Raw genomic sequence first — 72,089 nt, 5'->3', positions numbered from 1 at the left:
CTTGAATACAGAGACAGTTTAAGCATCTTATTTGCACTCCTCGAGACTTAGAGTGAGGAGCGACATGATAGAGGTGTATAAATGAAGTCAGGGTTAAACAAAGGGACATTACAAAGGTACTCAAACTATCCAACTAGGAGCGAACTCGTAACAATGGTTTAATTAGACAAATTTAGATTTCGGCGTGAAATTGGTAAACACTAGTTTGGAAACAGGTAGTGCATGAGTGGAACAAGTTACAAATATCATCATTAACTCGAATACGCTGAATAGCTTCAAACATAGGTTGGATGCTTATATGAGCAATAGGGTTGGTATAAACGAGACTGCCCAGTATGGGTCAATAGGCCGCTGCAGTTTCCTCCATTCTGATGTTCTGATGTTCTTATGTTACGTCTTCGTACACGGGATTGATCGTTAGTTTGTATTCATGTTAGGTCTGGGTAAACATGGTCATTAAACTGTTCAGGATGGTTTTGGCTGTAATCAGAAAGGGTCTTCAGTTTATTCGTTTGAAATAAAGTGTAATAATATGAACTGTTGTATTCTGATCACCATCTTCGTCAGCAGATGGTCAACAGAGTGAACCTGTTTACCCTCACACATCAGGGTTTACTGTTCCTCGGGTCAAAATCATAAAATGTGTTTGATGTGAAAACTGATGTTATTAGTTTGCTTGTTATCTTAGGCAGGATGAAAGCTAGACCTACAAGGCACGAGATTGTCTTTGTAGGACGTACTTATGTGATCCAGCCTCTTGATATAGTTAGGTATCATTTATCGAGTTTCATGCTTATACTGGCTCTCTTGACAGCTTAACTATCAGAGCTGCATAATCACTTAGACTGGACGAATTAATGATCAGCAACTGTCTCAGCTATCTGACGAGGACGCAGCAGGCTACCTACTGGCTAAAGGTCATTTTATTAAGAACATAAGAATGGAGGAAACTGCAGCAAGCCTGTTGACCCCAAACTAGGCAGCCCTGTTTACACCCAACCCCTATCGCTCACATATCTGTCCAAACTGACCTACAAAGTGAGTTGATAGTCTACAACTCTACACGATCGAGATTATCAGAGACTCCAAAGTTATTTTTTTCCCTTTAATTGAGGATAAGAGAACTCACCAAGTTACTGGTCAGTCTTAGTATTATCTTTAATGCTATGTTATCCTCTACTTTGTGTCATGCCTTAAGTGGGCCGCAGAAAGGCAGTTCTACATTTCCAGTTTTAGGAGAGAAGTCCAATGTACGAACCAGTGAGAATGAATGGAGGGAAAAAAGTCACAACCCATCCTAACCTAACCTAACTTAAGCTAATTTATTAATGGTATTTAAACACGATGTGACTTTTTCTCTATTACTTTTTTCTTAACATAAATTTTGACTTTTACAGTGACTAAATTTCTATTCACCATTAGCTTCTGAGGTGTGGTATGTGATAGTGAGTTCTTTAAGCGTCTTTTAAGTATCCACAGGTACATGTATTAGCCCCTCGGTGATCCTTGTCAACAAAGTAAAAATTCCTTGCATTGTCGGCGGCACGAAACCCGATACTCGTTCAATTGTTAGGGTTGGGGTCCATTAAGAACTATCCGATTGTATCATGAAGGCAAAGTGGAATTTTTCTCAAGTATACCGGGAGTGGCTGAACAGGTTGACGTCTTAGTTTTTGAGTTGTGGTGATGGTGGTATCTGGCGCCAACCGGTACATACACAAGTATTTAATCCACTAACGAAACGCTACCAACCCTCCTGACCCCCAGACCCTGAACACCCTGAACCCCGAACCAGACAGACCATGAACCCGAACTACCTGAACCTAGAACTGAACCCTGAACCCTGAACCCCGGACCTGAACCCTGAACCAGACTGAACCCTAGACCTGAACTGAACCCTCTTGGAAATATAATATTCACCAAATCTTTAAGTAATGAAAGTTAGTTTGACTGATACCTTATTATGTTTGTGTTATTTATGACTATTTTTATCCACATATAAATATATTTACAGAAACTCACTTGGATTAGGGGAAATAGGGAGGAAGGTAGAGGAGGAAGGGAAGGTTAAGGAGAGGAATAAGGAGGGAGGGAAGGTAGAGGTAGGGAGGGTTAAGGGAGGAAGGGGAGGAAGGGAAGGGATGAAGAAGGGAGAGGAGGAGGGAAGGTTAGGAAGGAAGGAAAGTTAAGAAGGAGGGAAGGTAGGCGATAGGGAGGAGAAGGTTTGGGTGGAAGGAGGAAGGTTGGGGAGGGAGGGAAGGTGGGAGGAGGGAGGAAGGTTGAGGAAGGAGGGTTGGGGAGGAGGGAAGGTTGGGAAGGAAGGGAGGTAGAGAGGGAAGGAGGAGGGAGAGAAGGAAGAAACATATAGATAGGGAGGGAGAGTGCGCTTTTATACTCTTCCAGGGAGGAGTCAATGTAATACTGATTGGAATGTTCCGCCTCTTTATTACACGCTACATATACTTGAAATTAAACCATCCACTATGATTAATTATTTCAGTTTAGTTTTCCAGTATGGCTGTAACTGCTGGCACAAAGCGTAATACAGTGAAACCTCCATATAACGGACTTATCTCCCATATAATCCGTTAAATGGGGGGGTTTTACATCTAACGGACTCCTTAGTATAGAGGACTTTCATATATAGTTCGTTAGATGGAGTTTTTATATCTAACAGATCCCTGATATAACGGACTTTCTTCTCCAGTATAACCCGTCAAATAGAGGTTTTCACTGTAGTCTCTTTATAAGGAACCTAACCAGCGTGTGTGAGAGAGGGCGCCGGAGGAATGTCTGTGTGAGGGTGATGTGGGTGTCATGCCATAGGTGTGTGGCAGGGGTACGTGTGACTCCTGAATATGGATGTGACACCTGTACTGCGTTGTGGGGGGGGTGACCACGTGAGGAATAATTGGCGACAGTGAGCGGCCTCGGCACCAACTATTGGACATTATGGTGAAGATTGATGACTGAGGCACCTGATAACCTGTCAGTGTAGGGGATAAAGATGGTGAAGGTGGGGGCCCCGCCCACCTCACCCTGTGTTGTGTTGTGGCGCCGGGGTGACGGGTCGCCTCTATCTGGACTTGTTGACCACATTTTTATATCGATCTGTATGTATGTATGTATTTATGTATGTATGTATGTATGTGTATGTGTGTGTATGTATGTATGTATGTATATTCAGACACACACACACACACACACACATGGATCAAAATTCTCTTCCCCCCTCTCTCCCTCCTCCCCCCTCTCTCTCCCTCCCTCTCTCTCTCTCTCTCTCACACACACACACTTTTCCCCCAACAACACGGTTAGTTAGTTACAAACTTCCAGTACAGACACTTGAGAACCCCGTGCCACCCCCCACCATTACTCCTCAGTTACTCCTCTCCAACCCTCTCCACCCCCCACCATTATCCTCAGTTACCTCAGCCACCCTCCCCCCCCCACCATTACCCTCATTCTCCTCAGCCACCCTCCTCCACCCCCACCATTACTCCTCAGTTCCCTCAGCTCACCCCTCCTCCCCCCATTACTCTCAGTTACCCCCAGCTCACCCTCCTCCCCCCCCCACCATACTCCTCAGTTACCCTCCAGCTCACCCCTCCTCCACCCCCCACCATTACTCCCCAGTTGCCCTCAGCTCACCTCCTCCTCCCCCACCATTACTCACGTTACCTCCAGCTCACCCCTCCTCACCCCCCACCATTCCCAGTTACCTCAGCCCACCCCTCCACCCCACCACTCCTCAGTTACTCCTCCAGCTCACCCCTCCTCCACCCCACCATTACTCCTCAGTTACCCCTCCAGCCCACCTCCTCCACCCCCCACCATTACTCCTCAGAATTACCCCTCAGCTCACCTCCTCCTCCCCCCCACCATTACTCCTCAGTTACCCCTCAGCCCACCCTCCTCCACCCCACCATTACTCCTCAGTTACCCCTCCAGCCCACCCCTCCTCCCCCACTTACTCCTCAGCTACTCCTCCAGCCACCCCCCTCCCCCCCCACCATACTCCTCAGTTACCCTCCAGCTCACCCCCTCCTCCTCCACCACATTACTCCTCAGTTACCCCTCCAGCTCACCCCTCCTCCCCACCCCACCATTACTCCTCAGTTACCTCCAGCCCCCTCCTCCCCCCACCATACCTCCTCAGTTACCCCTCCAGCTCACCCCTCCTCCACCCCCACCACTCCTCAGTTACCCTCCAGCTCACCCCTCCTCCACCCCCCCCCCAGTCCCACCCACCTCTCCACCCCCACCTACTCCTCAGTACCCCTCAGCCACCTCCTCCCACCCCCCCCACCCCACCCTCAGTTACCTCCAGCCCACCCTCCTCCACCCCCACCATTACTCCTCAGTTACCCCTCAGCCCACCCCCTCCTCCACCCCCACATTACTCCTCAGTTACCCCTCCAGCCCACCCCCTCCTCCCCCCACCACCTCCCTCCCCCCTCCTCCACCCCCCACTCCTCAGCACCCCCAGCTCACCCCTCCTCCCCCCACCATTACCTCCTCAGTACCTCCAGCCCACCCCTCCTCCACCCCCCACCATTACTCCTCAGTTACCCCTCCAGCCCCCTCCTCCACCCCACCATACTCCTCAGTTACCCCCTCAGCCCACCCCTCCTCCCCCCCCACCATTACTCCTCATTACCCCTCCAGCTCCTCCTCCACCTCCCCATACTCCTCAGTTACCCCTCAGCCCACCTCCTCCCCCACCATCTCCTCAGTACCCCTCAGCCCACCCTCCTCCACCCCACCCTCCTCAGACCCCTCAGCCCACCCTCCTCCACCCCCACCACCCTCAGTCCCTCAGACTCCTCCCCACCAGCCCCACCACCCTCCCCCCCACCACTCCTCATTACCCCTCAGCCCACCTCCTCCACCCCCCCATTACTCCTCAGTTACCTCCAGCCACCCCTCCTCCACCCACCACTCCTCACCCAGCCCACCTCCACCCCCACCATTACCTCAGTACCTCAGCCCACCCTCCTCCACCCCCACCATTACCCTCAGTTCCCCTCAGCTCCTCCTCTCCACCCCCACAACCCTCAACTCCCTCAGCCACCCCCCTCCACCCCACCTTCTCTCAGCCCCTCAACTCCCCTCCTCCACCCCACCATTACTCCTCAGCCCTCAGCCCCCTCCTCCACCCCCACCATCTCCTCAACTCCCTCCAGCCCACCCCTCCTCCCACCACATTCTCCTCAGTTACCCTCCAGCCCACCTCCTCCCCCCACCATTCTCCTCAGTTACCCCTAGCTCACTCCTCCTCCACCCCCACCCATTACTCCTCAGTTACCCACCCACCTCCTCCCCCCCACCAACCCCACCCCTCAGCCCACCCTCCTCCACCTCCCACCATTACTCCTCAGTTACCCCTCAGCTCACCCCTCCTCCACCTCCCCATTACTCCTCAGTTCCCCTCCAGCCCACCCCTCCCTCCACCCCCCACCATTACTCCTCAGTTACCCCTCAGCCACCCTCCTCCCCCCCACCATACTCCTCATTACCCCTCAGCCCTCCTCCTCCACCCACCACCCTCCTCAGTTACCCCTCCAGCCCACTCCTCCTCCACCCCCACCATTACTCCTCAGTTACCTCCAGCCCACCCTCCTCCACCCCCACCATTACTCCTCAGTGCCTCCAGCCCCACCTCTCCACCCCCACCATTACTCCTCAGTTACCTCCAGCCCACCCCTCCTCCACCCCCCACCATTACTCCTCAGTTACCCCTCCAGCTCACTCCTCCTCCACCCCCACCATTCCTCCTCAGTTACCTCCCAGCCCACCCCTCCTCCACCCCCACCCCTCCTCAGTTACCCCTCAGCCCACCCTCCTCCACCCCCACCATTACTCTCAGTTACCTCCAGCCCCACCTCCTCCACCCCCCATTACTCCTCAGTTACCCCTCCAGCTCACCCCTCCTCCACCTCCCACCATTACTCCTCAGTTACCCCTCAGCCCACCTCCTCCACCCCCCACCATTACTCCTCAGTTACCCCTCCAGCCCACCTCCTCCACCCCCCACCATTACTCCTCAGTTACCCTCCAGCTCACCCCTCCTCCCACCCCCACCATTACTCTCAGTCCCTCCAGCTCACCCCTCCTCCACCTCCCACCATTACTCCTCAGTTACCCCTCCAGCCCACCCCTCCTCCCACCCCCACCATTACTCCTCAGTTACCCCTCCAGCTCACCCCTCCCTCCACCCCCACCATTCTCCTCATCCTCGCCCACCCCTCCTCCACCCCCACCATTACTCCTCAGTTACCCCTCAGCCCACCCCTCCTCCACCCCCCCACCATCCTCTCCAGTTACCCCTCAGCCCACCCCTCCTCCACCCCCACCATTACTCCTCAGTTACCCCTCCAGCTCACCCTCCTCCCCCCACATTACTCCTCAGTTCCTCCAGCCCTCCTCCACCCCCCACCATTACTCCTCAGTTACCCCTCCAGCTCACCTCCTCCACCCCCACCATTACTCCTCATCCCCTCAGCCCACCTCCCCCCCCCCCCCCTCCACCCACCCCCCACCAACTCCTCAGTACCCCTCCAGCCCACCTCCTCCACCCCCCACCATTACTCCTCAGTTACCCCTCAGCCCACCCTCCTCCACCCCCCCATACTCCTCAGTTACCCCTCCAGCTCACCTCCTCCTCCCTTACTCCTCAGTTACCCCTCCAGCCCACCTCCTCCACCCCACCATTACTCCTCAGTTCCTCAGCTCACCCCTCCTCCCCCACCATACTCCCAGTTACCCCTCAGCCCACCCCTCCTCCACCTCCCACCATTCTCCTCAGTCCCCTCAGCTCACCCCTCCTCCACCCCCACCATTACTCCTCAGTTACCCCTCAGCCCACCCCTCCTCCCACCCCACCATTACTCCTCAGTTACCTCCAGCCCACCCCTCCTCCACCTCCCACCATTACTCCTCAGTTACCCCTCCAGCCCACCCCTCCTCCACCTCCCACCATTACTCCTCCAGTTACCCCTCCAGCCCACCTCCTCCCCCCACCATTACTCCTCAATTACCCCTCAGCCCACCTCCTCCACCTCCCACACCTCCTCAGTTCCCCTCCAGCCCACCTCCTCCACCCCCACCATCTCCTCAGTTACCTCCAGCTCACCTCTCCTCCCTACCATTACTCCTCAGTACCCCTCAGCCCACCCCTCCTCCACCCCACCATTACTCCTCAGTTACCCCTCAGCCCACCCTCCTCCACCCCCCACCATTACTCCTCAGTGCCCCTCCAGCTCACCCCTCCTCCACCCCCACCATTACTCCTCAGTTACCCCTCCAGCCACCCTCCTCCACCCCCCACCATTACTCCTCAGTTACCCTCAGCCCACCCCTCCTCCACCTCCCACCATTCTCCTCAATTCCCCTCAGCTCACCCTCCTCCACCTCCCACCATTACTCCTCAGTTCCTCAGCTCACCCTCCTCCACCTCCCACATTACTCTCAGTTACCCCTCAGCCCACCCCTCCTCCACCTCCCCATTACTCCTCAGTTACCCTCCAGCCCACCTCTCCTCCACCTCCCACCATTACTCCTCAGTTACCCCTCCAGCCCACCCCTCCTCCACCTCCCACCATTACTCCTCAGTTACCCCTCCAGCTCCACCTCTCCTCCACCCCTCCCACCATTACTCCTCAGTTACCCCTCAGCCCACCCCTCCTCACCCCCACCAATCTCCTCTTACCCCTCCAGCCCCTCCTCCACCCCCACCATTACTCCTCAGTTACCCCTCCAGCCCACCCCTCCCTCCACCTCCCACCATTCTCCTCAGTTACCCCTCCAGCCCCACCTCCTCCCCACCTCCCTCTCCTCCAGTTACCCTCCAGCCCACCCTCCTCCACCTCCCACCCTTCTCCCTCAGTTACCCCTCCAGCCCCCTCCCCTCCACCTCCCACCATTACTCCTCAGTTACCCTCCAGCCCCCCCTCCTCCACCTCCCACCATTACTCCTCAGTTACCCCCTCAGCCCACCCCTCCTCCACCTCCCACCATTACTCCTCAGTTACCCCTCAGCCCACCTCCTCCACCTCCCACCATTACTCTCAGTTACCTCAGCCCACCCCTCCTCCACCTCCCCATTACTCCTCAGTTACCCCTCCAGCCCCACCTCCTCCACCCCACCCATACTCCTCAGTTACCCCTCAGCCCCTCCTCCACCCCACCATTACTCCTCAGTTACCCCTCAGCCCACCCCTCCTCCACCCCCCACCATACTCCTCCAGTTACCCCTCAGCCCACCTCCTCCACCTCCCACCATTACTCCTCAATTGCCCCTCCAGCCCCACCTCCTCCCACCCCACCATTACTCTCAGTTACCCCTCCAGCTCACTCCTCCTCCACCCCCACCATTACTCCTCAGTTACCTCCAGCTCACTCCTCCTCCACCCCCACCATTACTCCTCAGTTACCCCTCCAGCCCACTCCTCCTCCACCCCCACCATTACTCCTCAGTTACCCCTCCAGCTCCTCTCCTCCACCCCCTCCTCAGACCTCAGCCCACCCCTCCTCCCCCCACCATTACTCCTCAGTTACCCCTCCAGCTCACTCCTCCTCCACCCCCACCCATACTCCTCAGTACCCCTCAGCTCCTCCTCCTCCACCCCCACCATTACTCCTCAGTTACTCCTCCAGCTCACTCCTCCTCCACCCCCCACCATACTCCTCAGTTACTCCTCCAGCTCACCCCTCCTCCACCCCACCATCTCCTCAGACCCTCCAGCTCACCCTCCTCCACCTCCCTCCTCAGTCCTCAGCCACCTCCTCCACCCCCACCATTACTCCTCAGTTACCCCTCCAGCTCACCCCTCCTCCACCTCCCACCATTACTCCTCAGTTACCCCTCCAGCTCACCCCTCCTCACCCCTCCACCAACCTACCTCATCAATAAGTAATTAACGATCAGGTTATAATGTGGTAATCATGTAAGTTCATCAGACAAAAAATTTACCTGTATAAAAAACAAACATCAACTCCTTCCATATCAGGTAGAGTTTAATTACGTAGGTGAGTAATAAGATAAACTCACCAGCCCGGATTTTAAGACGTTCACTTTTGTTTTTTTCTTTCACCAGTAGACAGGAATGAGGTAGAGTCTCAGTGTGTTTTGGACGCCATATTTTGTCGTAGTGTGCATGAGTTCGGCCGGGTGTTTTCAGATTACCTCTCTCTCTCTCTCTCTCTCTCTCTCTCTCTCTCTCTCTCTCTCTCTCTCTCTCTCTCTCTGTGTGTGGCCTGGGTTAGATTAATTCAACTTACGATTTTTGTTTAAGAATTAGGCTCTAGAGCTTGAAGTTTTGCCTATTTACATACAAGAATTTAGACCTATGGAAATAATGAAATTAAGGTCTAGGGGTGAGCGTTGGAGGATATTGCTTAATACTAGAATCTTAATGACTAAGGAATGGTTAGCATTACGATGCTTTGTGAGTAATTGATTAGAAGATGGTTTAACGTACGATGCTTGTGGAGTCATTGATTAGGAATGGTTAACGTACGTGCTTTGTGGTCATTGATTAGAGGAATGGTTTAACGTACGATGCTTTGTGAGTAATTGATTAGAGGAATGGTTTAACGTACGATGCTTTGTGAGTCATTGATTAGAGGAATGGTTTAACGTACGATGCTTTGTGAGTAATTGATTAGAGGAATGGTTTAACGTACGATGCTTTGTGAGTCATTGATTAGAGGAATGGTTTAACGTACGATGCTTTGTGAGTCATTGATTAGAGGAATGGTTTAACGTACGATGCTTTGTGAGTCATTGATTAGAGGAATGGTTTAACGTACGATGCTTTGTGAGTCATTGATCAGAGGAATGGTTTAACGTACGATACTTTGTGAGTCATTGATTAGAGGAATGGTTTAACGTACGATGCTTTGTGAGTCATTGATCAGAGGAATGGTTTAACGTACGATACTTTGTGAATCATTGATCAGAGGAAGGGTTGAACGTACGATGTATTGTGAATCACTGATCAGAGGAAAGGCTTAACGTACGATGCATTGTGAATCAGTGATCAGGGGATGAAATTTATCTTACAAGCGTCTGATGCTGCGAGCTGTGGCAGGACTTCCTGAGGGAGCGGTCGAGCATAAAAATCGTCTACAAATTGGGGTGGTGTTGGCGAGGCTCCCCCGGCGTGTTATGAGGGTCGGCAACCTTATATGATGTCGCCAACACACACACACACACACACACACGCGCGCGCGCGCCCAGTAACTAGTTTTTGTTGCATGCATCGGTCTTTGCATGCGGAGGAAGCCTGTTGCATTAGCATTGCAAACCTGACCGTATAAACTGGCACACACACACACACACACACACACACACCATGCTCTGATAAACGTATACTGCATCGTATATAAGGATATATCTGTTATATAGGAATATACTGTACTTACATCATACGTCCACCATATACTCATTATATCCAGCCAACATATAGGATTTAGTCATTATATATTAGGCTAACTATATCAAATAAGTATATAATATGTGAGAATATAACCATTATACAGAAGGATATATCCGTTTATAGGAGATATGACCAGCATGCATTAAAATATATGAGAGAAGGTATACAGTATTTACCTGTTCTCGAGTGGCAGTATAGGAAGTTGTGTGTGGGGGGGGTGTGTGTGTGTGTGTGTGTGTGTGTGGCTCAATGTGTGTGTGTGTGTGGCCAATGTGTGTGTGTGTGTGTGTGTGTGTGTAATATGGGCTACATCCATTGCTGGGGTATTAGTAAGGCTGTGAGAGTGTGGCGGAGGCAGGGGTGACTTTGTTTATGTTGGAGGAGGAGGGAGGAGGAGGAGAACCCAGTGGGGCGACGACCAGTGAAGGGGCAGACTGGGTGCTGGTGGAGGATGGAGAAGGAGGAGGAAGACTGAGAGTTGGTTAGAAGAGAGAGGAAGAAGGGGTAGGACTTGGGGATGGGGGGAAGGGTGAAGATGAATGAAAAAATGGAAGGAAGAAGATGGAGAAAGAGGAAAAGTAGAATGGGATAAAAAGGAAGGTGAGGGATAGAGGAAGGAGAGTAAGAAGAGGAGGTTGGGATTTAAGGGGGACGGGGGAAGGGGAAGGGAGGAAGGTGGAAGGAGGAAAGGTGAAGGGAGGACAGGAGAGGTGAAGGGGGAGGGACAGGAGGGAGGGTGAAGGGAGGGACCTGGGAGGGAGGGTGAAGGGAGCCAGGGGTGGGAGGAGGTGAAGGGGAGGGTAGGAGGAAGGTGAGAGGGGAGGAAGGACAGGAGGAGGTGAAGGGGAGGGACAGGAGGAGGAGGTGAGAGGAGGAGGAGGACAGGAGGAGGTGAGAGGAGGACAGGAGGAGGTGTGAGGAGGACAGGAGGAGGTGAGAGGAGGAGAGGGCAGGAGAATTGAAGGGAGGGACAGGAGGAGGAAGGTGAGAAGGAGGACAGGAGGGTGAAGGGCAGGGGTGGGAGGAGGTGAAGGGGAGGGTGGGAGGGAGGTGAAGGAGAGTGAGGGTGGGAGGGAGTGAAGGGGAGGACAGGAGGGAGGAGAGGGAGGACAGGAGGGAGGTGAAGGGTAGGGGTAGGAGGGAGGTGAAGGGGAGGGACAGGAGGGAGGTGAAGGAGAAGGACAAAGGAAGGAGGAGGGAGGGTTATAGAGAAAGAAATGAAGGAGGGAAGGAAGAAGGGTGATGGAAGACGAAAGTGGGGAGGGAAATAGAATGATGAGAAGGGAAAATTATGAAGACAGGATAGAGAAAGGCGGACTATAATAGAACTTACAGAGAGAAAGAAAAAAACAAGAATAAGTGAGTTTTGGTTAGAATAGAATGTAATAGTTTTGGTTAGGTTAGGTTAGGTTAGGTTAGGTTAGGTTAGGTTAGGTTAGGTTAGGTTCGATGATAAGAAAGAGAAAGAGAAGGAAAATACAACAGCAAAGATTGGTCAGAGGCGGGGTGGGTAGGGCAAGGATGAGGGTACCGTGTGGGTGGGGGTAAGGGGTGGGTGGGTGACAGGTGGGGAAGGTGGGGTGGGTGCAATGGTGGGGTAGGGGCAGAGATGGGTGGGTGAGAGTGGTTAGGTGGGTGGGGCAAAGTGTGTAGGGGCAGAGATGGGTGGGTGAGGAGTGGCAAGGTGGGGTGGGTGGCAGTGGTGGGGGTAGGGCAGAGATGGGGTGATGGTGGTAAGGGGGTGGGTGGCAGGGTTGGGTGGGTGACAGTAATGAATCAATGACCAAAGTGAGTAAATCATGAGTTAGGGAGTGAGTGAGAGGCACCGAGGGGTGAGTAAGGGAGTAAGGAGGGGGTGTGAGAGGCAGGGTGGGGAGGGGGGTGGAGGGGGGTGAGAGGCAGGTGAGGGAAGGGGTAAGGGCTGGGGAGAGGCAGGTGAGGGAAGGGTAAGGGGTGGAGAGGCAGGTGAGGGGAAGGGTAAGGGGGTGTGGAGAGGTGCAGGTGAGGGAAGGGTAAGGGGTGGAGGGGAGGTAGGTGGAGGGAAGGTAAGGGGTGTGAGAGGCAGGTGAGGGAAGGGTAAGGGGGAGAGGCAGGTGAGGGGAAGGGTGGGGGTGTGGAGGAGGCAGGTGAGGGATGGGTAAGGGGTGGAGAGGCAGGTGAGGGAAGGGTAAGGGGTGTGGAGAGGCAGGTGAGGGAAGGGCAAAGGTGGAGGGGCAGGTGGAGAAGGCAAGGGGTTGGGGAGTGGCAGGTGGAGGGAAGGCAGGGGTAGAGGCAGGTGAGAGGGAAGGGTAAGGGGTTGTGAGCGGCAGGTGAGGGAAGGGTAAGGGGTTGTGAGCGGCAGGTGAGGGAAGGGTAAGGGGTTGTGAGCGGCAGGTGAGGGAAGGGTAAGGGGGTGTGAGAGGCAGGTGAGGGGGGTGTGAGGGGCGGGTAAGAAGTGTGTGAGGGGAGGGGGGGTGAGAGTGGAGGTGCCAGTAAGTCTACCTGTTCAGTGTTAGGGGTGCATGAGTCACCTGGTCGGCACTCCCTCACATCTCACTGTCTAGACGCCCACCCTCACGCCACCCAGCGCCTCAGTGGCCTTGTACTGACGCACACCCAGCCACATTCATACATTCACAAACGCACATGCACACACCCACACACACAAACACATACATATTTACGTTTATGTACAGTATGACGACCTGTGGTGTAATGGTCAGCATGCTCGCCTCGCAAACGAGCGGACCTGGATTCGATCCCTGCGCAGGGTGAAACTATGGGCAAGTTTCTTTACGCCATTTGCCTCTGTCTACCCAGCAGTAATTGGGAACCTGGATGTTAATCGATTTGATGATCGTGTTCCGGGGTAATGGTTAGCCAGTGCAGTTGGCGAGTTGTCCGGTCTTCTCTGACTATTCCTTGACACTGGGTCATGCAGCTCGTTAACTAAGGGTGTTGTGTTGACTACAGCTTTTACACCTAAAACAAATTCACGCCTAGGTGGCCCTTGGGCTGGCCATCCTCGCTACATGAGTGAAAACCGTTATTATGTAATGTATGTATTATTATATTTTTTGTAAATTAAAATGTTAAGGCTATAGCAAATTAAAGAACATTGGTTTAAGATCATTTATGTGGTTTAGCCCCCTGAGGATGAAGGCTTTAACCATTTAGGGATTATTAGTTTTTACCCTTTGAGTAGGAAGGTTGAATTCTGAGGACGATTGGTTTATCCTTTTGAGGACGATAGTTTAAGCCTTGATGGTGATCGTTTAACTAATTGAAGATGACGGTTTAACTCTTTAAGAACGATGATAATTATTTAACCATTTAGAGGACGGTGTTTTTACCTTTGTAAGATAATCTGGTTTAAGCCCACTGAGGATAATTTTTAAACCCTTTGAGGTTGATGGTTTAACTCTTTGAGAATGATGGTTTAACTCTTTGAAGTTAGATGATAAACGCTGTCATTAATTATTGATTAAGTCTACATAATAACGAGAAGAAAGTTCAAATCCCACTCCCTAATCCTTCCTCATTATCTGCCAGACCAAATTAAAGTTTAAACCCAATCCCTTCTTATACCTACATGGCGAAAATGTTAAAATCCCTTCCTCCTTCCCGTTACCTGCCTGACCCTCTAGTAGATGATAGCAACTGTGCATGATGAAGCTAAGTGCATCGTAGACTATTATCATAACTGGGTTAAGCCACCAATTTTTTTACATGTATTAAAAAAAACACGTAATGTGAAACTCTCGTCTGTTTGGGTGTTTGTGAATGTCTGGTTGAATGCCTGGGTGTTTGGTTGAGTGTCTGGGGTGCCTGGATGTGTTGGGTTGGGTGTTTGGTTGTGTGTCTAGGTGTTTGAATGTCTAGGGTGTCTTGTTGAGTGTCTAGGTGTTTGGTTGAGTGTCTAGGTGTTTGGTTGGTGTGTAGGTGTCTTGACAAGGTGTCTAGGCTGTTTTGGTTGAGTGTCTAGGTGTCTCTTTGAGTTTCCTAGGTGTCTAGTTGAGTGTCTAGGTGTTGGTTGAGTGTTTGGTTAGTGTCTAGGTGTTTGGTTGAGTGTGTAGGTGTCTTGTTGAGTGTCTAGGCTGTTTGGTTGGAGTGTCTAGGTGTCTCTTTGAGTTTCTAGGTGTCTGGTTGAGTGTCTAGGTGTTTGGTTGAGTGTTTGGTTGAGTGTCTAGGTATTGTTTGGTTGAGTGTCTAGGTGTCTCTTTGAGTTTCTAGGTGTCTGGTTGAGTGTCTAGGTGTTTGGTTGAGTGTCTAGGTGTTTGGTTGAGTGTGTAGGTGTCTTGTTGAGTGTCTAGGTGTTTGGTTGAGTGTCTAGGTGTCTTGTTGAGTGTCTAGGTGTTTGATTGAGTGTCTAGGTATTTGGTTGAGTGTCTAGGTGTTTGGTTGAGTGTCTGGTTGAGTATCTGGGTGTACCTTGCAGTATAGTGTCTGTTTTGATGTCTGTCTGGTTGTCTGAATGTTTGTCCGTGTGTGATCAAACTACTTCATGCCCAACGCTACTTAACTGCTGTATCCGCTTAGATATTCAAACGAGCCTCTTCAGTAAAATATATCGTCATTGTGAGCAAAACACTGGATGTAAGTCTCTGTGTCAAAGGTCAAGGTCATAATTGAAGGTCAACTGTCCAATTAAGTGAAGTATTATGTTTCACGATCCGCCTCTTGATATATTTGGCACTACATAGGAATTAAGGCTTATGTATAAATATTTATGAAAGTCACTTTATACTTGTGTTCAAAACTGATCACCTAAAGATTAACCACCCTAACGCTAACCTAATCTAGCCTTAATACATGTATAACCTAACTAACCACCTAACGCTAACCTATTCTATCCTACACATAACTATAACCTAACCTAACCACCCTAACGCTAACCTAATCTAGCCTTAATACATGTATAACCTAACTTAACCTAACCTCATCGCCCAATTAAGAACATAAGAACTAATCTTGAGGTAAAATAAGCTGGGTGTGGAGATTCTTCAGATAATCCACTTTCTCTTGAACTTAAATGTTGCAGCCATATTATGTTGGTCAGTCACATGAAAGTTGGTGTAAGAAAGTTGCCGTGTGTTGGGGTCGATACCAGCACCAGTGTACCGCCCCTCCCTCCTCACCTTCCCGGAACTGACTGACCTACGCTGGCGTCAGTGACTCACGCCCGCTCTCTCAACCTGTTTACTCCACCGCCTCCCTCCCTCTTCTACTCCCCCTTCTTCTTCTTCTTTTTCGTTCCCACGCCTTGCACACACACACACACACACATATACATACACACCATGCACACATACACGCCTTGTTCACTTACACTCCCTTGCCACACATCCATAGCCTGAGATATTGTGGTGAAACGAATGGAAAATTCTGGGTAATGTGACCCATATTTGTAGAAGGTGAGATCGGCAACATCTTCGAAAATAAGCGGCGACGAGCGATTAGCCCCTCCCTCCACTCCCTCCAAGATCGCTCAAAAAAACCTCCCTTAAACGTTTTCTGAGTGTATGTATGTATGTTCCCCGGGCCGGGTGGAATTATGGGCAAGTTTCTTTACGCTATTTGTCGGTCTACCCAGCATTAATGGGGTCCTGGATGTTAATGGATTTGTGTGATCGTAATCCGGGGTAATGGTTAGCTACTACAGTTAGCAAGCTGTCCGGTCTTCTCGGACTATTCCTTGACATTGGGTCATGCAGCTCGTTAACTCAGGGTGTTGTTGTTGCATTGGCGGCAGCTTCTTAAACAAATTCACGCCTCGGTGACCCTTGGGCCGGCCATCGTCAACCATTATGTATGTATGTAGGTATTGACAGGGACCCCCAATAGTGTTAGAACATACTTTATGTTTACCATCAACACCTCCTCATCTTACACAAGTTTTATGATCAGTAATTTGACTGATTTCTAAAATTACTGTAGTGGGAGTGTCAGGTATAATGTATCACCTTTATTATAATAATCAACGTGGCACGGTGGTCTATAAGCGGTCTCTTATTAATATCATCGAGGTGTTTTTGTGCTTGTAACTCATGTGAGGATGATTTGATAATGAAGTTATTATTATTTATTATTATTATTTACTAATTACATCCCAATCCTAACCCATTACTTTTTTAATCTTTACCCGTAATTTTCCGGTGATCCAATTTGATTCTAATCTCATTTTAGCGAATGGCAAACGACCAGGCATTAACTAGACATTGTAATTACCTTTCTGACCATTTAATACCACTACTGGATAACACGGTGTGGGTGTAATCACTACCACGGAACTTAAATGGAGAAACCCATTATAACCAGGACTGTATAACGGGATACCTGCTGATACTGAAACATAAAACGTCTGGTAATGACATTGTAAACACCCGCACCACACATCTCTATAACAAAGTGAACAACATATTCCTCGCGTCTACATCAATCAGATATCACTATGATCTTATGTACTCAAGGTCAATGTAGAGACCTTGTATGTACTGTACCTTGATTCTCCCCTACAGCGTCACAACCCCCATCCATAACCTTATCTTAACCTATGTGTTGTTTGCAATACTCGTAGGCAACTTGTTTTTCTCTCCTTACTTTACTAGTCTTTTCAGAGTAGTGATATTATTATTATTATTATTATTATTATTATTATTATTATTATTATTATTATTATTATTATTATTATTATTATTATTATTATTATTATTATTATTATTATTTTAGGGAGTGTCATGAAACGGGTCATTGGCAGCAGCAGGGTGAGAGAGGGTGTGGCAGGGGTGTAGTGGTCGGGCGGGGTGTGAGTCAGGCGCACCTTCCCCTGGCCCTTGTGTCTGTCCCTCCACACCCTAATATACTAAACTTTACCTAATGGACTATACACCTTACCTAATGGACTATACACCTTACCTAATGGACTATACACCTTTCCTAATGGACTATACACCTCACCTAATGGAATATACACCTCACCTAATGGACTATACACCTCACCTAATGGACTTTACACCTCACCCAATGGACTATACACCTCACTTAGCACACTCTGCTTCACCTAATACAATATACTGTACATCATTAACTCTTTATAATAGTTTCTTACATGTTAAAAAAAATAAAGGAAATTTTCATACACTTTTACAGTTCTTACATAGTTTAACGACTTAGTGTAACGAAGTGCAGGTTACCGGTGTCATCCCACTTGGACGATCGTCTGTTTTAAGTATGATTTTTATCGTTTTTAGTTACTTGTACAGGTTACGTTAGGTCCAAGTGGGATGTAGTAGGCAGCTATCAAACAGGAGGTACTACCGCCTGGAAAGATATTGGAAGCATAATGTGTTGTCTAATGGTAAACCCTGCTGCCATATGGCATCACAAAAATTTTGACCAAGTCCCAGGTTGCTTATCTGACCTGCTTAATTTACACACAATTGCGGGGTCTCAATTGTTTCTCTTACTGTGACAACACAACATACATATATAATTTCTCACTATTGTCTCAAAATATATATAAAATATATATATATATATATATATATATATATATATATATATATATATATATATATATATATATATATATATATATATATATATATATATATATATATATATATATATATATATATATATATATATATATGGTTCTTTATTATTATTATTATTATTTATTATATTTTCGCCCCCCAGGCCCTGATATGGGTCATTGACCTGTGCCCGGGTGGACTAATCCCGTAAAAAAACAACTGAATCTCCTCTTCACGTTTGTTTGGTTTGATTACCACCAGTCGTGTAGAAGGTGGAGTTGGGGACCATTAAGACTGGCCCGATGGGTAGATAATGTAAAGTATTAACTTATTGGCGGTGAGGACAGTGGTCGTGGGGAAACCAGGGTGAGGGTGTGGGGCCGCGCGCCAGGCTCAGTGGTCAGGCCGGCGCCGCCTACCGCCCTCCAACGCTCCATTTGTTGACATCGGGAAAACCCAAAGCCATCCTGTAGAAGCTGTGCGATAGATATTGTCGAGCAGAATTTACTAAAGGTTTCGTCTACGTAAAAATGCAGCTTGTAAATGGTAATGATTTTACGAGTTCTTCTTAATTGTGGCAGTCTTAATGCAGTTTCGACACCATATTTGACTGGCGCATCTTATGTCAACAAGTTAAATGGTTTCTTATATCAGTGAAGTATGAAAATTTGACCATGACTCTTCAATACTCTGGGTCCAGGATGCTGACGATCGTGGCGTCATGACCACACTCATGACACGCCTCAACACGTTTTGTTGTATGTGCTCGTCTAGACGGTGGTGTCACTCTACCCTGCTGAGGTCAGCACAGCCCACACCCCGCTCTACTTATCTCCTCTTGATGCACATCCCACCTGAGGTGTAGAAATCACTCACTGTATTTACCAGTATATAAAAGGCCTCAGACCTAGGCCTCAATGATAGATAAATATACTGTAGTTAGACAGCGGAAGTCTCTTAATTTGGATCACCTGAGATTAACCACCCTAACGCTGACCTAAGAACCTAACTTACCCCCCCCCCTCCCCCAGGTATCGTTAGGGTTTTTAAATATTCACATGATCCCTTAATTTGGTCGGAATCTCTGTTTGTCTTCCCTTACTCCGTAACTCTTAGCGGCAGTAGACCTCCGTCGTCAAACTTGGCATGTAGAGTGAAGATTCCCTCAATGGTGATGCTAAGGGAGGTGAAAATAATAAGAGGGATAACAAAATCATTGCCCAGAGAACCTCTCTCTCTCTCTCTCTCTCTCTCTCTCTCTCTCTCTCTCTCTCTCTCTCTCTCTCTCTCTCTCCAAACTGTTTATAGCATTGAAATCGAGTTAGGACATTGAGGAAGACTAAAATATATGTTGTCCCTGGGAGGAAAATGTGTAGTGCGTAAGAAACTCAGGTTTTTTATCAACTTAACATGTGAAGAATGTTGACCCCGCGAGCCTTACAGAATGTGGACATTTATCTGATGTTGATCACCCGGCAGACAGTGGAGGATGTTGTTGACCCAGCAGACAGTGGAGGATGTTGTTGACCCAGCAGATAGTGGAGGATGTTGTTGACCCAGCAGACAGTGGAGGATGTTGTTGACCCAGCAGACTGTGGAGGATGTTGATGACCCAGCAGACTGTGGAGGATATGCACAAGCTAAGGATGTTGATGCAGCAAGGGCCGACCCACCACACAGGATTCTTACACTGACGTCACCAAGGAATAAATTAGCCTTATCATCCGTGCTGGCTCTACCCACTAATATAATATATATATATATATATATATATATATATATATATATATATATATATATATATATATATATATATATATATATATATATATATATATATATATATACAGGGTGTCCCATAAATTTCCATACATAGGAAAAATAAATTTTATATGAAAATCCATTTTTATTTATATAATATGCTCTACATGACTACCATTCTGTTGAAAACACTCTTCAATGCGTGTCCTCCACTGCTGAAGAACACGTTCAAGCACAGCTGGAGTTATGCTTGTAATGGCGTTGGTGATACGTTGTATGGAAACTTATGGGACACCCTGTATATATATATATATAATATATATATATATATATATATATATATATATAGAAAAAGAGATTTTATTGTCATACTCATTATAAACACTATTTATACGTCTTAGATGGCAAGTACTCTTAAATATTAGGTTCTGGACACTGTGCCTCCACCTTTAAACGCTACCTCTCACTGGCTCTCTCACTCACCGACTCACTCACTCTCTCACCGACTCACTCACTCTCTCACTCTCTCACCGACTGACTGACTCACTTACTCACTTACTCAATTACTCACTCACTCACTCTCTGAGTTTCTCGGTTTGTGCCTTGAAAATTCCTCGTATATGAAGATGTAAGAATTCATCTGACGGGTTGACTTAAGCTAAACCACAAAAAAAAATATAACAGGAAAAAAAAATAGCATCAAAAGTGCACTGAGACTAGTTTAATGAGACACGTTTACTTAGCACCATTTAGGAGAAGAAAAATTAAGGTAGAAACTCCTTCAATGTAGGAAAAGAAAGTTAAAGGAATGGAGGTATTATTTCTACATTAATTTTGTCTTATACTACATTAACATATTAAAGCTCGCTCCAAGTTGGTGTTTTTAGATCTTTTCTGTTTTGTTTTGAGTATCGATTTATGTTTATTCTTATATTACTTAAGCACGAACGGTATTTAAATTCATTTAACTGTTGTCTACATACGATTAGCAAAACTGTAACCTCCTTTGCTAGATATTTTCGTTTTTATTATTCTCTTGGATTCGTCGTTTCTCCTCTTTATCTTCAGTTAACCCACATCAAGTCGAATTGCTTCTCGTGGATTAGTGAGGGTTTAGTGTCACTTTTGTGCTCGACTGGCCGCACCTGTACACGAGGGGCTACGTCAAGTGGCGACAGGAGCGCTCTCTCTCCCACCCTTTTGAGTAGACTTTTACGACACTGGGAATGCGCGGGGCGTCTGTTCCCTATAGCTAAACCCTAAATTCATTAATATTAATATGAAAAGGGTGTTCTTATTTAGAGAATCCTTTCGCTATGTTGAGACCCAAATATTCATTAACATAAATCTAAAAAAAGAAGTGTATTGCCATTAAGTAAAATCTGTTCTCTATGACCCAACACTAAATCTCTTGATACAAGTCCTAAAAAAGAAGTAGTCTTATACGTATGTTATCATAGTACACGTGATATGAGTAGCCAAATCGCAGCGGAAGATGACTGCGTAGCGGCAAGGAACAGAGGAGTGAGGAGGGTGGCACAGGATGATGTAAGCCACGTTTACACAGCCTTGTTAGTGAGTGTGTTATCTATGTGGAGCACCAGCACACAAACATGGCCAGACTACATGCATCCAATATCCCCGACATGTACACACTGAGATAACTGACTCTGCTCGCTCGCTTTATGACCTTTAACACCGCTCCGAGATTATTGGCACGATTTATGCTTTCCTTGTCGTGCGTATATCTTTATGTGTGTGTGTGTGTGTGTGTGTTAGAACTTTTGTTGCTTTTGTACATGATATACAAAAGTATGACATTAGCAATCTCAGTACTGGTAGGAGTACTTTTGTTTGGCAGGCGATATTAAATCCGTCAGTTTCACGATAACTATCGCAGGAGTCGGACCTCTGCATTTATTCCAGTGTGTGAAAATTAGATGATTGATTTTGTCGTTTTCTCCGGTTTATCATGGACTACACCATGGTCGTGGGCTACACTTTGGTCATGGGCTACACTATGATCGTGGGCTACACTATGGTCGTGGGCTACACCAGAAGCTCTGTACGCCACTCGCTCCCTAGCTGACTCATGAGACTCATTTATTCTATTACTGTACCGATAAATAAACATGAGTGATATCATTCACTCACTAACAGGAAATAAATGATTTCTAGGTTGGCGCAGCATTTTACACGTTTACTTGTTCGTGTTTTTACGCACGTGCAAGGCATATGTTTATTTTCACAAGTTCTGGAGGATAAGTCACGTTAGTCAGCCTCGAGGGGCAGCGGAAGGTTGTTAAAGTGAACGGAAGTGTGGTGGCTACTAGCTGGCCCGCCACCGCCTAGCGCCAATCTCAGTCCTGTTACAAGTGCTTACTCAAATATTTGGCAGAGAGTTTACAGCCGATAAAAGATTGATTACAAGACCATCTTCCTCGTAAATCCGTCGACAGCGGGCAGCTGTCAGCAGGCAGGAGGTTGGTGTGTGTGTGTGTGTAGGCAGGCGGCCATAGAGGCGCCCTTGTGTCCAGCTGAGTCCACCACTGCCTTAGCTAGCCACGTCAACCTCAAGCTAACTACTCGTCGCCTCCGTCTCTCATATTGAGTAACTTGTCGTCAGTGTGTACACCAAACTCCTCAACTGAGTTTCAATTACCAGGAAAAGTTTCAGTGTGGTGAGAGTGCACATAGGTTGAGGAATCGGAACTACAGGTGGGGAATGTGTATGTGTGATGTTGGTCAACGCAGGTCAGAGACACTGGTGGACAGGTCTTGTTGGGTCCGGCGCCCCGCACCCCACCACGCCTTGTTACGTCAGAAAAGAAAAATCCATCAATGATGCGAGACTGCTGGTGAGGCTTAATTAAGGAGTTGCTGGTAGATGCAACATGAGCGACGTGTTGTTCTCCGGAAACTAATTACTACTTCATGTTTAATTACGAAAACACATTAAGGTGATGAATGACTGGTGAGTGTATCGTAGGAGATATAAAAGGAGTGTCGGGAGCTGGTTGTGTATACAGGGGGAGTTATGTGTGTGTACCAGTGATCGTGTAAACATCACGGAGTCATCTTTAAGGAAGCAATTTATTAAGTTTTCTTCGGAGGAAATTATTGGGATGTTTATTAAAACACAGATGAAGGGATGATGGGGCTCAAAGGTTATCAGTAACAGATATGAATAATAATATTTTAATTATATGTTGGAGAGTAATGTTTAGTATGTTAATAACATAAAGCAGTACACTAGTTTTACCATGACATACAAGGGAATAATGTTTTTATATGTTGTTACATACAAAATATACTGTATGAAGAGATACTGTATACTCCCATGTTTAGATGTTATTACTATTATGATATATTATTTCAGGCATTATTATATTCAGTTAATACCGTTGTGATCCTCGCTATATCTACAGATATCGACAGTGTGGTCATCACGCACACCTGTACAGTTAATGGTGTTGTGGCATAGCGGGGTGTGAGGGAGGCACACACTCAGTATTCAGATAATCATCTTATGGAAACAAAACCATAATGAACCTGCGCCTATAACTCTTCCACGTGTTTGTTGCCGAGTGATAACGAGGGAGGGGAGGGCGGCGGGGGCAGTGTAGTGGAGTGCCGGGAGGAAGGTAACAGAGGGAGGCCACAAGAGTGCCAGGGAGGAAGGTAACGGGGGAGGTACCTCAAAAAAGTCACAGAGAAGTGACATAGAAGAGATCCAGAGAGAATCACCATGGGTAAAACCCAAGGAGAAGTGCCACAGCATAGGGTCAGGGAGAAGTATGCAGAGTGCCACAGAAGAGGGTCAGAGGAGTGCCAGCGTGACCCTCGACAGCTGAGCGGTGGACGCACGTGTCTTCCTCGCCACGCTGTTATTATTTACAAATAATATAGATCCAGGACGGGTGTAAACTACAGCTGTGTCACTTACTAGTTCACTTGAAAGTCGTTATAAACCTGAATTATTACACTTAAGTTCAGACGTTCCGGGAACATATTTCTCCTTCAAGTGATGAGTGAGAGGCGTTCATAAGAACACGTTCTATTTATCTTATAACTCTCCATTGTTCAGAATTACGGTTTAAGCAGCAAATGTTGAGTTGTTTTGGCAGCTTCAATTGTTTGATGAGAGACGCCATTGTGGTGATGGGCTAATGGCGGCGTCTCCTCCCCCAGTGACTCTATTAAGACCTTACATTCTACTTCCTTTTTCTTTCTCATTTTTATTAAAGTAACCTTAAGCTTTTATATTAGTAAAAGCTTTGTCTCTAAATTCGTAATACAGTATTTCTTGTATTTTTCTGTCGTATGATTTTTTTAATGTACTTTTATAAGACTTGTGACCTCTAACAACCTTTTTCCCATTAATTACACCACTTTTTCCCGCTTTATGGTCAGGGTACTTTTTAGCCGTCCTTAAGTGCCTTCCCCTCATAATGGTACTCCCTGGCTGGTGCTGTACGACAGTTTAGAACGACTGGCAGCGCTCAGGGTCTCCTTCCTCCCTCCCTTGTAACCCGGTAGGACAACGGATTAGTGCTGGCGGGTGTATGACTTTTTTTTTTTTAGCCTTTTTTATTTCAAATGTCTTTTATTGTCATCACAGCTAGAGCCATCCTGGAGAGACGATCACCAACACCACAGGGACATTAACTTCTGACACGGATAGACAGAGACACTTAACTTGTTGTTATAGCTCTTGGCAAAATATGGGCTACCTGGGGTTAGGTTAGGTTAGGTTAGGTTAGCTTAAATTAGGTTAGGTTAGGTTAGCTTAAATTAGGTTAGGTTAGGTTAGCGTTAGGGTAGTTAATCTAATGGTGGTATAAGGCTGAGGGATAATCTTCAGGTGACCATTAAAGTGTTATGCAACATAAATGATGAGTGGAAAGAGCGTCTAATACAGTGGTCATCTTTAGCATGTATACACAGTACTCACCTTAACCATCCCTAGAGCTGGTGTGTGTGTGTGTGTGTGTGTGTGTGTGTGTGTGTGTGTGTGTGTGCTGGAGGTTAGAAGGTGAAGGTCACATCTTGGCGTGTAAGTCATGTACGAGAACGGAAACGCCTACTCTATTCTCACTTCATTTTAATTATTCACAATCCCTCGGACTTACAGGGTCATGTAGGTCAGAGTTCAAGGTCATATCACCTCCGACAACCCCCTCAGATTTACAAGTTCATAGGTTAATCAAGGTCATATCTCCAACTCCTCAAATTTACAAGGTCATAGGTCAATCAAGGTCATTATCTCCTCCGACAATCCCCCCTTGGTATATTTTTAGGGTCAGGAGAGGTCACAACTTCTAAAATGGACATCAACCACCCGGCGTGAGTTGTTAACGAGCTCGAGTGACAGAGTTTAGTTTTCGTGGTAGCGTCGAGGAGATGGACTGATTAATAATGTCGGGTTGTGGTGTAGGACGGTGGTGAGGGGGTTGAGTAGCGGCGGCGATATTGGATAGCATGTCAATGTCACTTGTCTTGCACTGCCATTACCTTATCTGGTCTTCCTCTACCCATTAATTTTCTCATGCCGGAACCCCCCCTTAGACATATACCCCAGATAGACTTATTCCCCAGTCAGACATTCCCCTAGATAGACTTATTCCCCAGCCAGACATTTCCCTAGATAGACTTATTCCCCAGCCAGACATTTCCCTAGATAGACTTATTCCCCAGCCAGACATTCCCCTAGATAGACTTATTCCCCAGCCAGACATTCCCCTAGATAGACTTATTCCCCAGCCAGACATTCCCCTAGATAGAAGGAAAGATGTTAGTATGGTGTGTGAAGGAGGGAAGGAGGGAGGTAAGTATGGTGTGTGAAGGAGGGAGGTAAGTATGGTGTGTGAAGGAGGGAGGTAAGTATGGTGTGTGAAGGAGGGAGGTAAGTATGGTGTGTGAAGGAGGGAGGTAAGTATGGTGTGTGAAGGAGGGAGGTAAGTATGGTGTGTGAAGGAGGGAGGTAAGTATGGTGTGTGAAGGAGAGAGGTAAGTATGGTGTGTGAAGGAGGGAGGTAAGTATGGTGTGTGAGGAAGGAAGAAAGGGAGGGAGGAGGACTGGAAGTGTAATATATGGAAGAGACAACAGCAGGAGAGACAGTCTGTTCTACAATTACTATGACACAGTATTAAGAGCGGGTCGAGTGGTCACAAAACACCACACATCACACCACACCACACCACACCACACCACACCACACCACACCACACACCACACCTTACCTCACCACACCACACCACACCACCACAAGATGATATACGCAAATTTAATACAATACTGTACTTAATGGTGAGTAAGTTTTTTGGGTGGGTTTCGTCGCTACCGTCTCGCTGGTGCAGAAGATCAAAGGACTCCGCTAAGCTGGGGCCGCCGCCGACACCTAGAGACGCTCCCGCCCTCACCAATAATAACGCTAATCATATTCACCTTTATCGTGCAAAAGTGAGTATTTCTCTTTAATAAACTCTTGCCGATCATTAAATTCGACAATCTCAGAATTCGGTTCCCTCGAGAGCCGAGCTGATGTGAGGGTGAGATACGTCAGTTAGTGGGCAAGGTTGCCAAGGAAGGTCGCTCGTCGTCACGGCCTTATCGCTTTATGGCCTCCGTTTTATTTCTTATTAGTTGCGCCGTTGTCAGACTTATTCGTTAGTGAAGCCTCTGACACAAGAAGGGAGTCGAATTCAGTCAGGGTCGTAAGATGCATAGAATAGGAGGACTCTGGTGTGGTTGTTGGTGTTGTTGAGGGTCTCTGGCAACGCTTTAACAGGTTGTTGGGATGTGTGTCCGCCTCTGAGGACTCCGTCAGTCGGTCAATGTGCCGCTTGTAATACTGAAGGCCACACCCCCCCCCCTCCTCTCTCATTACTCCCAGCTTTAGTTTCGCTACTCCATATCAGTGATCGAGTTATACCGTGTAGTATATAAGAACATAAGAACATAAGAATGGAGGAAACTGCAGGGAACCTATTGGCCCATACTGGGCAGTCCCGTTTACACCCAACCCCTATTGCTCATATAAGCATCCAACCTATGTTTGAAGCTATTCAGCGTATTCGAGTTAATGATGATATTTGGTAACTTGTTCCATTCATCCACTACTCTGTTTCCAAACCAGTGTTTACCTATTTCACGCCTAAATCTAAATTTGTCTAATTTAAAACCATTGTTACGAGTTCGCTCCTGGTTGGATAGTTTGAGTACCTTTGTAATGTCCCCTTTGTTTAGCCCTGACTTCCACTTATACACCTCTATCAGGTCGCCCCTCGCTCTACGTCTCTCGAGGGAGTGCAAATTAAGATGCTTTAACCTGTCTCTATACTCAAGGTTCCTTATGCCCGGGATTAGTCTTGTCATTCTCCTCTTTCCAAGGATTCTATATCCATCCTGTAATACGGTGACCAGAACTGAACTGCGTAATCCAGGTGTGGTCTCACAAGTGCAAGATACAGTTTTAGGATGACCTCGCTAGTCTTGTAACTAACACTCCTTTGTATGAACCCAAGTACTTTATTAGCCTTATTACGAGCAAAAACACATTGTTTACTTGGCTTAAGGTTCCTACTTATCATTACTCCTAAATCTCTCTCGCAGTCGGATTTCTCTATGACATCGTTGTTCATCTGGTATCTGGTTTCCCTGTTTACATCTCCTATACTGAGTACTTTACATTTGTCCACGTTGAATTTCATCTGCCATTTTTCAGACCATTCGAAAAATTTGTTTAGATCTTCCTGTAGTTTTGCTGAGTCCTCGTCAGATTTAATAACACGTCCTATTTTAGTGTCATCAGCAAATTTACTTATGTTGCTGTCTATGCCGATATATCTGTCGTTTATGTATATAATAAATAATAATCCAAGTACTGAGCCTTGGGGAACTCCACTTGTGACGTTGCTCCAATGGGACTTAGTGCCGTTAATGCTCACTCCCTGTTTCCTGTCCTGAGCCCTAATCCATTTAAGGATGTTACCTTTGATGCCATGTGCTTCTACCTTTCTAATTAGTCTTTCGTGGGGGACTCTGTCGAAGGCTTTGCTAAAGTCGAGATATACCACATCATAATTGTCGTGATTCGAAAACTGATGAAAAGAATGTTAATAGATTAGTTAGACAAGAACGTCCGCTTGTGAAGCCATGCTGGGAATCATTGATCAATCCGTGCTTCTCCAGGTGATTTCGTATAGAGTTTGAAATGATTGCTTCCAGTAATTTGCCTACTATTGATGTTAGACTGATTGTAGTTAGAGGATAGTGATCTATCCCCCTTCTTGAAAATCGGTATTCTGGTTACAGAGGACATGTTAGTAAGGGATCCTACATTCCCCTATTCTTGAACTTAAGTCAGTTATGCATTTGCATATTTCATATGCAAATGCATATTTTGCGTGATTTCTATGATAAGTGCATATTACCTAGATAACTGCATATAAATGCATATTTTGGTAAAATATTCATCTGGTACTGAATGAGCACACGTGGTACTGGGAGGTGAGGTGAGGTGTGTTTAGGTGAGGTAGGGACATGTTACTCAACAACTTTGCTAGCAGGAGCAGTACCTGAAAGCTGCTTCCTTACATTTATTTCATACTTTGTGCAAATATAACCTGCATCTGGGCATATGCCAGGTGTACTTATTAGGCTTTAGTTTGTCTATTTGCTTACTAACATCGTTACTAGTCACTACTATCTCGCTTAATTTGTTTTCTTCACTATCTCTGAATAGAGTCGGTGCCTCGGGTATCATGTTTAAATTTTCAGTGGTGAAAACTGTTGAAAAATATTTATTCAAATTATTGCTCATTTCTCCGTCGTTATCAGTGAGCTCGCCGGTATCTGACCGTATTGGTCCAATCTTTTCTCGTGTTTTAGTTTGATACATTTGGTAGAATCCTTTGGGGTTTGTCTTCGCCTCCCTTGCTATCCTTACCTCATTATTCCTCTTGGCCTTCCTTATCTCGGTTTTAACCCTACTCGCCAATATCTTATAATAATCCTGGAGGTAAATTTCGCCACGCTTTATCCTTCTACCTATAGCCTTCCTTTGGCCTCCTCTTTTACCACTACTGTCCACCGCCCACTCAAGAGAAGGGTTGTGGACATTTTGTTGTAGGTTGGAGCCAAGTACTGGAGCAGGGGAGGTCACAGCATGAACACCAAAAACACCTCACCTCACCCACTTATTGTCTGCTTCCTCTTTCATCTTAACTTCTCGTTATGTGTTGGTTTTTCTCTAGTGGTGGCAACAGTGGTGGCCTGACCAGCGCTCTGTTCCACCCAGCGTTTGTACACTGCTGGCGTTGTGGCGCACATTTATTTACACTTTTCCGCTGCGTAAACCATCAGTCAGTGCATAACTAATTTATCCGGAGTCAGTCCTTCACCAGAAATTTGAATATACTCTTCTTCCTAAACTTTCCTTTATAAGTTTAAAATTATTTTAAAACTTTATCATTCAAAGAAAGATTGAAAGGATTTTGACAAGTTTTTGGTTGCCCTTATTCTTTCTGCGACTGACTGTCATGTTGTGACGTGTACCAGGAAAGTTGTGTTATGAGGACAGGAGTGCCCTGAGGATGACACATCCCAGCCCTCTATAGTAGGTGGGACGGACTGGCGGGACGAAATCATCTTACAGTAGCTCATGCACCTCACCCATCCATATACCGTACTGTATTATACACTATTTACTCCAGGTTTACAGGGAGGCTTTGCGTTAAGTAAATTTGTTGATGCTCCAGGACAAAATGTGGAGAACCTTTCTAAGAAGTCTATATGTTAATGTTGTTCCATGATCGGTGCTAAGTGAAAGTATCTAGTTAAGGTAGCGTTTCACTGTAATTCTGATGTTAGTATGGACGTTATATTTGTGCTTTAGCTTAAGTCATAAAGTTAAGTACATTCTTTCATCTTCAATTACGAGAGATAGACATCATACGAACCTTTGATTCTGCTGGATCCTGGCTGCTCAGGAGGACACGGACCTCTCATACATCAGTCAGAGAAGAAGAATTGATGGGAGGTATATCATGGGGGCCAAACAGCCACACAACATCAGTAATGAACCTGAGTATTTAACGAATGTGTGTTCACTACCTCACAATTTCAATTCAATTTCAATTGTTTATTCCTTGATAGAGGAAGCGGGATCCTAGTGCTGTCACTAGGTACCCCTGTACAATAACACCAGAAGCATCTGGCAAGTGTGACAAGTATATACAGTATAAATATTATAAAGGGGCTTACTAAAGCCTAAGGAAGGAAGGATACTACCTCACATGATTTCTTGTTCCGAGTACTTGCTCCTGAAAAAAAAGATGGATCACTGGATGATGAGGCGCCCCAGTTTATTTTACCTTGGGATTAAACACCCTAACGTTAACCTAACCTAACATAACATAAACTAACGTATCCATACCTAACCTAACCTAACCTAACCTAACCTAAACTAAACTAAACTAAACTAAACTAAACTAAACTAACCTAACCTAGCCCAACCTAACTCAACCCCCCAGGTAGTGTTAGGGTGTTTAATCGTCAGGTAAAATAATCTGGGGTGCCTAATTTTCAGCTGTTGTACAAGATCAAGTGATATCGATACATGGCGCAGTGTGTGTGTGTGTGTGTGTGTGTGTGTGTGTGTGTGTGTGTGAATTGGTAAGAACCCGCCACCCGCTTACCTGCCGTGCCAGGTCCAGGTGTTACTAGGTGGGTGAGGGCTGTGCAGGGTGTGTGTGTGTGTGGTCAGCAGTGGGTGAGTGATCATATTTTCACTTCGTATCTGTGAATATAAAATTAAGAACGTTCAAAGTACAAGGGCCATACTCACCTATCATGATATATGCGACAATAATCGTATATGTGTGGTAACAGTGACATATTAAACCACAATAACAAATTGATACAATATAATGGCAGTGACCATTAGGTATCCCCCTGCCTGTCGACCTGGCAAACTTGATGATGAGCAGGTGTGGCGGCAGGTAGTGTGAGGGACGTAGCCAGACAACGCCTAGATAACACGGGTGTCGCACTTCAACATGTGACTAGTATGTACTTTAATTTCCTTCATAAACAGGACATGATAGTTAATTAAAGTACCTAGTGGTTCATAATACACTTGAATATATAGCAATGAAGGTAATTGCTACGTTTCTTAAGTTTTATTGATCATTTTGTGTGGGTGTGAGATAGTTTGGCCAGATAAACACCAGCTAGCACTGCACGTGGAGGTAACACTCGCCTTCATTCAGAAGTTTGTACTAGGTTGTCGTCTCCTGAGGGCAGGGCAGAGCCTCCAGTCACACCCAAGCATTATGAACCAATTATAAAGTCAAAATAAATTTTGTCTATAATATTCGTAGTAATGACGAGAATACCTTTAAACAGGTTTACTACAACGGCTTCTGCTCCTTCATTGTGGGTGTTTTTTGTCTGAGTTGGTAAGTTTTAACATCGTTCTCTTAATGCAGGAACAACCACAACCATTCATGCCTCATCGCTTCAATTATAAATCAAATTAGAGACACAAGGCCACGATCGTTCATGTTTATCTACTGAATAAATAGCTTGTCATGTTGTGTGGGGGCGACTGTTGTTACAGAGGAGGTGGACTCGACCTCAACACGTTGGGGGAGGCAGGTGGCAGGATGTGTTGATGATTCTGTTGCTGCACTATTAGGTGTGAAACAGACATTAGTGGTGGACATGGGCACGACACTAACCTACACCATGCAGTCACCCTTCAGTTGACACTAAGCCCCGGAAGCGTTTTTTAACCGAGACACAAACGAGAAGAATAAACAAAAGAAAAATATATTGTGAGTAAAAAAAGAAAAACAGTCATTGGGCTAACTAACGCAGCTAAGGATATGTGAGTGAAAGATAATTAATCAACAAGAGACCAAGTACCACACTCAGTACAACCAACGTGTTTCTGTTTCTGTAAATATGGATTACTTATATTTATGTCACTAGTTTAATTTGACTCGTAGACTACTAATTCTGTTTTATCTTTCTACGTGTTTTAATTTATTTATTTATTTATTGTTTAATATGCTTCAAATATCTTCAGTCTTTAGTTTAACATTAACACTTTATTTATAGGAAAAAAACAACAACTTACAAATCACTCTTAAAATTAATGAATAAACTAATACAGATGTTTGTTCCATTCATCAATATCAAAATAGTTCAATTGTCAGGGGAGACGTGCATACTGAGAATGGCTAGTTTATGGTACCCCAAAGTTCACCCCTTGAGAGGTAACGCATGAAAGTTCCACATAACAAAGAACACGAGGATTATATATACCGTCTGTGTTATGTTAATCTTAGGCTGGAGAATGCATTTGTGTTTGAGAGAACTAGTATGATGAGGGTAAGGGATGTGTGTAATTAATGTGTAGGCCGGTGAGGTGATAGTTGTGGTGGTGGCAGGAGGAAAAAGTTATCTACCAGTTTTCTCTCTCTCTCTCTCTCTCTCTCTCTCTCTCTCTCTCTCGTTAAGGACATGGCAGCTTCGAACCCATGCACTTGCGTAAGGTGACTGGTCAAATGGGTTTCAGTCCTAATAGGTTCTAGTTTAATTATTGAGTAGAGCCCATTCGTAATAGGCCCCATTTCTAATAGATCCCATTGCTAATGGGCCCCAGTTCGTATATGTCTCAGTCCTAATAGGATCAATTTTAATAGAGCTCATTCCCAATGTCCCCAATTCTTAAACGCCCAAATCCTAATGGACCCCCATCCTTATACGCCTCAGACCTAATGGGCCCCAACCAGAATACGTAAGCTAGATTGGGCCCATTAAAACTTAGAGCCTAATTTGTCTCGCATCTATTATGTATTAGATAATTCAAGGTCAGCATACACCTGGCAGTAGGACTCGAGCCCGACCCCCAGGTAAACACAAACAAACCAAGCAACTTGTCCTGCAGCACGCCAGCCAGCTAAAGCGACGCAGGCTACTCAGGGCCACATCACCACTGATTATACGAATTAGCTCCTGCAAGACACATAAACAACGCTAGGTATGCGGTACTACATCAACAAAGCTAAATGAGTTATTAATACGAGGGAAACACGGGAGTTATTAAGAGTCTTGACAAAATAATCAGTGAAAAATGAGTTATTAATGCGAGGACAAACTAGCTGTTGTTAAAGGTCTCACCAGAGGAATAGCATTTGTGTAATTAAGGATCATACTAACCTAAGAACTATCAAGGATTGTAGTATGAGTTATCAAGAGCCACACACACACACACACACACACACACACACACACACACACACACACACACACATACACTTACACTTATATACAGTATGTCACTGATAACACTACACACCTGCTCGCTAAAACAACACTCGGTCACCCCAAAACAACACACTCGGTCACTCACTAAGACAAAACACTCGGTCACCCCAAAACAACACTCGGTCACCCCAAAACAACACACTCGGTCACTCACTAAGACAAAACACTCGGTCACCCCAAAACAACACACTCGGTCACTCACTAAAACAACACACTCGGTCACTCACTAAGACAAAACACTCGGTCACCCCAAAACAACACACTCGGTCACCCCAAAACAACACACTCGGTCACTCACTAAGACAAAACACTCGGTCACCACTAAAATAACACACTCGGTCACTAAGACAAAACATTACACCTTCAGATCAAGACAAGTGACCAGGCGGGCGTCAAGACAACACGGCCCACACAAGGCGCTGACGTCAACACTCGTCTGGTAGTTAGGTTGTGGTACAAGTACACTAAATTAGGAGTAACTGTGCTCAGACCACTGTAATAAACTGAACGTAAATCATCTCTCGTAGAATATGTATATTTTGTATTATTAACACTTAAAAACATCCTCGTGTGTGTGTGTGTGTGTGTGTGTGTGTCTGTCTGTATATATGTGTGTGTGTGTTTGTATGTCTGTATATGTGTGTGTTTGCATCTGTGTGTGTTTCGTAGTGTGTTTGTGTGTGTGCATGTGCATGTTTCTAGTGTGTGTGTGTGTGTGTGTGTGTGTGTGTTGTACACCTACACCACTACACCGTCTTATTACACACTCATCTACGTCATACAAGATATCATCATTAAGTTACTTTAGAAAAATATATTTTGACAGTATATCAGCGACACTGGTGATAGAAATATAGACAAACATATATATTTTACCTTCATCTTTATAGTTATTTATTGTACAGCGCCACCTGGGGAGCGTGTTCGTCTGTGTCTGTCAGTCATTATATCAGCAGCGTGTTCGTCTGTGTCTGTCAGTCATTATATCAGCTAGCATTACTGCACTGGGTATATTATATGTGTACTTAACTCCTACATTGTTTACTAGATTCATTTAGTATTCAATGACAACTGAACAAATTATATTTATTAAACACTGAAGAGAAAAAAAAATGTGTGAATTTCCTGATGTGGCGTCACGATTCTCATAGCAAGCACGCACACAGACTACTACTACTACTACTGCTACTACTACTACTACTACTGCTACCTATACTGTTCTACCACAACTGCAGAAGGGCTGTGGGAGGTGGCTGCCTCTTGGCGCAGTAAGGCAGCTGCTGGAAATAGTTGTGATCTGTTCATATTTACGGCGGAGATAGCTAACTAAAGTGATTGTCTTGTTGAGTTATGACTGACTAGAGGAGGGGGATGAGAGATAGGGAGGGGATTCAGTGGGAGGGGGAGGGAAAGAAGGAAGAGGAAGAAGGTGAGAGAGAAGGATACTGAGGGCGGGGAGGAGGTGGGGGAGAGAAAGAAGGGAGTAGGGGAGTGAAGGAGGTACAGGGGAGGAGGGAAAAAAAGGGGAGGAGGGAGGAAAGTGGGTACAGAGGGAGGAGGAGGAGGGAGGAAAGTGGGTACAGAGGAGGAGGAGGGAGGAGGAGGAGGGAGAGGAACAGAGGGAGGAGGAGGAGGGAAAGCAGAGGAGGAGGAGGAGGAGGAAAGTGGGTACAGAGGAGGAGGAGGAGGGAGAAAGTGGGTACAGAGGGAGGAGGAGGAGGAGGAGGAACAGAGGAGGGAGGAGGAGAAAGTGGGTACAGAGGAGGAGGAGGGAGGGAGAAAGAGGGGGAGGAGGAGGAGGGAGGAGGGAAGTGGGTACAGAGGAGGAGGAGGAGGAGAAAGTGGGTACAGAGGGAGGAGGAGGAGGGAGGAAAGTGGGTACAGAGGAGGAGGAGGAGGGAGGAAAGTGGGTGAAGAGGAGGAGGAGGAGGAAAGTGGGTACAGAGGAGGAGGAGGAGGGAGAAAGTGTGGGTACAGAGGAGGAGGAGGAGGAGGAAGAGTGGGTGGGGAGGAGGAGGAGAAACAGAGGAGGAGGAGGAGGGAGAAAGTGGGTACAGAGGAGGAGGAGGAGGGAGGAAAGTGGGTACAGAGGAGGAGGAGGAGGGAGGAAAGTGGGTACAGAGGAGGAGGAGGAGGGAGGAAAGTGGGTACAGAGGAGGAGGAGGATAATAATAACCTAATTCACAACAAAACCTCAACACGCTAAGACACATAATACCAACAGTTTCAGAGAACAAACATATAATCTTAGATCACAACCTCAGTATTAATAATATATGACTGGTAAATAACAACCTTAAGCTGAAGAAAACTGTATTTAAAAGTAAACACAACATTGAACACCAGTAAGCGTGGCTAAGATTCGTTAAGCTAAAAGAACTGAAATCAACGTTAGATTTGAGAACATCTTTTTAACTAAATGCGTTCACTTTGCTACCATTATGTTACAAAAACTAACGTACAGAATCTTTAGTGGATTCCAGGCCCTGATTAGACTGTTGAACAATAACTGAACAGCGGTGTACATCTCTGAACTAGCATGTATACTGTCAATGCTAGATAATGCTGAAGAACACTGAATAGCGTTTGGTAAGAGAGGAGAGTGTTGGTAATATGGCAGTGAACAAGAGTGGCCAAGTGGAGGAGATTGTCTGCTTGAGCTGGTGGTGGGTGCCCCTGCGGTAACCTCTCATTATGGGCGACTTGACCGCTCGTTTGCGGCGGCCAGACTGGCGCTAAACAAACAGGAGACTTCAGTTATCTAGTCGTAAGTATACCACTCATCTTATGTATACCCTGACGGCGGGGATAAGGCGGCCATACATCACCTACCACCACCACCCCCTCCCCCCCCCGTCAGATTGGCAGGAATACAGCCACGGTTCTCCCTCTCCTTAACCCCCAAGATTACAAGTAACGAGACGTACACTTCTGCCGTGTCCCCTCCTATCACATTCTTGTTTATCTTTACTGCGACTTATCCAACAATAAAACACGGAGTGGGGCATCAAGGAGTCTTGTTGTGCATTCCGGTACTACCAAGGAACCAACTCTCACAGATTCACAAAGTAATTTACTCTCTGGGGATGAGACAAAAAAAAAAAAATCCCCGCTTCTGGTTATGGTCTATTCTCGATGTAGTTTTGACACCACTTGAGCTGCCATGTTTATGTCGTAAGTTTTTAAGTGTGAGACGATTATAGGATTTCTCACATCTCCAGTTACGGCCGATGTCGACGCTCATCTCCGGGGCCATGGGATGTCTTGGCCCGCTGTGGTGTCAGTGTGTAGAGTGTCTGTCTGTGTCTATGCGCGCGCGTGTGTGTGTATGTGAGTGTGTGTGTGTGTGTGTTTGTGTGACCTAACCCATCACACACACACACACACACACACCTTCAGTAAGAATGATAGACAAACGAGGTCTCGGTGAACGATACTTAATGGGACAACTTACACTTCGATCACAACGTTAATCAATTAGACAACGGGTGAGCTATAAAGAGGAACCCGAAACGAAATAAAAATAAAAAAATGAATAAAACAGACAGTAAACGTCATCATCTAACAAGAGACTAATTTACTTGACGTTAAAGACATTCTCTCGATAATATTTTAATTTACCTCAAATGTTGGCAGACAAATTGACGGTCTGTTTATAGCGAGACCACGAGATAGGAAGGAGAGTTTTAGCGAGATCACGAGACAGGAAGGAGAGATTTAACGAGATGACGAGATAGGACGAGTGTTTTAGCGAGAACACGAGACAGGAATATGGAGGCACTTCATTCATGTATACCATAATGTAAAACCTAACCTAATCTAACCTCTAAGCTAACGTAACTTAACCTCACCCCATTCCACCTCACCTCACCACTTCCACACTACTCTGCTTTAAATAACTAGAGTATTTCTCACGCAAAACACACCGTATTATTTACACACAAACACACACTCATGGATACATATCGACACTTCATCGTACGAGTTTTTACCTAGAGTTTTAAAGCTATCGTGGAGGATCAGAGGAGAATATTCATAGATAAGTTCCCTTCAGTGGCGAGTCAGACGGCCCCACTTCTTGCTTCCCGCCATCAACAATTTCGTAGGTATTAAAAGCCTCCTCCCCCCCCCCTCCCCCGGCAGGTAAATCCATTTGATTGAAATTTACAATCGCGTGTTAAAAGTCCTACGATAGTTTCCGAGGTTATCTGATTTACGATTGGTTCTTGTGAGATTGTTAAGAGGTATAATTACATGATATAGCTGTTGAAGAGTGATTATTATTTCATGTATCTCGAGGAATCAATATTTAGAAAGATAGAAAGGTTTCAGAGTGAGAAGATTACACAAACGTTACTCAAAATCAAGGTGTGTTATTACGTTACAGCAGCCTGTGAGAGGTGAGTGTGTCAGCACCTGGCGGAGGGGGGGAACTATCAAACTATCTCTCTCTCCTAGTTTATTTGGTTACTTCTTAGCACTCTCATGATAAGGAGACTAACGTGTGTGTGTGTGTGGGGCGACCTGTGGTGTAATGGTTAGCATGCTCGCCTCGCAAGCGAGCGAACCCGGGTTCGATCCCCGGGCAGGCTGAAACTATGGGCAAGTTCCTTTAAGCCATTTGCCTCTGTCTACCCAGCAGTAATTGGGAATCTGGAAGTTAATCGATTTGAGGATCGTATTCCCGGGTAATGGTTGGCCAGTGCAGTTGACGAGTTGTCCGATCTTCTCGGACTATTCCTTGACACTGCGTCACGCAACTCGTTAATTTAGGGTGTGGTTGTTGTGTTGGCGACAGCTTCAACACCTTAAGCAAATTCACGCCTAGGTGGCCCTTGGGCCGGCCATCCTCGTTACACGAGGGACAAGCATTGTGTGTGTGTGTGTGTGTGTGTGTACGTTGGAGTCCATTACATAGTTTTACCTAAGTACCTTCAGCTAATTTTCCAGGTAAAAATAATCACAAATTTTCCTGGCGTTTTTGAGCAAATTAGGCAAATCAATGTACACCTATTACTGGAAACTCCCAAAATAGTGTCGTTTCAACTTAACCGCTAAAACCATTCATAAGGGAGTAAGTTACATACGTTCTTAATTCTCCAGGTAGGACGGAAATTTGGATCGCGTGAAGAATCTCCACCCCAGCTTACTTCACCTAAAGAATCTCCATCCCAGCTTACTTCACCTAAAGAATATCCACCCCAGCTTACTTCACCTAAAGAATATCCACCCTAAAACAATATATGGGGGGGGGGATTAGGTTAACGTTAGGGTGATTAATCTTTAGGTGAAATAAACTGGGGTAGAGATTAATCAGGTGATCCGAAAATATCAACATGTGATTTTTTATAGCATTATACTTGACTGATTATTAAATTCTTATACATCATTTATTTTATTTTTGTTGTTGTTTGAATAAAAAAAATATTAAAGATAAATCATTTATGGTAATTTTATTTGAAACTCATGTCGCTAGTTTTATGTTTTAGTTTATGTGAAACAATTAGACCTTCAGACATCTCTCTCTAGTTAGTGGGAATATTTAACACAGGAACCGTTGATAGCCCGGCAGACCGTGCCCAGGACACTACAGTAAGTCTGGAGGAGGTCGTTCACCTCCACACACCGCCCGCCCTTAGGCTAGGACACTCCGCGACGCCAAGATCTACTATTTACTGTACTTTGGTGTAAGACAAAATCCCACCTTGTATAACCAGTACAGGACAAAATTCCACCTAATATAACCAAACAGTCTAACATTTATTGGTTATAGGCCAGAATCCCAACAAAATTAACCTAACCTAAACTGTCCTTCATTTTATTTGGGTGTAGTACAAAATCCCATCTTATTAATGCTAAATTTGGTGGGATTTTGTGAACGTTTTATTCTGCTTGGCTTTAATGGTTTGTTGCTATAGGTCGTTATGACTCGCGGTGTTTGTTGCTAGACGACTTTGAGGCTCCCAGACTGTTGTTGCTAAGTGTTGCGAGAGAATGTTGCTAGGTGTCGTCGAGGCTTCTACGTTGTGTTGCCAAGTGTTGCGAGAGAATGTTGCTAGGTGTCGTTGCGGCTTCTAGTGTGTGTTGATAGGATGTCACTAAGGTTCTGAGACTGTATATGTGGCTAGGATGTCACTAAGGCTCTGAGACTGTATACTGTATGTGGCTAGGATGACACTAAGGCTCCCAGACTATGTTGCTAGGATGACACTAAGGCTCCCAGACTATGTTGGTAAGATGTCACTAAGGCTCCCAGACTATGTTGCTAGGATGACACTAAGGCTCCCAGACTATGTTGGTAAGATGTCACTAATGCTCCCAGACTATGTTGCTAGGATGACACTAAGGCTCCCAGACTATGTTGGTAAGATGTCACTAAGGCTCCCAGACTATGTTGGTAAGATGTCACTAAGGCTCCCAGACTATGTTGGTAAGATGTCACTAAGGCTCCCGGACTCTATTGGTAAGATGTCACTAAGGCTCCCGGACTATGTTGGCTAGGATGTCACTAAGGCTCCCTGATTGTGTTGGCTAGGATGTCACTAAGGCTCCCGGACTATGTTGGCTAGGATGTCACTAAGGCTCCTGACTGTGTTGGCTAGGATGTCACTAAGGCTCCTGGACTATGTTGGTTAGGATGTCACTAAGGCTCCCAGACTTTTAGTAATGATGTCACTAAGGCTCCTGACTGTGTTGGCTAGGATGTCACTAAGGCTCCCGGACTCTGTGGTAAGATGTCACTAAGGCTCCCGGACTATGTTGGCTAGGATGTCACTAAGGCTCCCTGACTGAGTTGGCTAGGATGTCACTAAGGCTCCCTGACTGTGTTGGCTAGGATGTCACTAAGGCTCCCTGACTGTGTTGGCTAGGATGTCACTAAGGCTCCCAGACTATGTTGGTAAGATGTCACTAAGGCTCTGCTGAGACTGTATATGTGGCTAGGATGTCACTAAGGCTCCCAGACTATGTTAGTAATGATGTCACTAAGGCTCCCTGACTGTGTTGGTTAAGATGTCACTAAGGCTCCCGGACTAGGTTGCTGTAGGTGTTACTTAAGGAGCCACTACTTGTTACGTGAGCTGGAAGATGTTTGTTGGTTGGACGGTGTTTCCCCTCAAGGAATGTTTGGACCAAGTACAGATAAGACGCCGACAATCCATCATACTAGACACCCCTCTCCCCCTCCCTCTCTCCCTCTTCCCCCTCTCCCTTCTTCCCCTCCTCCTCCCCTCCTCCCTTCCCTCCCTCTCCTCTCTCCCTCCCTCCTCCTCTCCTCCCTCCTATCTCCCCCCCCCTCTCCCCTTCCTCTCCCCCCCCCCGTCTGTTATGGTCCTACCCACTATTTATTTTTCGATTCTGTGGTAAAAACAAATAAATAAATGTTAATATATGAATAAATTATAAATTAATGATTTATTGTGATGTGTTTAAGAAGGAAATGGTTCAGAGGAAGTGAGAACCTATCTAGTAAATATAGCAGAGTGTTAGTGTAATTTTGGATGGGATTAACCAACCTAACGCTAATGCTAACCTTAAGTAATCTAACCTAACCCAACCTAACCTAACACAGTACAACACAATACAACACAACATAACATAACATAACATAACATAACATAACATAACATAACATAACATAACATAACATAACATAACATAACATAACATAACATAACCCGTTCAAATAGCTTTTAGGGCGTTTCATCAAGTGATTTATCTAGGGTGTCTAATCTTCACCTGATCCCATTCTTACATCATCAGCTTCAAGGAGAAATTATCATATAACCCTCTGAGAATCGAGGTCTTGGTTCTGAGGATATGAGGACTGGACCCACAGCCTTATGTGTGGACCGACTTGTTCGTTCCTTCCTAACTGATGCTTCTTCTCCCTCCTGACGAGAGCTCCTTACTGGCTCGTGTCCCGCGTCAAGATGGTGAAGCGTCCCCATGAATTATACAGCGGTGGGTTGGCCAGACACTTGTCACTGTTTTTCCTTATAACATGGGTGAGTGAATATATTGTACGTGCTATGTGATTGGCTGTAGAGAAATATATGATAGGTATATTTTGTTCTTCCGATAGATTAGGTTAGGTTTGATTTACTTTGGTTTTGGTTGGGTTTTGTTTGGTTTGGTAAGTTTGGTTAGGTTGGTAATGTTTAAATTAGGTTAGTACGGTTGAGTTAAGTTATATTAGTAATGTTAAATTATCTTGGGCTATATTAGGTTAACGTAATGAATCTAACCTAACCTACCCCGACCATATTCCCATCGCCTGGCGTTCGCTCCCCCCACCACCCACTGACACACACCAGTCATCGTCCACGTCCTGATGGCTTCTTTGGTCTGATGAACCAAATAAAGTATACGAGAATAAAGAAAAAAAAAGTGCCAATGACCCACAAGTAGCCCCGGGTGGAATATCACTCACAAACAACTGACAGGTGTAGAGGTTACTGGATCACATGAAGAATAGACACTCCAGCTTAGCATATGAAAAGTAGACACCTCTAGCCCCATTTCACCTGATAATTAAACACCCTAATATTACTAAGGAGGGTTAGGTTAGGATAGTTAATCTTCAGGTGAAATAAGTTAAGGTGCCTAAATCTCAACATGATCCAGACTACTTGTGCTTCTTATTGCATCATCGTCATCGTCGTCTGCGTCAATATTTTCGTCGTTTGCTTCGTCGGCATCAACAGTTGTTCAAAGTTACAGGTAAACATTCTTTCACATTCAGACGACACTTGCGACTTGAGGATCTCTTGTTATCTGTACTATCTATTTATTTTTCCTTCTCGCTTCGTTACCTTCATCGCTGACAATAAATAAAACCCCAAGGGACCTCAAATCATTACCTGGGAAGAGTTTTAGGTGTCCAGGGGCAAGTAGAGTCCCCCTTCCATGAGTGTCAGGAACAGTGTTGGTGTAGATGATGGAGTTTAACCGCCCTGGTGTTGGGCCTCATTACCGAGTCGACGTATAAAGGACAAGAAGAGATGGAAGGAAGGGAAAGGGGCCAGAGAGAGATAACATCAGAGCCAGAGAGATTATCTAATACTAATAATAATATTTATTCGGTAAACTCATCATACATGTTTACAGTTTACATTTAGTTTGACATGTATATAGACAATGCAAGTATACAGTTCAACATGTGTATAGACAACGCAGGTATACAGTGTACATAAAACGTACAGGTATACAACAATTGTAAACAGTAAGACAATTCGACCGAGGGTAGCAGACAAAGCCATCAGGGTCACAACGAGAGAGGAGAGCGTATAGTTATGTACATATCCTAACCAACGTGTTTGTGTAGTTATTTATATTCGTTTAAGACATAGTGGAAGGGTGTTATCGTGTCAACCAGTTTAATATTAAAATAAACAAACATGTGGTGTACAGTGTAAGGTGATCGGATGCACCACAGTAAAGCAGATGGTTAGTGAATGTCCAAAGCCAGATCGACAGTGACAGTTGTAAATAATAAGCTTGATTATCATCCCCAAGAACATTAACTTTAGAAAAATTTAGTTAAAATATACTGTACATAACGTACAGGAACTACTTTATACACGGAATAGATATACTGTACCTTCTAGTAAAAATAAAATTAAGATATGAAGAGAACAAAAATATGAAGTATAATGTGGTGTATGTCCCCAGCGTGGTGTGTGTGAACTTAATGGTGGAAGCAGGAGCAACCCAGCCGGCGTGAAGACTCAGGCGGACATCAGTGGTAGCGGCATCTTTTGTCAAGAGGAGGAGCAAAGTTAAGGTCTGACAGATTTAGGTGCAAGGATACTCAGGAGACAACTACCCACTCTGCAACATTCTTAAAGGTCATATATTTTTAGTAACTGTAAAGGGAACCTCAACAGAACTACAGATAATGGTGTTGGCAGCAGTAGTGTTCAGTAACAGGAGTGAGGACCCGTATATCTCAAAAACTGGATGATACATTTTACAGATTTTTTTTTTTAGGAAAGTCATTACCATCAAGGTAGCCACGTGAAGAGAATAACTTGACCTGTTTTGGTAGTGTTGGTAATTTTTTTACTGAGATTAAAATTGACACGGTATAACACCGCCATCTAAAATGAAGAAGAGGTACAGAGGCAGTGAGAGGCTGGTCCTTGATGAGGTGAATAGCATTAGATTGGACTTCGTGTTTAGAAGAACTGTTAAACTCCTGCTGCCATCAAGTGACAGCAGTAGTCCAGGTGAAGGCAGACGTGGCTGTTGTGAAGGACAATCATCCTTAATAAATAGAAGAAAAAAACATAGCTCTTGTAACCTTCGGAATCTAATCTGGAAGTTTCAAGACGACAGTTCACGATGTTCGACTACTGGGGCGTTAACGAACAAATAGCCAAACATATCGACCATTGAACAATACTCATCAAAAATCAAGTGACAACGATAATTTATTTTTGCATAGTTCAGGTTCGTACAGTAGTCGCCCCCACAGACAGTACCTAACACGGAAAGGGAATGGCGCCACTCGTTTGTATATTTCTGTGCCCTTAAAAGGCTGGAGCTGTCCCATTGTTTACACTTAGCGTATGGTGACGACGAAGTTAAGAGCTGGATATAAATATGCCACCTAGTCTTATGTGGCAGGATAATCCCTTACACTGTCATCTAGTCGTAATACTTATTGTTCCCAGACAAAAATACCTGTTTCAAATAAACTGAAGATTACCCCAGCTTATTTCACAAGAAGATTAACCACCTTTACCCTTACCCTACCCTACCCTACCCTACCCAACCCAACCCAGCCCTACCCAACCCTACCCTACCCAACCCAACCCAGCCCCACCCCTGTCAGGTTGCGCTAGGGTGTTTAATCATAGGTGAAATAAACTGAAGTGTCTAATGTTAAGGTGATCCCCAATTACTACAGTAAAGGGAGATAACATATATGACTCGTCACACTATCGTTATTCGTGTGTGATCAAACAATAGGGTGTGTTTAGTGTGTAGGGTAGATGTTTACCTTGGCATCATCCAGTCACATTGAAGACCAAGGAGCCAGCCAGCCAACCACCCACTCAGCCTCCTCCCTGGGTCAGTGTTGTTGTTGTGCCTCGTGTTGATAGTGTCGCATCAGTTGGTTGTTGGTCAAGTGGGCCCCTAACGTAACTTAGCCATTAGGATAAGGGTTCATTGGTACTAGGGCCTCATTAGCGTTGAAGTTCATTAGCACTGGGGTCCACTAGCATTCAGGGTCATTAGCATTAGGACCTATTAGCATTGAGGTCCATTGGCACTGGGGTCCACGACCATCCAGGGACATTAGCATTGGGGCTTATTAGCATTAAGACCAATTAGCACCGGTTCCCATTAGTATTGGAGCCCATTACTATTTGTGCACACCATCAGAATAAGGGCCCAATGATAATAGATTAGGACTTGGGTCTATCGGATGGTGAGTGTTGAGGCTGTGTTAGTGTGTCGCTTCCTCCTGTTGAATATCTCTTACGAAGTTTACTCAGCACAGATGATAGTTAACTCAGCACAGGTAATAATTATCTCAGCCTAGGTGATAATTAATTCAGCACAGGTAATAATTGTCTCAGCATAGGTAATAATTAACTCAGCATATGTAATAATTAACTCAGCTCGGGTGATAATCATACTTTAATCAACATCACACAACAAACCTGGTTGGCACGAATTCTCAAAAGATTCACACCTTAGAAATTTCCCCTACGACACTGAGAGGAAGACCAAAATGGCGTTGGATATTGCACTTTGTCTTTATAACTAAATATAATCTTTTTTCTTTACTTCGTGGAAAAATTAATATACGGATATTTGTGAATTCAGGCGGTGTGGTGTAGTGGCTCTTACACGCTGTCCGCTTTAAGTAACTCTTGGGTCGTATCTTTGAGAAGTGTTCACGTCTCTTGTTGAAAGAAATAAAGCACCTTCAATATTTATCAACGAAGGGGATGAATGAAATAGAGTTGAGTACAACCTTCACATTGTATAAACACTGAATGCACTCTGTCCTGTGTGATGCGCATTTGTTTGCTTAGTCCCAGACATAAACAAACTGAGACGCGACGCCCTGTCCCTCAGCAAAGACAGTCATGGTGACGCACCCATTCTGATATACACAATTTGCATGAGGGGTATTTGAACCCATTAGTGGCATTAAAATGATAACAAAGTCTTAACAGTCAATTAGGTTAGAAATGCCGTGATTGGGAATGTATAATTTTTTGTAAAGAGACACATTAACAGACATAATAGTAGTGTAGGAGCAATCTATAGGTAAATTACTGATTAGTGTACGAGTGACAGCAACAGTTACATCCGGCTTCTTCTGGGACAATGCCGAGATAGTAAACGTCTGGTTGATACAGTCACGTTGCCATTGAGAGAGTACTGTACCACGTCTAGGAAGAATATTAATAGTTCCAGCTCCAGAAACACACCCATACTTAAGATTAATAGTTTTTATTCTTTATTTTTATGAGGTAGTTGATGGATGAATTCAGTTGTCGTAAATACTAATAATTGTTTACAGTTCATATTTATTTCCAGGCGTTCTTTAATACTAAGAAGATAAACAAAATATAAATTAGATGTTGAGTTTTCGGAGTCTTTAATAATGATTATCCTTAACTGATTTATCTTAGTGCAGAGCAGTTCTCACCTTCTTTTAAGACCTTATATATTCAGTACAAATCCTTCATTCAGATACGAGTCCAACAATATATCTTTGCAATGCGGCGTTATGCTGAGTTAGTGCAGTAATGATGCGTCACCAGAGTTAGGACCTCCGTCATTGTCAGGAGAACTCACTAGTGTCGGGGGAACATTATGTAGAAGGCCACGCCACTGTCAGCCCACCCAGTTACCAACATACAAATCCGTCACTCCAGCCTGTTGTTAGATGACATACATCATAGGACGATATATGTACAGTATTATCTTAAGTTTTCCGCCAAACCTCTACTTGTCTCTTGTAGGTAAGTTTTAAAATTGATGTAACTACCCCCACCCTGCGATAGACAACCTCACCTCTGGCAATATATTACAATACATCAATTTCTTAATTTTTTTATACACTAGAGCATCATATCTGTAAGCGTATTATTATTGATTTACCCTCAGTATATATGGTTATGGAGATGAGAAGGTAACGAAGAATGTACAGTCTCACCCAAAAGCTCGTTAACCCTCCCAGCCAGCTATTGCTGCACTGCCTGCTTCAGATGTTTGAAACTGTCTCAGTACCAACCAGAACATGAAACCGATACGAATGAATCTAAAGGTTCGAAGTAACAAACTCAAGTTCATACATATGAAGCAGGCAGTGCAGCAATAGCTGGCTGGGAGGGTTAACGAGCTTTTGGGTGAGACTACACACACACATACAGTACAGTATATGCCACAACCTGCTATTGAAAGGACCCTGTACTTGGTGTGTGTGTGTGTGTGGCCATTGACAAAGTAAAATAATTATAGTAAATATTAAACAGAATCCGACATAGCTTTTCCCAGTATGCGGGAGCTAGGAGAAGATCTTGGTTGTTTCCGTCGTGGTCAGAGTATCATTATTCACTCACAGTTCAGCTCTGGTGTAAAGGCTTGGAAGTGGTCCAGCCTGTTGCTTATCAGGTGACTGACTGGTAGGTGTGTGTTGGTCGGTAGTAATCAGAGCCACAAGGTATACTTATGAGGTTATTCGGTTTTAACCATTATAAGAAGGGGTGCAACTCTGGGTTCTGTAGGTGTTCATTTAACTAATTTGAAGTGTGTTTGGTAAGGGTATAGTTTCTAGCTACACCATCAATGATTATAGGTAAAACGCACCAACCAAACCCAATTAAACCTGACCTGACTTAACTAAGATACTGTATAAAATCATAAGGGTTTGGGTGGGTCGTTAATTTTGTGTAACGTCATTAATGGCATGTGCCCAATCTGGCGGGAGACTTAGTTATAAACAACTTTGATGTTCCTTAGTAAGCGCCTTCCGTGCTTTAGCAATTAAAATAAAAAAATCACTGAAATATTAACGATTTTACCAGGAACAAATCGCCGAGCACTGCCAAACATTCGTACCGTTATATATCACTCAGTGGTGTGTTCTCTGTAAAAAGAAACTGATTTATTGTTCAACTTTATGGTCCCTTATACTTTGTTGTGGTGGTGGACTTTGCCAGCTTGAGTAACAAACTTTTTTTCTTCAGAAGGTATCAAACTGTTATATACATTATACTCACACCATCTGGGAAAATTAGAATATTATGTAATTGTTGTCACCCATTATAAGGACTTGGAAATATATCGTGCCCAACTTTCAGATTTTTTTTTTTATAAACCCTCACTAATGTTACAGAGACGTGAACCCGACGAAGGTGTGTGTGGCCTATAAGTGAGAAGAGTTCACTTCATGTTACCGCAGACACTGATGATCAAGCCACCACAAGAAACTGGTCCCCTTGCTGTCACACACAAAGACAACAGGTATCCATCTACAGATCGTCGTTATCTGATTGGTTGATTCGCTAACCAGCAAGAAACAAGTTGTATTAAAAAAAAAAAAAAAAAAACTTACGAGATTGAGAACTTATAATTATTCACTCATGCGCCATATTTGTTTACACTGTTACTTGTTTCTTGCTGTTTAGTGAATCGGACACTATCATTTCTTCTGTTGATACCTGTTTCTTATGACACCAGGGGGCCAGCTTATCTCCAGAGTGTATCAGCACCATCTAGTACAGTACATCATGATCTGCTGGCCAGGTCACTCTGATACTTAACACACTGGGATAAGGTAAGACACACTAGCATATCTTCATAGGTTCTGTATCATATATTTCATTAGATTTTAATATCATACAAATAATAGAAAACTTTATTCTTTATTCTTTCCTTTTTTGGGGGGAAACTTTTGATTTCTATTTTAGTAAAGATATAGTTGGGCTCCACCATCTTATTTTCTGTAATTTTTTGGGGTGGAATCTTCATCAATAACTGATCTGTGATGGAACAAGAAAGACAAGTTTAAATATCAATGGTGAAACAGATCTTTGGTTAGGTTAGGTTATGTTGGGTTGGGATGGTTGAGTTGTGTTGGGTTAAGTTAGGTTTAGTTATGCTGCTTTTTTATAATTGATTTCTTCAGTGACTTCAAAACACACCATTAAAGATCCCATCAAAACTATCATTATAAAGTGGTAATTTCCTACTCTCACAGCACTGGTTTTTTAAGTCTTAACAACAACCATAAATTCGCCTAACTACTAATAAAACCGACTCTCAAACACCAAAACAGGATTTTTAACTTGTCACTAAAGACGTATTCGTAGGTCGTCAAAAATAATGATCACTTGACTGATATTACTACAAACAACGGTGGTACAAGAGGGAAGACAAAAACCTTGCCATAGTACAGTAGTCCTTATCGGGGCTGTGGTTCATCTGAGTTATAATACCTTCAGTTAAAGAACAAATGAAATATATACCCGTTTAGTTCAGGAACATTTTTGAGTATTTTGAGGTTGAATTGATGTACTGTACAATGTATGAGGTGAAGGGTTGTATGATAAGAATTAGTACATATCTACGCTTAAACTAACACAGGTTGAAGAAATATGAAACGTGGGCTTGTGGCAGATTGTTGACTTTATTAGTTTTGTGGTGGGATTCTGTCTCGTGGGGTACACAATATTATGGGTGGATTTTCAACGATGGGATTTTGTTCGTGTACCGTCAGAGAGGCCTGGGTGTGTTGAGGGCCAGAGTTTATAACAAAATAATAATAAAAAGTAAAATCAATACAGTATAGCAATCATTGTTATCATTATAATTTTCGATTTCTTTTTAAATGTTGGATACATAAACAATTGGATCTCTGTACTGAACTCAGTACATATATATTACACTACTCATTAAGATAATAATGATTCAAATGTGTTAAAGGTACTAGAAATAAAACTGGTAAAGGTTCTGTAAATAAGGAATACAATGCGGTACTCTATTTTAATAGCGAACGAGAGTGAAACAAACATGGGTTCACGCACAGTACAGTCTCTGCCACGACGGGGTTACAGTCTGATGTAATGATGGCTTACGACTACACCCGTGATTACGAGGCCGCCCCGGGGTGTACAGGTATAGTCCTATGGCTGATGTTACTTATTTTATCACACCTGGTTTCCTGTAGGTTCGTGTTGTAAATTCCGTCGTAAACTGATAAATTCCCTCATGTCTAAAACCCACTCCCGAGCCTCTGAACCCTGGCCCCTTTTTACGGAAATAATGGAGTCATGTTTCTAAGTAGTGAAGTCTGATGTTTTGTTTTACATTTTATGATAGTTTTGGCAGTTCTTATATACAAATAAAAGCGAAGATGTTATGGGTCTTATTATTACTCCTGGGACGAATTGAACATTTCCATATAAATTTTTATACTTTTCCTGTGTGGGATGAGGATTCATGACTTATATTAATACCACAAAGTCTGAAAAAAGAAGAAGATTGGAGTCGTTAGTTAGAAATATGGTTTCATTATTTCCTCAAGGGGTTCAAGGTTCAGAGCGCCGGTAGTGTGTTTTAGACCTGGCCGTGGTCGACACCCACATTTAAGAGCCGCCAACCGCCTCCAGCTGTCTCAAGATTAGAGTTTCTGATCAGTAAGTTTGCAGTAAAAGTTTGCCGCTTCTCAATGATGTATAAGTAAAACGGGGCTTTACTTGTAATAAATCATTGATGGGGCAGTGATCAGCGCTGACTGACTGCCCGTGTGCCCCCACGCCCGCCTCGCCTAGGGTACCGACCACGCAAATTGCTATCATCATCACACGCAACTGGGAATTTGATATAATTACCTTCTAAACTTGTAGTTGGCAACGGCGTAATGAGAACCTTATATGAGTCGGTTTCAGGAGCACCAGTGGTGATGCTTACAGTCGTGAAATTCCTTTACGGGTTAAATTTTTTGCAGAGTGGTGTAGAGAGTTGAGTGAGGTTACCCTCCAGAAGGCGAGGCTACCTCTTGCCCTCCCACCATCTGCTTCGATGGACTGACTACCTGCTCTCTTCCTCTTCACCTCGTACACTTAATATCTTACACCAGATTCCTATAGTTTACTGGGTGTAGTTTTTACGAGGAGCTACACATTGCAATTGCTCTAGTGAGCCACGCCTGTGTCCGAATTTATTACCGAGAGTATTTTGCCCAAACTTTATAAATCAGCTTCTATTGAAGGTAAAATCATATATCGCTATCTAATAATTAGGATTTAGCTCGAGTATTGCAGTAGCCAGGTGAGAATTGCCAATTATTATCGGGGAACAGTTCACACCCAACAAAACCTGGCGATGACGTTGTGGTGAAAATATGTAACAAGAGCATTGTGATCAGGCGATGCAGGAAGCTGGGTGTATAAGGTGGAGTGGTGGTGTCGTGGAGCTGCAGCTGTTACTTTACCTGGTCTCACCCTAACAGTCGTCAGGCTCTGGAAGGACACAGGTGGCGGAGGGTGCTGGAAATTAGTTACCGAAGCCACCCAGAAAGTGATGCGTAGGACTCTACCTTAACCCAGGTGGACTCTCAGGTTGTTAACACATGCGTTTGGTGGTACTGGGGAGTTATGGTGGTTGTTGTGACATATTCTTTCAGTAAATCGCCATGCAAACTCACCTTGTCTCAATATATACATAGACAGTGAAGGTATACAAATGATAAACAGTAAGTTGATTTAACAAAAAAACAGTCCAAGAAAGCTAACAAAATAGGTAAATCATGACTACAAATTTGACAAACGGTTCAATACAACATTCATAGCCCAGTATTAAAATAGTAACTCTAATTGAAGCTTCCTCAGTAATGGTGACGGTGCTAGGTGGTTGTGATGACATTGAGTAAGGTGACGGTGCTTGTAGTGACAGTGATGGTGGTTGTGGTGGCATTAAGGTGACGGTGCTTGTAGTGACAGTGATGGTGGTTGTGATGACATTAAGGTGACGGTGCTTGTAGTGACAGTGATGGTGGTTGTGGTGGCATTGAGTATGGTGACGGGGGTAAGGGGAGGGATAGAGAGGAGCCTGGATAAGTGGAGTGAGAGCCTGGTAGTGTGAGGTGGTCGATCCTGAGGGCAATGTCGGGTCGCCACAAGGTCGTGTCCCTAGAGGCAGGCCGGGAGGGTGAATGAAAAACAACTCGAGGATAAAGATAAAAATAAATGTATAAAACAATGAAATTGAGAAAATAAGAACAACAATAACATTAAATATTATTTATAAACTTCGAGTAAAACGTGAACAAAGAACACTTTATGATGTTTTATAATATAGATACCTGATAAAAAAAATATTGCTCTTTCGATTCGAGGCGTTACAGTGTCAAATCCCCCCCCCCCCTTCTGATTATAACTCTTGTTTGCCTTCGAGTATTGTCATGAAAACTAACGTGAATTTGTATCATCATAAATTTCACTGACTGAAGTGTAGGAGAAATTGAAGTCTGTCAGCGATGAAGGTCAAAGCTGAAGGTCAACCGTCCATTTGTCTTGATGTTAGCGTCTGGTTTTGTGAGTATTGCCGGTGTTTTTATACCGGTGGAGCAGGATAACAGAGGTAGCGCCTTCCGCCCGGTACACTTCTTTCATGCAGAAGCGTAGCCTAACCAAATGTGACTCCAAAGCAATATATCTTCAAACTTTTGGACGAGTTGAGTGAATTATAAATCATATTTTATTTAAGATTTTTTTTTATACCTACTGTACATGTTTTATGTACATATTGAATCAGTGCAAAATCGTATGACGATTGTATTGAGTATTCTATTTATCTATCTAAAACCCTCGAAAACATATAACTGCCTTTGTTTCTGAAGCCCCCCAAAAATAGATCAAGTGAAGTTTAGGTACCCCAGCTTTATTTCACCTAATGATTAAACACCCAAACGCTAAACTAAGTTAGATTAGCTTAAGTTAATTAGGCCACGTTAGGTTAGAATAGTGTTAGTGTGGCTAAGCTTCAGTTGAAATTCAGGTGATAAATTTACTCATTTCACCTTAAGACATGCGAGTGAGACAAATAGTGACCCCAGATAGGAGACTTCAAGTACGTGTCTAATTAGTTGAGGAAGTCACTCATTTACGTTATTGTGACCTCCCACGACCTGCCCGCCTCACCACACCGAAGTCATCAGGAAGAAGCACAGGGAGAAAGTGGAGTTGTAGTACTAATATAAGTTTTAATTAATTAATTCTTGGGTCTGGCGCTGTAGTGGTGGTGGTGGTACTGGGATTGGGTGGGATGGATGTGGTGGGTAGTGGATGTAGTGGAGGGTGGATGAATCGGCTGGTGGATGAATTGAGTAGTAAATGAGTTGACTGGTAGATGAGTCGACTGGTGGATAATGAGTCGGTAGGTAGATGAGTCAGCTGATGAATGTTGAATTGGCAGGTGGATGATGAGTCGGTAGGTGGATGATGAGTTGGTTGGTGGATGCCGTGGATGATGGAGGTAGCGGGGAACGGAAGAGGAACAAAAAGAAGAACAAGGCCCTAAAGGTTATAGTACTGTATGTATAATAGAAAGCAATTTCCTTAATGGCCTGTTCCTGTGTTGTAAAATAATTAGTATAATTTTTGGAGCGATAACAAAATTACAGAAAGAGGGAACAGTGTACTCAGTATGGTGGTGTATAATTTAGCCTTTCCCTGGCGGTGTGCTGGAGGTCCTCACACGCCTGATTGAGTTTAGTGATATGACTTACTGCTTCACGGAATAAAATATGAGCCGAGTTCTGACAGCTGGATTCTCAGAGATTCGTATACGTCCTTTTTGCTTTAGCTAAGATAGTCTCGGTGCGGTTTCGTAGCCATTTTGGCTTTTAACTTCGTATCGTTGTTCTACATGAGACAGATTGTTGCGTCATCCTCATATCACCAGTTCGGATCTTTGAGAATCAGAGTCCTCGACATTTTCATATGCACGATACGTTTTTGTTGACTTTTATCATATAAATCGCAGAGCATGGCAGTAATTTATATCAGAAGTGTAAGTATCTTAAATCTTTGAAAAGGGTGACTGCGTCTTGGGTCGAGTTCTCGTAAGTTACGCATGGAGAGTCCGCCTTTAATATCGTATTTTATGGCATACTCTTGTAGGCGGGACACCTCGCGTGAGGACCGACCATCGTGCGGTATGAAAATATTGGGAGTTGAGGGTGAGTGGTGGTGGTGTTATGCCGGGTGGCTGATATGTCCCGGGATAACAGAATCAAAATCACATAATTTATTCAGGAATATCTATAGCTTATCGGATTTCATGTACAAAACCAAATTAATTTTACCAGACATTAAACTGTTTAGCTGAGGATTATATTTATACGACAGTAATTTCAAGAGGAGTAACGAAGATTTCATACATTATTGCTCTAAAATTTTATGTACACTGGTTACATAATTAAATACATCATCTAGCCTTAAGTTTTATATAATTTGTTTCATTCGAATACATAAAGAGAATGACAAAGAGATCATACTAGCGAAAATATAGGCACTAACAGCACTCCACAAAGCATTATGAGTATAAGGCAAAACATCTAAGAACTATTCCTTAAACAGTTACCCAACTTACACCTTCTTAAGTGATGATCGTAAAGGTCTCAGTGTTTACAAGTTCCATAGAGCCCCAGGCGTTGTTCAGACGATCATATTCACTCATAGTAATATCAACCTCATCCATTAAATATCTTAATGTATGGGATTTCTATGTTTTGAATATTTACTGATATTTCTGACAGGTAAGAGGCCACAGCTATGCTTTAATTTACGTCAGTTAGTCAGGAACGTTCTTAAATCCTCAGTTACAAGATTTATTTAGCGTATGAACCTTGGAGAATTGTGGCTCTAGTTCATAGTCTTTCCAACAGAGGGCATACAGTAGATAGACAGCAAATAATATAACACTCAAAATTCTGTCTTGTTTAATAGCATTAGGAGGAATTTATTAGTATGGCGATACAGTAGTGTAATTAATTTAACTTTATAGCTATTGTACTGAAGTCATAGGATATTTAGGATACGTATAGATACACATAGTCATAGGATACATATAGGTACACATAGTCATAGGCTGCATAGAGATACCCAACAATCCCAGGACAAATTACCATCTGTCAAGTGGATCGCAGACGTGTTTGGGTGTGTTTTAGTTTAGGCAGTTGAACGCTCGTAATGCAACAGGAGAGAGAGAAGGAGGAGGAGGAGGAACACACTGCTGCTTAGCCAGGTGTGGTATTGACTAGTTACCGCAACACACACACACACACACACACACACACACACACAGAGCACAATTAAACATATACATTCTTAGTTCTAAAACTAATCCCTGTTGACACAATGTATTCAACTAAGCACACTTATCCACATAAGATACACTATGCAGGTACTCACGTACTACATACAGTGTGCATATACCTATATTTAATGCGTATTTGTCTTGTACATATATTTACACATTGTATAATTATGTATTCACGAGATTCGTATGCTTACAGTGTATACATCCACGGTGCATGTATTTACGGTATACCTGATCCCACAGTGTACACACGCATCCACACAGTGTATGGGCATTTACACTGCACATATTCACAAAATGCACATACCTGTATATCCACACTATGTGTATATTTCCACACATCGCTTGTATTCATAGAGTACAAATACACAATTCAATATGAAAACTTAACCACACTACAGATACCCTCACTCAGTGCACATGTACTCACAGGATGCACATGTACAAAGAGACTGAGCACATGTGGGTGGGAGCACACACAAACTGGGGGCCCAGACACACCATGTGGCGCCTCAGTAATGACACACGATTGACGCCTTGAGCTCAAACCACTTTATTTACCCCCGTCTGACATGCAAAGTGTAGTCGCAATATACTTCTCTCTGTCATTTTCTCTTTTATAATTTAATACACATGCGATAATGTATTGTTCTTCTTATGGCCATTATTATTAGTAGTATTGTTGGTTTATTATTATTGTTGTCATCATCATCATCAGTATTAGTATTATTATTATTATTATTATTATTATTATTATTATTATTATTATTATTATTATTATTATTATTATTATTATTATTATTATTATTATTATTATTCATTCTTAATATTGTATGAGTATATGTTATTATAAAAAAATAGTATTAGTTTTTTCATTAAGAAACGTTTTCACTAACTTTGTAGTTTTGTTAAGCAATAGCACAGTCCACCGTGTTGAAGACCATCGATTTAGAATGTAGTGAGGTAATCAGTTATCCCTGAAATGTTTACGTATTCTACAGCTTGTTTACAGACTTGGTGTTCATACCATTAGAATAGAGAGTAGAGACCTTTTTTTATGGTTTAAGTGTGAAAAGAATACCTTAATATTTTGGGTGAGTATATTCGTAAGGGAATGTGTTTTATTTTAGTACACCATAACGTAATATTATGAATTATCTTATATTGTAATCATCAGGCACGCAGTTCCTCTGAATGTCAAAGTTAGATGCTGATTAGGACTAGGTGAGATTTGACACTACAGTATTAGTCAACTGTAAACCTGACACATGCCTGCACGTGCGATATAATAGTGTTGTTGCTTTTTTTTCACGTTTATTTTCTCCCGCCGCAAAAACTTCTATCTCACACACGTGGAACCTATCATACACCGGTGGCCACACCTATGTTAAAACAAACCTATCAGTGAGGATATCAGGAAATAAAGTGCCCACCTTCTCTGTAGCCTTTATTCTGTCACAAGTTACCAAGACATAAACTTTACAGGAGCTGAAGTTTTTAAAAGGATTTCGAGACACTTAACCAATTTGTTTCTGAATGTGTCCAAGATATTTAAAATGTGTTTATATAAAGCTCAGGCGGTGTGTGTGTGTGGTGTGTGTGTGTGTGTGTGTGTACTATACTATAAAGTCAGTCATAGGAACTGTCCGTGGTAATGTGTAACAGGACTTAAACATTTCACTTGTAAGACAGCATCAAACTTATGATATATTTTACCAAAGTCTAGTGAATATCCACTCTTAAGTTGATTTCCGTGAGAGAAAATTTTTGCACCTTCTAAAATTAATGTAAACTTACGAGGGTCTCAAATGAGCTGTTGTTAATGGCGTAAATCATTTTTTATTGCAAACAACATGAACCGACCAAACATTTCGATCTTTTAATCCTGTAAAGTTAGGTGTGGTTGGTGCGTGTTACATGATTTATGCCTGTAGCCCATATACCCCCACTCCAGCATTAATGTTTGTTCCTAATGATCGCTACGTTACCTACAGAGAATTTCTTCGATTTTCGTAAAATTACACTCGTTCTGAACTGTTATATATTTCTGCTCTCGGAAATCAACTTTATTTTTCTTATGGATTATTGATAATTGTATACGAAAAGTTTCGCACCTAAACTAATCATATTATGACTTGTATAGGTTGTACGTTAAATCGGGCACAATACAAATCAGCAGCAGGTGTGTATTGTAAGACGTGCTCCTTGGCTCCTGTGAATGAAAACAAAACTGGCAATGAATCACGTCTGAATTTTGTAGGAACGGAGCTCGCAGTGTTATACTCTATTTTGGCAGTTCTCGGTGGGTCCTTTCTGCCAACATGTTATTTTGCTTCCAATCCCAGGTTTCCTCGTACGTAAGTCAACCTGAATTAATCTTACCCTAAAAGAACGTAAACTATTTTGAGGCTCATCCACTGTAACCCTTCTGTTTCAAAGGTACCCAGAACATACACAGCGAATTCACGCAGTCCAAAATGACAGGCATAACGTCGACAGTCCCCCAAAAGTCCCCTTGTTATGGTTTTATTGATGGGTCTATAATCCCCATCTTAAATTCATTAGTTATAATTATCATTATATTTTGGTAGGCGTTTAGCTGTAAAGGAATTTATAAAAATGTTTGCTGTCATGAGCAATGGTTTTCAAGTTTGTTCAACTGGGCTTTGTAGTTTAGGTTAAATAACGTAGTGTTCTGCTGACAAGATAATATCCGGGTGCAAGGAAGGAAATTATAGGCCTACTTCTTATCTTGTCTTAACTCTATCATTAACTAATTTTCAGGAGCAGTCATTCTTGATATCTTGCCTCGCCTGTCAGTAGAGTTCCATATGCAGTAACATAATTAAGAAAGTGAAGGGTGTGAATTGAATTTTAAGATTCAAAGGAAAACATGAAAAGATGTTCAGGGTGCTGGTGTTTTCCTTCACTGTTTCATCGGGGACTTCTGATGATCCTCGATGGATATGTTCAGGTCTGATGGTTCATATCTTCTTGTTCTGTGGTGGTTTTTGCCTTCTGGACTGTGGTTCAGTTCAGGGAAGCTGAAACGTCCAATTTCTTCCTGGGAGCTGACGGTTTCTTTGGTTCCCTGGTGGCCTTTTTCGTTGTAGAGCAGTGGTTCTCAACCTGGGGGTCATGGCTCCCAAGGGAGCCACGGCAAGAATTTAGGGGAGCCACGGCGAGCTGTTATAAATTGTACGTTTCCAAATAATGTTGGGAATCTGAATTAAACAAAACTTGTATTACTTATTTTGACTTGGCAGAAGTGAATTTTCAAACTTTTTTTGTCATTTTGTTTAATCATAACGACAATACAATTTTAATATTTACATACTCTGGTACTATTTTTTTGTTTATTTTTTACGGATTATTTAAGATTTAATAGGTCCAGTCCCTGTCTGTGTGACAGGCGCTGGACCGAGCTGCTGAACTGACTTGTTTAGTACGTGTCCGTGTGTCATCCCTTTGCAAGTGGTGATAGTACCGAATGATCTCAGTCTGGCCTGGGATACCATCACGAAAACAGTGGAGTGTATTGTCTCTGAACCATATATTGTGTTTGAGCTTGACTCAAGCATAATATACTCCGTAATTGGTGTTACTTATTTTGTTTCATAATTCATGTGGTCGCTGCTTTACGTGGGTGAAATATTTGTACACTTCCTTTATTAATTATATCCTTATTTATTGGTGCCATTGTTGTTCATACTCATTCTGTACTTACATAATCCTACCATTTTTAGTGCTAAATTGGTATGACTCACTATTCTTCTCATTCTTCCAAGTTGGGCAGTGCTTGTCAAAGGAGGCGTGTTCTTGCTTACAGGAAGTACACTTCAGCTTGCTAGCTTGAGTGTGAATGTTTACCTGTGTGCGTGTTTGTGTATGACTGTATGTGTGCTTTATGTGTGAGTGCATGGGCGTGTTATGTATGTGAATGTGTGTGTGTGTGTGTGTTTGTCATTCTAACTCGTCCTATTTATCTCTCCTTCTTTATCATTCTTTAGTCTTTATCACTTATCTGTTTGTCTGTTCTGACATTCTGTCTTCTATTTTCTCTAGATTTGTGATGGCTACAAGTGTTGCTAAGAAGCGGAAGTACATCGATGGATACATTAACTTCAGATTTACATCAATCCTCGCTGATGGCATTGAGAAACCTCAGTGTGTGCTGTGCTTCAAAGTGCTGGGGAACGATTCTCTGATGCCTAGTAAGCTGTAGCACCATCTGAAGACGATCCATCTACAGTATGCGAAGAGAGACACCGATTTCTTCACGCGCCATCATGAACGGAATTTGGGAAAACGATTCCCAGCATGGCTTCACAAGCTGGCATTCATGTTTAACTAATCTATTAACATTCTTTTCATAATTTTTCGAATCGGTGGACGAGGGGCACAATTATAATGTGGTATATCTCGACTTTAGCAAAGCCTTCGACAGAGTCCCCCACGAAAGACTAATTAGAAAGGTAGAAGCACATGGCATCATAGGTAATATCCTTAAATGGATGAGGGCGTAGTTACAGGACAGGAAACAGCGAGTGAGCATTAACGACACTAAATCCCATTGGAGCAACGTCACTAGTGGAGTTCCCCAAGGCTCAGTACTTGGACCATTATTATTTATTATATAGATATCGGCATAGACAGCAACATAAGTAAATTTGCTGATGACACTAAAATAGGACGTGTTATTAAATATGACGAGGACTCCGCAAAACTACAGGAGGATCTAAGCAAATTTTTCGAATGGTCTGAAAAAATGGCAGATGAAATTCAACGTGGACAAATGTAAAGTATTCAGTATAGGAGATGTAAACAGGGAAACCAGTTACCAGATGAACAACGATGCCAGTGAGAAATCCGACTGTGAGAGAGATTTAGGCGTAATGATAAGCAGGAACCTTAAGCCAAGTAAACAATGTGTTTTTGCTCGTAACAAGGCTAATAAAGTACTTGGGTTCATACAAAGGAGTGTTAGTTACAAGACTAGCGAGGTCATCTTACGATTATATCTTGCGCTTGTGAGACCTCACCTGGACTACGCAGTTCAGTTCTGGTCACCGTATTACAGAATGGATATAGAGTCCTTGGAAAGAATTCAGAGGAGAATGACAAGACTAATCCCGGGCATTAGGAACCTTGAGTATAGAGACAGGTAAAAGCATCTCAATTTGCACTCTCTCGAGAGATGTAGAGCGAGGGGCTACTTGATAGAGGTGTATAAATGGAAGTCAGGGCTAATCAAAGGGGACATTACAAAGGTACTCAAACTATACAACCAGGAACGAACTCGTAACAATGGTTTTAATTTAGACAAATTTAGATTTAGGCGCGAAATAGGTAAACACTGGTTTGGAAACAGAGTAGTGGATGAATGGAACAAGTTACCAAGTATCATCATTAACTCGAATACGCTGGATAGCTTCAAACATAGGTTGGATGCTTATATGAGCAATAGGGGTTGGGTGTAAATGGGACTGCCCAGTATGGGCCAATAGGCCCGCTGCAGTTTCCACCATTCTTATGTTTTATGTTCTTATGCTCTTAAAACAGAAACTGGACGAGAGTGGTGCTTTCCAACAACAGACCGTAAGTGTAGTTGAGGCATCATACGAGGTTTCCCTCGAAATAGCAAAGCAAAAGAAGCCCCATACAATTGGTGAAACTTTAATTAAGCCATGTGCTTTAAAAATGGTCAAACGGGTTCTTGGAGAGGCAAGTGAATGTAAAATTCAACAAATTTCCTTGTCAAACGATACAGTGAAACGGAGAATTAATGAAGTGTCAGATGACATAAAGGAAAAAGTGATACAGGAGATCAAATTATCTCCAACTGGTATGTTTGCAATATAGCTGGATGAGTCAACGGACGTGAGTTCTTGTGCACAGCTACTCGTGTTTGTTAGGTATGTTTTCTTGTGTGACATCAAGCAGGAATATCTGTTCTGTACACAGCTTGAGACCACCACAACAGCTGTAGATGTGATGGGAAAGCTGCCTTCTTTCTTCACAGCTAACAGGATCAGCTGGGAAAATTGTTGTGGAGTCTGTATGGATGGGGCTCCGGCGATGCTGGGATCAAAATCGGGGATCCAGAAGCGTGTCAAGGAAGTAGCTCCGAATACCAAGGGGATCCATTGTATGATCCATCGTTTGCACTGGCGTCGAAAACCCTCCCTGATGAACTTAGCAAGATCCTGGAGGCAGTGGTCAAATGTGTCAACTTTGTGAAAGCTGGAGATCTGAACTCTCGCTTTTTCCAGAACCTTTGTAGAGACATGGACTCAGAGCATGAAGCCCTCTTTTACTCCCAAAGTGCGCTGGCTTTCCAAGGGCAATGTTGTGAATCGAGTGTTTGAACTTCGGGGAGAGCTTAAGTTGTTCCTGGAAGTGCAAGGGAAAGATGATCTATTAAGTCACTTCAATGAGGTGTTGTGGGAGCCACGTCTTGCATATTTAGCAGATATATTTGAGCAGCTAAACAGGCTGAATCTCAAGCTGTAGGGCAAGGGCAGAAATGTGTTTCACCTCATGGATTGTCTTCGTGCATTTCTTGCCAAGCTCCAGAATTGGCAAAGGAAAGTTAATGCAGGAAATGTTGCCATGTTTAACAATCATTCAACTGTTCTTGATGAGAATGAAGATCATCTGCTTGACCCATCACTCAAAACTGAAATTACTCAGCACCTGAAATCCTTGGAAAGTAAGCTCAAAAAGTATTTCCCAGAATTCGAGGAGGAAGATGGGAAATTGGTGGGAAATCCTTTCTCTGGCACTCTTGATATTGCTATAATTCCCAATGATGTTCAGGACGAATTTCTTGATCTCAAGAATGATTCTGCTGCCAAAGATCTCTATGAAGAAAGATCTCTGACTGTATTCTGGTGCTCAATGTATCAGTCATATCCTAAAGTCAGCGAGATTGTACTTCGAGTCCTCTTGCCTTTTTCAACTACCTATTTATGCGAATCTGGTTTCTCCACCCTTCTACATATAAAGAGTAAAAGCCGGAACCGACTGGATGTGGACCCGGACATGAGATGTGCATTGTCAGTGACACAACCTCGGATCAGTCGCCTGACTGAAAGGAAACAATGTCAGCCTTCCCATTGAGCTGTGACAAAATATTCAGAGGTCATATGAACTTTTTCCCAACCAAATTCAAGTTTGCTGTGAGGCTTGTCTAGTAGTCACTCTAGTCTAGTGACGTCAGTTATGTAAATCATGTAAGTCTATCAAAATATAAGATAATGATGATTGTCAACTATGAAATAAAATAGGGTATTCTCTTCATCTGCATCTTATTTTTCAACATTATTTATGGGGGGGTTTGGGAGAAAATTGAAGGAGGCCACGAGGATGTTGAAAATTCCTCAAGGGGGGAATGGAGTGAAAAAGGTTGAGAACCATTGGTGTAGAGTGTACCTCGGCTGTCACTCGTGTGGGGGCCGGCATGGCGTCCTCCACTGAGGTGGCTGGACCTGTGGCGACTTGCCCGAGGACAGCTCCCCATGAATATTTGGAGCTGTGTAGGCTGGATTATCGACTTTGGGGAAAATATTATCTAATTTTGCGAAGTAGATTATCATAGAAAACAGGAAATTTGTATCACAGAAAATGGGAAATATCTACTTTCTGGGAAAGTTGACTATCTACTTATCATAGAAAACTGGAAATTCGTATCATAGAAAATGGGAAATATCTACTTTCCGGGAAAGTTGGTTATCTACTTTCCCAAAAATTAGATTATCTACTTTTCGGGAAAGTAGATTATCGACTTTTCGAGGAAGTAGATAATCTACTTTTCGGGAAAGTAGATAACCAACTTTCCCGGAAAGTAGATAACCAACTTTCCCGGAAAGTAGATATTTCCCATTTTCTATGATACAACTTTCCCGTTTTCTATGATAATCTACTTCGGAAAATTAGGTAATATTTCTCAAAATGTCGATAATCTACTTAGAAATTTTCAGAAATTTTCCAAAATTGTTCAAAAAATTTATAAAATTTCCCAATATTTTAAAAAAAAATTGTAAAATTTCCCCAAAAATTTCAATTTTTTTTCAAATTCTCAGAAAATTTTCTGCCCAAGGAAACGGAGTGATATCCCTCCAGAAAACGGTAGGATTCTGCGTCAGCAGACGGTAAATTCTGTCCCCAAAGACGGTAAGATTCTGACCCAGGAAACAGTCAGATACCGCAAACAATACGGTAGCATTCCGCTTCAGAATACGGTAGAATTCTGCTCCAGAATACTGTAGGATTCCGCCCACAAAGATGGTAGGAATCTGCCCCAGAGGACAGTAGGTTATTGCCACAGAATACGGTAGGATCCCGCCCCAGAAAATGGTAGGGTTCTGCCCCAGAATAGGGTAGCATTCCTCCCCAGAATAGGGTAGAATTCAGCCCCAGAAAAGGGTAGCATTCTGCCCCAGAATAGGATAGGATTCCACTCAAAATACGGTAGTATTCCTCCCCAGGAGACGGTAGGACTCCGCCTCAGAATAAGGTTGGATTCCATCCCAGAATAGGGTAGGATTCCGCCCAAAATACGGTAGGATTCTGCCCCAGGAGACGGTAGGATTCCGCCTCAGAATAAGGTAAGATTCCGTCCCAGAATAGGGTAGGATTGTGCCCCAGAATACGCTAGGATTGTGCCCCAGAATAGGGTAGGATTCCGCCGTCGTTGATGGTAGGAATCTGCCGCAGAAGACGGTAGGATTCTGCCCCAGAATACGGTAGTATCCCACCCCAAAAGAAGGTAGGGTTCTGCCCCAGAATAGAGTAGGATTCCGCCCCAGAATAGGGTAGGATTCCGCCCCAGAATAGGATTGGATACCACCCAAAATACGGTAGGATTCTGCCCCAGGAGATGGTAGTTTGACTTCAGAATGAGGTAGGATTCCGTCCCAGAATAGGGTAAGATTCCGCCCCAGAATGCACTAGGATTCTGCCCAAGGAGACGGTAGGATATCGCTCCAGAAAACGGTTGGATTCTGGGCCAGCAGACGGTAGGATTCTGCCCTAGAAGATGGTAGGATACCGCCCCAGAATAGGGTAGGATTCCCCTTTCGAGAATAGGGTAGGATTCCGCCCGAGAATAGGATAGGATTCCGCCCCAAATACGGTAGGATTCTGCCCCAAGAGACGGTAGGATTCCGCCTCAGAATAAGGTAGGATTCCGTCCCAGAATAGGGTAGGATTCCGCCCAAGAATACGCTTGGATTCTGCCCAAGGAGACCGTAGGATATCGCTCCAGAAAATGGTAGGATTCTGGGCCAGCAGACGGTAGGATTTTGCCCTAGAAGATGTTAGGAATCCCCCCCAGAAGATGGTAGGATTCTGCCCCAGAATACAGTAGGATCCCGCCCCAGAAGATGGTAGGGTTCTGCCTCAAAATACAGTAGCATTCTGCCCCAGTAAACGATAGGATTCCGCCTCAGAATAATGTAGGATTCCACCTCAGAAGACGGTAGCATTCTGCCCCAGAATACGGTAGGATTCTGCTTCAGAAAACGGTAGGATTTTGCGCCAGAACAATGTAGGATTTCGCTCTAGAAGATGTTATGATTTCGCCCAAAACAAGAGCAGGATTTCACCCCCTAAAATGGTAGGATTTAGCCCCAGAAGACAGTAGGATTCCGCCCCAGAAGATGGTAGGATTTCGTCCCCAAAGACGGTAGAATTCCAGCAGAGAAAACGGTATGAATCCACCCAAGAAGACAGTAGGATTCCGCCCCAGAAAACGGTAGTAGTTCGTTCCAGAAGACAGTAGGATTATGCCATAGAAGATGGCAGGATTGTGCCCCAGAATACGGTTGGAATCCACCCCAGAAGACGGTAGGATTCTGCACCAGAAGACGGTAGGATTTTGCCCCAGAATACGGTAGGATCCCGCCCCAGAATATGGTAGGATCCGCCCCAGAAGATGGTAGAGTTCTGCCCCAGAATAGGGTAGGATTCTGCCCTAGAAGATGGAAGGAATCCGCCCCAGAAGACGGTAGGATTCTGGCCCAGAATACTGTAGGATCCCGCCCCAGAATACGGAAGAATTTTGCGCCAGAATATGGTAAGATTCCGCCCTCGAAGATGGTAGTTATCTGTCCCCAGAAGATGGTAGGGTTCTGACCCAGAATAGGGTAGCATTCCGCCCCTGAAGAGGGTAGGATTCTGGCCCAGAATAGGGTAGGATTCCGTCCCAGAATAGGGTAGGATTGCACCTCAAAATAGGATAGGATTCCACCCAAAATACGGTAGGATTATGCAATAGGAAACGGTAGGATTCCGCCTCAGAATAAGGTAGGATTCCGTCCCAGAATAGGATAAGATTCCGCCACAGAATAGGATAAGATTCCACCCAAAATACGGAAGGATTCTGTGCCATAGTACGATAGGATTCCACCCTAGAAGATGGAAGGAATCCGCCCCAGAAGATGGTAGGATCCCGCCCCAGAAGATGGTAGGGTTCTGCCCCAAAATAGGGGTGGGATCCTACCGTATTCTGGGGCACAGTCCTACCGTCTTCTCGGGCGGATTTCTACCATCTTCGAGGGCGGTATCCTACCGTATTCTGGCGCAGAATCCTACCGTATTCTGGGGCAGAATTCTACCATATTCTGGAGCGGAATCCTACCGTAATGTGGGTGGAATCCGACCATTTTCTGGGGCAGAATCTTACCGTCTGTGGGGACAGAATCCTACCGTCTGCTGGCACAGAATCCTACCATTTTCTGGAGCGATATCCTGCCGTCTCCTTGGGCAATCCTAGCGTTTTCTGAGGCGGAATCCTACTCTATTCTAGGACGGAATCCTACCCTATTCTGTGGCGGAATCCTACCCTATTCTCGGGCGGAATCTGTATATTATACTCAGTTCGCAATGTAAAAGTGGGTTGGCAATAGGAAAGGCATCCGAAATTGCCTGATAGCAACCGGGACACCAAGACATTAGGTCGTCACAGCTAACCCACCCATGCATGAAATACTGTATTGCTTTAAATTAGTGGTGATGATGATGTGCTGTATTATACAGTCATAGATGAAACACACATACTGTATACTGTATATATTGATGTAATGATATTCACACCTTACCTATATAGAAAATGCAATGAAAACTCTACTGCATGGGTGGCCAGGGCCCAGATGATGACCTGCAATACAGTACAGTGCAATTTTCAGGATATAAATAATGTGTGGAAGAAAAGAAATACACAAAATTTATTACTGTATTTATTTTTTACAAAAGTTATACATCTAGGTAGTCTATAATATGACATGCTAGGAACATAGATCTACCTTATTTACTTAACTTATTTTGATTATAACATAAAGTCATTGTACTGCAAAAATAAAACTATATTACTTCACAGTCAGTAATTTGATGCATTACTGGGAGAATTGATGATGTGAAATAGGTTTCAGTACGGTGTCATAAAGACATATAACTGAATGTAGGTGGGTGTACATGGGAAAAGAAGAAATTACTGATTGAAACACTAATACTGTAATGGAAGGGAACTGAGATGTCATGGCTTTGAGTGAAAAGAATTTGAAGGACAAAGGAAAATACATTAAGTTGGGGGACAGGTTAAAGGGTGTGAAGCTGGAAGAGTCTGAAAGGATTGCATCAACAGGTAGTATTGTTGAATGATGAAATGTGACATACAAGGTCACTCACAGATTATTATGGGTCACACAATAAATGGAGTATGAGAGCTGGATTACTGCTTGTGCATTCACCCCTACAAATAAAAGGGATGGAATCACTGGAAATATTACAGTAAGGTTGGGATGAGCATAGAGTGGATGACATGAGAGAAGGAAGGGTACAGGTACTAAAAGTATGGCAGAGAATATGAATAGTACTGTGTACAAAGGTGAAGGTAATATGAATTAATTTTGAAAAAATGGGGGAATAAATCTGCAGTATAACCTCAACAATTTATTCTCCACTAATTCAAATTACCAGCTGAATCATACAATTTTTGCGTGGGTGAAATATCTGAAAATTTAAAAAATTTCTGCCAATTATACAAACTATTTGAAGTTCTATGAAATTTATCCATGTGGTCCTAGTGGTCAGCAGGTTGGAACAAGCAGTTTCCCTTTGTATGGGCATACTAGGTTACAGATTAATTTATTTTTATCATATTTTTCATATATTAATGCAAATCTTAGTATTTCTTTTTGTTACACTCCATTTCTGTGATATTTCTTTAGTCTAGCCAATATCTCCCAGCCTTAAAAAAAATAAATTAAATTAAATTTTAATGAATATTAACTTTGTTACCCATTTGTGCTGGCACAGTACAGTACCATTACCTTTCCGTGATGCAAGCAGCCTAGCAACAAGAGGGTAACACTCGTGAAGATTTAGATGTTGGTACTGCTTAGGCCTACAATGAAAGCAAGAGCTGGTTGTACAGTTGTACACAGTACATGTACGGTATATTATTAGTGGTAGCATAACTTCACATGCACCAGTTGTATGTTATGTGAAAAGATAAAGGTTTCATTGGGAATTACACAGCAGTCTGCACTTTTCCATATCTTCAGGAGTCTACAAAGGGCTATATTCAGTTACTAAACCACCCCACTGATCCGGAGCATAGTTGTGTATCGTTATTAGAAAAAGCATACAGTCAATCCTCATATTACGCGGTCCCGCATTCCACGTTTCACCGTTAATGCGGTGCCTTGCCAGAACCTAACATGCTCACATTCCGCGGTCGTGAACCCCATTACGCGGAGAGCGGCTGGCAAGCCGCGCCATTTTTGGATCCAAACCTCCCGCCATCCGCCATGTTGTGTAAGAGGCGCGAAAATGGTGCGCACAAGGTCGCCCAGTCATCAAAACATTACCAGTTCTTCACCCGCCACCCATCTACAGCCGGCCCAAGTCAGTGATAGTGATAATTATAGTGAGGATATGGACTTATATGAACTTTGGGGGGTTTGACAAAGAGGCCCTGCAAGCCTCTGTGGTGGATAGTGATACAATTGATACAGGTGAGGGCCAATAATCTGCCCTCTGCCTCGGAACCAACCGCCCATCCCCGTGTGCCCAGCCATCTTTTCTACTAATGTAAGTGTTAAAAAACCTAATATTATTGATATTTCTCTTAATTATTAATTGTGTGTGCATGCCATCATAAAGTTAAGATAATATTTTTACTACAACATAGTTGTGTGTCGTCAAAAAGTGGAGTTTGGGGATCGGCCTGGACTCCATTTCAATTAATCCCATATGTTGTGTTGTTCACTTTACGCGTTCCTCACTTTCCGCGGTACCCTCCGGGTTACATTAACCGCGTAATATGAGGATTGACTGTATACTGTAGGTACGAAAGCAGTCCCGTTGGAACAATTCATCGGGAGTGGGTACCTGCCCTATGACAGTTCCGATGATTATACAGTATACTGTACAATATTTTTCAGACTCCAAATAGAATATATTCAAAACTGATAAGAAATGAGTTTGTTGGTGATAGAAAGACTTGGTTTCAATATACATACATTATATTAAAAATTTTTCAGTTATTTACCAAGGTAAAATAATCTCAGCTGATCCATGAACATGCACCTGTGCATCAACAAACACCACACCACCCAATACTCGAGTCTCTAATCCTACAGGCATTGTTTTCTAGAAGAAATAGCAACATCTAAAAGTAGATGTTGCTGCATAATTAGAGATAATGCCAGGGTTATGTACTTGTCAGTTCTGCACATTTATGTACATAATTGGTGTTGCTAAAACGATAAATGATGAAGGCGTGAGTCTGTATTCCTTTATGGTACTTTGCTCAAGTCACACTGGTAAATGCTGTAGCCTATACTGTTTAGAAAAGACTGGTTCACGATAAATAAAGGAAGTGGCCACTTAACTGGGAATTCCTGACCAGACAGACTGAGGGCTATGTAGCTGGATGTTAGAAGACTATACTGTAGTCGGTGCTGGCCCGTGTTGGCTATTCTCACATGTCACACTTACCAAGCTAACCCAACCATTACCAAAAACTTAAAAAATACTTTATACTCTGTACATATAATACATTAGAAACTTTTTAATCAAAATATTATTCTTTTACATAAATGAATGTTATGGGAGGTAGGCAAGTAGGTATACTGTAGTTGTTAGTTATGTTAAGTTTGTTTTATCTGGAGTCCTACCCCCAAATATGAAATTTGAACTTTGGACACCAGAATGATGTATTTTTACATTTCGTCTATATCACAGGGGTGGATACAGGGAGTTCTGGGGGTCCAGTCCCCCTTTTCATCAGAAAATTCCTATACCCTTTCTTTAATGCTGTACTGTATTGTATTCAGGTAATTATGAATCGTAAAGAGTAATTATTGACCTCAGAATATCTCTTAATATCAAAAGCAAATGGCTTCAAAATGCCCATGTTATTGGTCAATTTAAAAAAAGTTTCAGAGGGGGCTTACAGCACCCCCCCAAAATCCCCCAGTTGTGTGGGCTCGCTTTGCTCGCCATGTTCCCCCACCCACGACTTCTTGGACCCCCCCTTTTTTTATATTAAGATCCAAGTAGAATTCATATAGCAAGCACAAAGCATAAACAGTGACAAAGCTTAAGATTAACCCAGTCAGCCTCATCACAAAGGAAGCAACTACATTCAAACTCTTACAAATTATTTTTAAATGGTACTCTGAAGCTGAGAACCAAACGGTCACACTATTCAAGGATGGGTAACAGAAATGAAGCAAAACAGAATGTAATAATATTAACATCCAGAAACTTATTTAAATTAACTGCCATTTGTTTACAAGTGACAGATGACTTGTGGCATACCAACTATCAGCCATCTTGCACACATGTACACTCTCAACAAAAAGTAACGGTGCATACTGTAGTGTGAACAATTTGAGACCAGTGACGATAGGTATTGGGAAAGGCGAGTTGTTCCAGCCGTATGTTGGCAGCCCTGATTGTCAGCCATATGGCAACACTTAGTGGAGGGGGGGGGGGTACGAGAATACACTTACCAACCTTCCCAACATGTCACAGTGTATACGTATCGTTTCAGAACTCGTCGATCTCGCCCTGCACCGATACTTTTTGGTGCGGGTGTACATGTTGGTAGCCCTACCTGGTGGATTGGGATCCTGACCCATCACAGCGCCTGAAACAAATTTTTTAATAACTCCAGCCACCATTAGGGTTGGGCATGTCGACAGTGATTACAGCCCAAAGAGACGTAAATGCTATACTATAATGTAAAATCTCGTTGCATACAAAAATACCATTTGTGTTAATGTCACTCCACCTGTACCATTTATAATATATATGCTTTGTTAGGAAAATTTTTTTCATTAATATTTCACCTAATGTTAGCACATAAATTACACATGGCACAAAAAGGGTAATCGGTCATACTTTGGGTAATTTTAATAGAGTAAAGCCGTGAGGAAGTCAACTTAACAAGGTTCAAGTGTACCAGTGAAAATGTATGGTAGACTTAATATTTACAAGAAAAAAAAGGAGTTCAGGAATAGATGTATAGGTCAAGAGTTTGCATTAAGAAAAAGAGTGAATACAGTACAGTGTGTTCTCCTATAATGTGTTTTTATAGTGCCATTTGGTTAAAGCAATAAATGTATTGACTAGACTAGACTAAAAGGCTAGTGACAGGGGTGAAGGAGGTTCAGTGGAAGTTTAGAGAGAGGATGGAAGGGAATTTTAGTGGAAGAGGACAGATGCCGTGGCTTAACACAGCTTGCGTGGTGTGGAGTTGTAAGTTTGAGGTAGCGGTAACTTGCCTGGACGCGGGGGGGAGGGGGCAGGACCATGAGTCAGGTCAAACGTCAGGTTGGGCAATGGTTTCTCAGTACTTGGTCGGCTTGATTGGGTGTGGTGTTTTCTTGTTGTTTACTTGTTTGATGGAAATATCTTGGTCTTCTTGTTAGCTTGAAGTTGACAATCTTCTCTCCCTCTTGGACCGTCCATTCGCTAGTGTCTAGGTCCTGTTCTTCTTTGTGCCCTCTGGTTGCTCGTAGATGTGGGGGGAAGTCGGAGGAGGTGATCGTGAAGAGGTGTTCTGCCCCATGTGTCTTTTCTTGGGTCTTCTTTCCTTGATTTTTCTTTTCTTCTTGTTTCTTGGTTTCTCGTGTTTTCTTGTCTTGGGTGTGTACTGCAGGAGGGCCTCCTTGTAACTCAGTTTCTTGTCGAGTCGAACCTTGGCTATCCTGCATTCCTCCTTCCATTTGGGGCAGGTCTGGTTGAAAGAGCAGTGTGGGCCACCACAGGCAGTGCATTTTTTCTCTGTATTGGGGCAGGCGGTGTCCTGCTGCGCCTCACACTTGTTGACAGTGTGACCGTAGTGCTGGCATTTGTAGCAGCGTTTGGGTCTGCAGTAGGGCTTGACTGGCACGGTTACCCACGCCAGTTGAGCCTCTTTGGGTAGGGTTTCGTGGTGTCCGACGAGGGCAGTGGTGTCGGACAGCTTCTTGACACAGCTGAGATGTCCCTAAAGTAGTTGGTTCAGCTCTTTTGCGTCCATGTGGGCAATTTCGGCATGAGAGATTACTCCCAGCTTCAAGTTGTCCCACATGCAGGCTATCGTATGTACTTGGATGCCGTTGATGTTGGAGAGCTCCGCGAGTTGTCCGGGCTGACCATACTCGGCAAAGGTGATTTTGATGTCTCCATGCAGCTTCAGTCGTTCCACCTTGGTAATCCCCACGATCCCATCAGTTTCAAAGAACTTCTTGAGGACTAGGAGGTTTAATTTTTGGGGGCAGGCCTGCTTGACTGGGCGTATCCGAGACACATTGGAGTCTTCGTAACTGGTCATGGTCAATGTAAAATAAATGTATTAGGGTTCACATTTTCTATAACACATATGGCAGATGCGATTTGGATAGAGTGCAATTGGGTAAATGAAACTGTCACTTGAGTAGGAATACAGTCAGCAGTTTCTCGATAACCTTGGCATAGCATCACACAAGGATTGCACCACTCCCACAGTCTTTGTTTATCTTCCATACATATCAGACATCGGTTATCAAGTTCCGTACTTAAACTTCATACAATTAATGTACAGTATCAACTTTACTGCTTTTAATAAAAATGCATGGCAAGGGTGTAAAGCATTCTGGTAGTGTTAGTCATGTACAGTACTGTAAAACAAAGAATAACTCTTTGAACAAAAATTTGATGTAATAAAGCGGTATGAACCCTCACCTCCATCCCTTGCGGACAGTTATGCCTATAAGATCCACTTTAATGTTTTCACTTTGGGGTACACTACCAACTGAACATAATTCTTTGAACAAAACTAAGTAACAAAAATTAATATTTCAGAGTACAGTACAGTACAGTACAGTAGTGTTATCTCTCATATCACTATACTGTACTGTATGGGTGGTAGACAATAGGTGTAACTGGGAGATAGAATGCTTTTAACTGACAGAATATTATGGCAAACCAATTGCCAGGCCTGGTGATGTGGGTTTTATTCAAATTTTGAGGTGGGACAAGAGTACTATTGACCTGTGTACATCTCTGTGTTAATTTCTTGTGGCTTTACTGATATGTGCGCAGTATTTCACCATTAACAGGATAAGCTCTCATCTCCTCTCCAACAATATTCTTTACAAGCTCTCCTATGTTGTATTTATGGTCTGATAAATGAAACATCTG

At 43.7% G+C, this 72,089-nt stretch overlaps 1 protein-coding gene and 1 non-coding gene across 2 annotated transcripts; both read left to right on the top strand.

Moving 5' to 3' along the window:
• The first annotated feature begins 37,576 nt into the window (after positions 1 to 37,576).
• Trnaa-cgc lies at positions 37,577 to 37,650 on the top strand. The gene has a single exon. It is a non-coding gene; the product is annotated as a tRNA-Ala (tRNA).
• Positions 37,651 to 60,950: 23,300 nt separating this feature from the next.
• Positions 60,951 to 61,532, top strand: LOC121878505 (zinc finger BED domain-containing protein 5-like). Its single transcript, XM_042384763.1, has one exon. It carries the CDS (start codon positions 60,951 to 60,953, stop codon positions 61,530 to 61,532), a length of 582 nt encoding a protein of 193 aa, XP_042240697.1.
• Positions 61,533 to 72,089: the final 10,557 nt, after the last annotated feature.

Source organism: Homarus americanus, unplaced genomic scaffold, assembly GCF_018991925.1.
Source record: "Homarus americanus isolate GMGI-L3 unplaced genomic scaffold, GMGI_Hamer_2.0 scaffold41027, whole genome shotgun sequence".
Taxonomy (NCBI): domain Eukaryota; kingdom Metazoa; phylum Arthropoda; class Malacostraca; order Decapoda; family Nephropidae; genus Homarus; species Homarus americanus.
Note: the sequence above shows the minus strand (reverse complement) of the source record. Positions and strands in the feature narration are given on the sequence as shown.

Coding starts and splice junctions, on each gene's coding strand:
- LOC121878505 (XM_042384763.1), top strand. CDS start 60,951: ATGGATTGTCTTCGTGCATTTCTTGCCAAGCTCCAGAATTGGCAAAGG.